Below are 72,089 nucleotides of genomic sequence, written 5' to 3'. Positions count from 1 at the left end.
TCATGACATCCCAGACCCTTGGATGAATCCCCATTGCTTCCTGATCCTTTGCATCCAGACCAACCCAATTCCTCCCTGTAGTCCCCAGGATCCCTCAGGCCTCTTCTACTCTCTACCTCCCTTTGCATCCCTGGTAGCCAGCTTCTTTCCTGGGCCCTGCTCCCAGGCTAGCCTGGGAAAACTTATCAGAATTACAGCTGACTTTTCAGTGCAAACTATGAAAGCCAGATGAGCCTGGACCAAAGTATTCACAAATGACCACAGGTGTCAACCCAGATTACTATACCCAGCCAAAATGTCTATCATAGTGAACAGAGAAAGAAAAATCTTCCATGACATGAAAAGGCTGAAAGAATTCATGTCCACAAAACCAGCCCTTCAGAGACTTCTTGAAGCAATACAAAGAGCTGAAGAATGGAACAACTATACCCAAGGGGTTAAGGAAAGAAAATAAAGGTATAACCATGAAAATGCACAGCTACACCAAGAATGTGAACAGAAATAAAAATGACAGGAATCAATACACATCTTTCATTAATAACTTTAAATATCAATGGACTGAACTCCCCAGTCAAAAGACATAGATTAGTTGAATGGACTAAAAAACAAAGCCCATCTTTTTGTTGTCTGCAAAAAACTTACCTCACTTTCAAGGATAGGCACTACCTTAAGGTGAAAGGATGGAAAAAAAATATACCAAGCAAATTATACTAAGAAAAAAGCAGGCATTGCAATTCTAATATCTGACAAAATAGACTTTAAACTAAAACTAATCAGAAGAAATAAAGAAGGCCATCTCATTCAGATCAAAGGAACAACTGACCAAGAAGATATTATAATCATGAACCTATATTTACCATACTCTGGTGCACCCAACTTCATAAAATCAGTAGTACAGGACTTTAAGACCCAGATTAATCCCAACTCATTAATAGTGGGGGACTTCAATACCCCATTATCTCCATTATGTAGGTCAACAGGACAGAGAATTAACTGAGAGATGCTGAATTAAACAATACCATAAATCAAATAGGCCTAACAGACCGCTACCAAATATTCCACCCAAGCACCAAAGAATATACTTTCTGTTCAGCACCCCATGGAACGTTCTCCAAAATCTACCATATACTGGGTCACAAAACAAACCTCGAAAAATACAAAAAGATTGAAATAATTCCCTGCGTTCTATCAGACGACAATGCAATAAAGCTTAAAATCAATGCCAGAAGAAACCCTAGTAATCCATGAACACATGGAGATTAAACAACACACTCCTTAATGATGAATGGATCAAAAGATATATTAAGAAAGAAATAAAAGTATTCCTGGAACTAAGTGAAAAGGACAATATAACACAACAAAACCTCTGGGATATGTTGAAAGCAGTCCTTAGAGGGAAGTTTATAGCTTTAAGTGCCTACATTAAAAATATCAGAACACAAATAAATGAGTTAACACTGCAACTCAAGACACTTAAAAAGCAACAGCAAATGAAACCCAAACCTAGCAGACAAGAAGAAATAACAAAAATCAGAGCAGAAACTGATGAAATAGAAACAAAGAAAACAACACAAAGAATCAACAAATCCAAGAGATGGTGCTTTGAAAAGATAAACAAGATTGACACAGTTAACCAAAAGAAAGAAAGAGAACCTCCGAATCAACAAAATCAGAGATGAAAGTGGAACCATCACAACAGACACCAAAAAAAAAAAAAAAAAAAAAAAATCCAGAACATTATAAGGGAATACTTTAAAAACCTATACGCTACTAAATTTGAAATCCTAAAAGAAATGTACGGGTATCTAAAAGCATGGGAACCATGAAAACTAAACCCAGAAGAGATCAACAGCTTTAACAGACCCCTAACACATAAGGAATTGAAACAGTAATACAAAACCTCCCAACTAAAAAAAGTCCAGCACGAGATGGATTTAGAGCAGAATTCTACCAGACATTTAAAGATCTGCATCCAATACTACTTAATTTATTCAAAAAGATAGTAATGGAAGGAGAACTTCCAAATTCCTTCTTTGAAGCCAGCATTACTCTAATACCAAAACCAGGTAAAGATACAACTAAAAAAGAAAACTATAAACCCATATCCTTAATGAACGTAGATGCAAAAATTCTCAATAAAATATTTGCCAACTGCATACAGACGCACATCAAAAAGATCAACCACCATGATTAAGTCGGCTTTATTCCAGAGATACAGGGATGGTTCAAGATACACAAGTCAATAAACATCATAAATCATATAAATGGACACAAAGACAAGAACCACATGGTCATCTCAATAAATGCAGAGAAGGCCTTTGACAAAATTCAACATGCATTTATGTTCAAAGCCCTAGAGGGAATTGGACTGGAGGGAACATACCTCAACATAATCAAGGCCATATATAACAAACCCACAGCCAACATCATTCTTAATGGAGAAAACCATCATTCAATGGTTCCCATTGAAATCAGGAACCAGACAAGGCTGTCCACTATCTCCACTCCTTTTTGACATAGTGCTTAAAACTCTTGGAAGAGCAAGAAGACAGGAGAAGGAACTTAAAGGAGTAATAATTGGAAAAGAAGAGATCAAATTATTCCTTTTTGTAGATGATATGATATTTTATCTAAGAGATGCCAAAAATTCCACCAGAAAACTCCTAGAAATTATTAACACGTTCAGGAAAGTGGCAGATTACAAAATTAATCTACAAGAGTCTGTAGCCTTTCTACATACCAATAACAAACAATCAGAGAAAGAGCACACGGAAACACTCCCCTTCACAACAGCTGCAAAAAAAAAAAAAATATCTTGGAATAAACCTGACCAAAGACATTAAAGAACTCTACAATGAAAATTTTAAATTTTTAAAGAAAGAGATTGAGGAAGACATCAGAAGATGGAAGGACCTCTCATTCTCATGGATTGGAAGGATTAATATTGTGAAAATGACCATCCTACCAAAAAGAATTCATAAATTCAATGCAATGCCAATCAAAATCCCCATGACATTCTTCATAGAGTTGGAAAAACCCTCCTAAGATTCATATAGAAGCACAAAAGACCTCAGATAGCCAAAACAACCCAGAGCACTTCGAGCACTGCTGGGGGATTACTATGCCATATTTTAAGCTATATTACAGAGCTATAGTCATAAAAACAACATGGTACTGGCACAAAAATAGACCAATAAATCAATGGAACAAAATTGAAGACCCAAATATGCGTACATGCAATTTCAGCCACCTGATATTTGACAAGGGGCCAAGAACATTAACTGGAGGAAAGACAGCATGCTCAGCAAATGGTGCTGGCAAAACTGGGTCTCCACCTGTAGAAGAATGAAACTAAACCCCTATCTTTCACCTTGTACAAAAGTCACCTCCAAATGGGTCAAAGACCTCAAAGTGAAGCCTGAAACTCTGAAACTGTTAGAAGAAAACATTGGCAAAAACCTACAAGATATAAGAGTAGGAAAGGATTTTCTAAACCAGACGTCAATTGCTCAGGAAACAAGGTCAAGAATCAACAAGTGGGACCTCATTAAACTAAATTCCTTCTTTACATCAAATGAAGCAACCAAGGAAGTGAAGAGAAAACCCACAGAATGGGAGAAAATCTTCATCAGCAACACATCTGACAGAGGTTTAACATTAAGAATATATAACGAACTCAAAAAACAAAGAATCAAGAAAGGAAGTAACTCAAAAGATAGGCTAAGGAGATGAACAGAGAGTTCTCAAAAGAAGAAATAAACACAGCTAAGAAGCATCTTAAAAGGTGTTCAGCATCATTAGTAATTAGGGAAATGCAAATTAAAACCATTTTAAGATTTCATCTTACCCCAATCAGACTGGCAAAGAACAAAGAACCTGCCATCTGACCCAGTTATATCACTCCTTGGCATATACCCAAAGAAGCTCATCCTATTGTAGAGACACTTGTACATCCATGTTTGTTGCTGCTCTTTTTCACAATAGCTAAGAGATGGAAGCAACCTAAGTGTGCCTCAACTGATGAGTGGATAATGAAAATGTGGTTCATTTATATGATAGAGTTTTACTCAGTAGTAAAGAAAGATGAAATCATGAAATTTGCAGGTAAATGGATGGAACTAGAAACTGTTATACTAAGTGAAGTAACACAGATTCAGAAAAAAACATATGTTCTCCCTCATATGTGGATCTTAGCACCAAATTCTTATAATTGAGTATGTATCCAGACATAACTACAGGAACCAGGATAATGAAAAGAACCAGGGAGGTAAAGGCAAAGAAAAAAATCTGAAAGAGAAGAACAGTAGGAAACAGGCTTTAATAAGGGAGATATGGCTAAAAATGGGGTTATTTTAAGGGACGAATAGAGGGAGGGTTGTGCAAATAACCTTGGTGATAAACGGAAAGAAGGAGCTCAAGAGAGGTGGGACCATATGAGAAGGGTATTATTAAGGGAGAAATGGGAAAAATGGGGGCACTTTAAATGGGGAAACCACAGTGGAAGGGTTAGACAATGGGAGAGATAAATAATGCCTAGCTAGTTTCTAAAAACCAGAGGGAGCCATATTAATTGAGCAACCTGCTGAGAAATTATACATACAACTGGCTGAAGGAATATAATACATGTCTAGGTAAAGTTTATCTGAGAATGTTTGGTCTTTGCCCAAGCTTTACCTACAAAGCATATGGTAATTAAAAGTACCAGACTGGTGGAACTAACCTTCTTGGATGTCTAATAACCATACTTTGAGGCCTATACTAATTCGGTCAGAGGGACATAAAGGACAGTTTTTACCCCTTGCCCTCCTAGGTTGATTAAGCTCCAGGGGACTATGAGCATCTCTCAAAATGCGCTGTAACTGTGGTGCGTGATCTGTCCTCTTGATAAAGGAGGCCATGGAGACCCCACCAAATGGACTTGAACTAGTGTCCAGTCTACAAAGGGGAGGGTCAACACAGAGGAAACATTTCCTCTATGTTTCCAAGTGAAGCTATCCATGGTCCAGCAGGACCTTTGACTTATCTTCACATAGATGGAACTGGTGAAAGAAAGCAGCCTGGGGATCCTCCCAAGTCCATGTGACCCCTGAGGAACAGATCCTCAAACAGCCTTAAGAGTAAAAATAAATTGGTTTATCTGGGCCAACTGTATGGTCTTAAATATCCAAAAGGAAAGTATAACCAAAGATTAAAGGGATTAATATAATTCTTTAAGAGTCCATACGTATAGCTAAAGGCTACACAAGAAGAAACAGGAGATACCTGCCGGACAGGAGATACCTTCCTTTGAGTTATTGGCCAGGGTGGCCAAGAGACTCCCAGACAATAATCCAGCATAGAACTGGGAAAATGAACAGCAGACCGCAATCTTATCTAAAGGAATATTGACAACTGATTGCTGCTAGATGAGAAAGAGCTGATCTTCCTAAAATAAGGAACTCTAGAAAGAGTGACTAGATTCAGCGATGGACAAGCACTGGAGAGCAGCTGGGGGTGCCAACAACACAGTGGACAGTAACAGGGATTATAGAGTATATGGCCTCCAGTGGGGGGCGACTGGGGGAGGGTACAATTTGGGAGGGTGCCATTTGGGATGAATAAGATTGTTTGGGATGTTCTGTATGAAATACACACAAAAAAATCAACAAATTTAAAAACACGAGTTATATTTGAGGAAAAAGCATAAAAATTTGCTCCATGTTAATTAGAAGAGGTGAAACACATTACCATTGAAATCTACCTGATGATTTTATATCCATGCTCAGGTGGCTCTCAGAAAGTAACTGTGACTAGTAATAATCTGATACATAGAGATTAGAGAGGCATGTGCAAATATCTGTGTTAGTAGCATTAAAAATGAGTTTTTCTGTATGAAACAGCATATGTTAAAATGAAATGGAGATCTTTTTTAAAGTTTAAAACCTCATTCAATTTTATGTCTTATAGGGTTTATACTGAGTTCAATATTTTATAACTGTATTAATTCAATTATGAACATAAAAATTACAGCCAATATTGAGAGATACATCTGTACTCTGGAAATTGTTATTGAATATGTTAATACTGTAATGGAATGCTTCTTTTAATAATGTGGTTATTAAATAAATAATTAGAAAAAAAAAAAAAACAGAAGTCTCTTATTGAGCCTAAGTTTGCAGCACCAAGGGGCAGCATAGGAAGGTATCTCCCAGCTGGCTCACCAAGTGAATCAGCCTGCTTAGCTTGCCAGAAAAGTGTTTATACAAATCACAGCAGATCTTCAAGCAAAAGGATTGTATTCACATCTAATCATGGCACTGTCCCTATTATAACAGTCTCAAAATTCCCTCTACTGGGCTACCAAGGGGAGGGCTCTTCCTCTGTCTAGTCTGGGTAAAAATAGTTACAATGAAACTCTAGTGCAAACTGCTTGAAACAGTCCTAACTGAGGCTGCACCCCAGGAGCAGAACAAGCAGCTGTGGTTGTTATGTAGTTTCCCCAAGGCTTAGTAGAGTATTCAAAAAGACTAGCACTAGTGCAAAGAGCGTTCGGCTTTACTAACAGCCCTTTTGCTGGAGGCAGTCAGGCTAGCAAGGGAGAATCTAACAGCTGTCATTTAGGGAGTGAGATCTTCCTTCGCCCCAACAACATTATTTAGAGCAAAATGAAATTTAGAGGAAAATTAAAAATAAGAACACATCACTAACACTAACAGTGGTTTTAAAAGAGATAAATGATGCTTTAACGATACATAACATATGCCCAGTGCTTCAGGGAGTGATGGCCCCTTATCTATCTTGGTCACTGTTTCCATAACACTTCCTGTTAAGATGCACTATGGTAGCATTTTTGAACCTTATCTCAAAGAGACTCTGAAGATAGCTGTGAAGTAGATATATTTGCTCCCATTTATAGGTAAGGAAGCAGAGGTTCACAGAAAATAACTTACCCAACTGGTTTAAGACCAGGTGTGTATTCTTAGTCACAGAATGAAAAGTAAATTAGGATTTTCTGAGAATTTTCAACCAGAGTCCAATGTTCCTCTTAGAAGCAAATTGGAAAATCCTTCTCTTGAAACTTCCTCCTCTGTTTGCTTTTCAATTATTTATAAATTATTCAAATAGCTTGCAGTTTAAAGACAGTAGAGCCAGAATATATAGCTTGTTCCTATTGTAAGCATCTTACACCAGTATGATAATGTCACAGCTGAAGACTCATTATAGTCATTGTTTTTCACTAAATGTTCATAATTAATTTGTGTTCATTATTATTGTTATCATTTTTGTGTATGTGGGGTATGTGTGTACGTGTGTGCACATGTGTGTAGGAGCCATAAGTGAACTTCAGGTTTCATTCTTCAGGTGCTGCCTGGGACCTGAGGCTCACCAAATATGCTGGGTTGGCTGGCCAATGAACCTTTGGGATCCACCTGTCTCTTCCTCCCCAGCTCTGGAATCACGAGTGTGTGCCATCATGCCCAGCTTTTTTCTTTCCTATGTCGTTTCTGGAGATTGAACTCCTGTCCTCATGTGTGTGCAGCAAGCATTTTACCAGCTGAGTTATCCTCCCAACCCCTGTTTGTATCATTTAATTCTGGGTCTTTTTCCTGTCTCCAATCTAGACTATCACCATGCATTAAGATATTCCATTTCCTTAGACTTCTCTAGACAGTGACAGTTTCTTAGATCTTTCTTATCTTTGATGCCCTTGATAGTTTTAAAGAGAGCTGATCAGATATTTTACAAAATGTCTGTCAATATAGGTTTGCCAGATGGCTTTCTCGAAGACCTATTTTGACTGTTGAATAAGCACATCTGGGGCTGGAGAAATGGTTCATCAGTTAAGAGCACACACTTCTTTTGCAAAGGACCTAAGTTCAATTCCCAGTACCCATATCAGGCACCTTACAATCACCTGTACCTCTAGTGGGATGTGATGCCTCTTGCCTCCAAGGGCACCTGCACTCACATACAGATACCCACACATAGACACACACACATAATTAAAAAATAAATAGACACATGACAGGTGGTTCATCAGGAAAATGTCTTATATACACTTTACATTTCTAGACCTGTAGTACAGATGAGAAAAGGAGTTCTTTTCCACTCCAACTCAGTGTTAAGTGAGCTACTTAGAAAAGGTGAACATATGAAGAATTCTTTGGGGTGAATGAATAGACAGACAGATTTCATAAGAAATTCTTCATCTTAGAACCATCATAGTCCTTTAATATAAACCCCAGTTATTTATAAGAAAGTTATAAAAATCAGAATAATATGGTAGGTAAAGCCATGATTTCAGTTAATGACAAAATTGTGATTGCAAATAGTATGTTTGTGGCCAACAAAAACAGATGTCTGTATAACAATTTGGAACCATCCAATGCATAAAGCAATTTGTAGATAATCTCCTAGGCAGATATAGTATCTAAATGTATTCATTGTCAATTAGACATACAGCCAGGCTGGATGTCTAATTGACCAGTTAATTACTAGGCAGATTCAGAAGCTACTAAGCATAGTTTAAAATGGAGTTCTTGGTACTGTACCTCACTGTGACCCAGTGTTGATAAACAAAAGAACAGATTACCTTGCTCGTGCAAGGAACAGAGAGCTCAGAGTGACGCGCTCTCTCTCTGCAAAATCAGGTGCCTCATCAAGCTGTTATTGACTCAGGCTGAATAGTTAATGTGATGGCAGAATAATGCATTGCCAGTATCTTTTTAGGGTGCTGGTAAATGAAATTGTTCTAAAGAAAGACAACTTTGACCAAGATGGGATATTTAAGACATGTTCATGAGAATAAATATCCACCCATATTGGAGGAAAATGTCCTTAATATTGGAAGCCCTTTGTGATAGGTGTGTTTTAAAATACACCTGAGCATTGCCTACTTCATCAGGTGACAATTCCCTTCTTAGTTTCTTCTCTAAGGGATTCTGGCTCACTCTCATAGACATATGAAAGCACCCCCCAATGTCTCCAGTGAGCCATGTCCACCTTCTCTTACTGTGATAACTATAGGTAACAAGAACTACTCCAATATCTTTTTACAGGAAGGATGTTCACTGGAAGAAATAGACAGCATTCATTAGAACAGAAATGTGGTAGTCCTAAGCACATTCAAGGTGAGTTTTCTAAATACCCCATGGCTAATCATGGGCTTCTCTCTGCATTTCTCCACTTCTGCTTCCTAGTTGCCCTCTTTCCAGGTATATCGGCAATCCAGGAACATAGCCAGAGAGCTATTGGGAAGAAGTGGGGAGTTTCTGATATATGGACAACATGAGGGTTTTATCCTCAACCAAGGGCTCTAAATTTTCTTTATGAGACTTGAATTTTGAAGGCCCTGATCATCTGGAAGGCTGCACTGCATCAGAAGTTGGAGGCATGCTGTTATAGATTGCAGCTGCATCCTTGCTTGGCAGAGGAAGATGGGTGTAGAAAGCAAACATAGTCCCATTTGGCAAGGACATATTCCAGGTGAACAGCAATCAGGAAAGATGCCTAGAAGCAAGTTTATAAGCCACAGAGACAGAACCCCAGTCTTGGAAGAGAAAAGCACCTTTATATATCCCTCTATCAGACATGGTAGGAACTAAGCACAGCTCCTTTGTTTACCTGGGCACCTTTTGATTATCAGGATGTGTGAATTTGTATGTGCCGGTGTGTATGTGTGCCTTTATTGTGAGTCCAACAAGTTTCCACAGGGCTTTACCACATCTGAACTGGGTCAACACAATGGTATTTGGAGATCAAACTTGGATATCTTAGTGACTCACAAACTCCCCAAAATCTCCTAATGTGATGACCTGTCTTTTTGCTGAAGCACAAATTTGAATTTTTTTCCTGCCCAGTTTGAAATATTTATCTACTCACCCAGTAAACCTAACTTCTCACTCTGCTAGCGCAACACAGTGGGGTTTTGTTGGAGGCCAACAGCAGCTCTTGAGCTCTTGCCCAGAGATGAAGTGTGTTTGTTGGACTGTGGATGGTAGCATAAGAAAACCACCATAATTTCAAAGTAAGCATGGCCAATTGCACAGAGGTATGTGCCTTCCCTCCTCTTGAAATGCCACTAAAACAGAAAAGGAGAATTTATATAGGAGACACTCATGAGAACCTAGGGGACCAAAGATGAGGTAACCAGAGACAAAGACTCATGAGAACCTAGGGGACCAAAGAGGAGACAAAGACTCATGAGAACCTAGGAGACCAAAGATGAGGTAACCAGAGAAGACTCATGAGAACCTAGGGGACCAAAGATGAGGTAACCAGAGACAAAGACTCATGAGAACCTAGGGAACCAAAGATGAGGTAACCAGAGACAAAGACTTATGAGAACCTAGGGGACCAAAGATGAGGTAACCAGAGACAAAGGGTGCAACAGTGAGCAAAAGACAGAGGCAGAAGATGGAGTTTGGACTAAGGAGAAACAATTGATTCAACAAGCAGAGGAAGTTAAACTCTGAGTGCCTCGCGATCCGGAACTATAGTTTAGATAACTAGTGCTTTGGGAAGTGGGCAAGAGGCATGGGCTAAAGACAGATTGGGGGAAATGTGCATCACGCACTGGATTCTAAGGTCCTATTCTTCGTTCTTACAATGAGATGTTTTCTTTATTTTTCTTTAAAATATTTTTCTTTGTTTAACTGATGCATTTAGAAAGAAATGATTTGTGATGTTTCACTGCCTTCATATAACATGTGATTGTAAGTCATATTAAACATATCTACTCAAACATTTGTTATTTCTTGGGGGGAGAATATTCAAGATCCTTTCTTCTGTTTAAAAAATACAGTATATAATTGTTTTCTATGATCACTTTACTGTACAATAGTACATTAGAGCTTTTTACTGTTATTTAACTGTAACTTACTACTCACTCGTCAACCTTGGCCTCATTTCCCAATCCATTCTCTGTAGCCACTAGTAACCATCAATCTACTCTTAATTTCTAGGAGGTCAGCAGCTTTAGATTCCACAGATGAGACCAGGTTCCTGGTTTATTAAACTTAACAAAATGATCTCTAGCTACATCCATATTATCACGATGACAGGAGCTAATCCTTACTGTAGCTGAATAGTATTCCTTTGTGTGTATGTGTGTGTGTGTGTGTGTGTGTGTGTGTGTGCGAGCGTGTGTGTGTGTGTGTGTATGTGTGTGTATCACATTTTCTTTACTAATTTATCAGTTCTAGGGTACTTTGATATTGTATTTCTACCTACTCTTGACACACATACCAATAAACACACACAGACAGACACACAAATGAAAGAATGTTTTTTGAAAAGATTTAATCACAGGAGAGTGCCAAATGTAACAAAAGCGAACCACAGAAGTGGACCAAATACAAATGAAGAAAGGAAAAGTATTTTGAGGTCATGTTTGGCATCAGGAAGAATGCCTTACTTTGCTGAGAATGTCCCTAGGACTCCTTCACAGAGATACTTTGTTTGGTTCATTTACGTCTTTATTGATATCAACCTCAGCAACGGATGTAGAGACGGTAAAGGGAAGAGATACTGAAAGCTAAACAGCTGGGAGTGCCTGCCGTTGGTTTCTGAGAAAACAAGATATAGCAGTTGGGTACTGGGGTGTGAGTTAGGAGGAAAAGACTCCCTTCACCCAAGTGAATCCTCTACAAACACTGCCTTTGAGGAGCCTTTTGCCACTGCTGTGTTAAGCAGGATACATATTTAAAGTGTCAAATGGAATGGTAAAACCCAAGAACTCTCTCAGTGTGACTTGGAAGCTGCTGAGATGAGGAAACTTGGAAAGAACCCAAACGGACTTTTTAAAGGAAGGAAGGAAAAAGAACTCTCTCAGTGTGACTTGGAAGCTGCTGAGATGAGGAAACTTGGAAACGGACTTTTTAAAGGAAGGAAGGAAAAACAACAATCAATCCCCTTAAACATAGTTAAGGTGAATTTCTGTCATTTTGAAAAGTTTCTGGCCCTTGTTGCAAAAGCACTGTTACACTGAGAGTTGCCTTCATTGGCAGGAAAACAGCAACATGCACTGAATCTGGAGGGAGGAAATGCAAAGGGCAGCACCCTGCGGCCTCATTAGACTCAGGGAGACAAGTCTCCTTGGCTCTTTGACTAGATGGTGATACGAGTCCCCTTTATAGTCACCCAAGCCTGAAACCACGCCCCCTCCAGGTTATAAAATGACAGAGCTGGTCTGAGAACAGTGCTCTTAGCAGTTTCTCTTTGGTGGACATTATCACCTTTGCTGGCTTCCAGAAAGCGAGTACCTGCTTCCTTTCTTAGTGACTACTCAAGGTACTCCTCGGAGGTGAGGCCAGATGCATCCAGCATCCTAGAGTATTTGGGGGAAAAGAAGGAAAGGAAACCAAACAGCAGCCTTCCATGCTGGGACGCTAACATTCCGGAACAGAAGGTCCATGCCATTTCTGAGGCATGTCACCAGGGAAAGGAAATGCCAGTACAACAGGATGGAGGTCCACAATGTTCTCTCGTTTGCAGATTTATTCAGGGCTGGTGAAGAACAGCTGTTCCCCTTGTCAAAGCCGAGGTGACACACTAGCCCTGAGCAGCAGCTGGGCAGTCCCTTCTTGTAGACCTAGGAAGAGGCCTCTCAGCCTCTCTTTCTTTGTGCACTCGGTTGGTCTCCTCACCTCCCCTGGCTCAGGTCCTAACAGATACCCAACCCAGTAGCTAAAATGATTTCAAATGATGATTCCTGCTCTGTGAGTGCTGAGTATTAACTTCGTGGCATTGTTATGAAGGCTATGACTCTTGTGAATTAAAATCAGACAATTAGAAGACTCTGTGGTGTAATGAATATTTGTTATTACTGTTTGCTGGAGTCCTGGTAATGTTTAAAAGTGCAAGAAATGTACAAGAGATAAATTTGTAAGTTACCTAAGGAAGTGGCTAGGTGACCCAACTGCTTTATACATGCTTAAAGTAGAGTTTTATACATGCTTAAAGTAGAGTTACAGCTCTGAATGAGAATGCCAGTTGGTTCTGGAGAAAATTTGGTGCATGAGCCCTGGAAATGAAGTAAGTCTAGAGAGGTTCCAGAGAGAACCCATCTGGAGTTGGACACCAACTGAAGAATCATGGGCTGTAGGAAAGGAAAGGTTTGTTTTGATTTATTCATGAGAACTTTTGAGCCTTTGGCTCGAGGCCTTCTTTTACAGTTGAGAAAATGAAGGGGTCAAGAGGTCATATAGACTTGTCAAGGGAAACACTGTTAGTTCCTGAGCATGCTTTTGCCCAGTTTTCCATGTCGTGTCATGCTATGAGGGAAAAAGACCAAAAACAAAGCAAAAGAAAACAAACAAATAAACAGGAAAGCACGCGCGTGCGCACACACACACACACACACACACACACACACAAAACAAAGCCAGGTTTAATGGTATATACTTGCAATGCTAGATCTTGGGAGGTGAAGCAGGAGTATTAAGAGTTCAGGGTCAGCCTTAGCTACACAACAAGTTCAAGGCCCAATGGCGAAACAAACACTGAAAAATAAAGAGACCGTTTCACTATTACTGAGTTGTAGCTGGTTTTAAGACTTGTCAGCCATGCAAATACAACAAAGTTCGAAGAAGAGCTGGGGAGACTGAATGACAGGACAGAGTCTCCATGCTGCCTCACATAATCATCCTATGAGTAATCATAAGGTCACACAGATAAGTGTAGATGAACTGGGGCTCCAGCTCCAATCTCTGTTTTGATTCTCCCTGACTTGAATTGCTTGCATATAAAATCTGCTTAAGTATAGTATCTACTTGCTGGAATTGTGAGGATCTATAGTAGATCACAGAAGCTATGTGATTCTGAACCAAGGAAATCTCTCAGTCAGTGTTAGCTCCCAAGAGGGAAACATATAGGAACACAGACAGCACAGTGAGAGCTAGGATTTGAACACAGGACTCTCAGCCTGCACAGCCTGCTGGTCACTGATGTGAGATATGGGTGACTATGACATAATGCAGAACAGAGGCAAGAGAAAGATGGGAAAAGGCTATAGTCATGTTTCAGGAACTGCTCATTAAGATCCAAGCTTCAGAGTGCAAGTTTATTCTGAACTTGGCTCTGTGATTACAGTGACACATGATATATGTGTCCCTATCCCCCAGCAACTCTGTATTCTCTTACTGTGAGCACATGGGGGATCCAAGAGGGGATGCTAAGGGAATGGCCTTAGCCTTGGTCCTTTAGCTTTCTGAACTTTTAGTGTGCAATCTCAGGGCATAGGTGCCTCTGCTGTCATCATCCCCAAACTGAAACCACACTGAGGTGGGTGACCCTCTACAGGGCTCAGGATCTGGAATCGGACTGCCCCCTTGGGATCTTGACACTTAATCCTGGATTTCTGTTTGCTTGTTGACTTGGAAGTACCTAGATGTCCTTATAGGTAAAATATAGGTAAATATTAGAGTATTTGTGAGGACTCGGTGTAACCACACACACACAATAGAACATGGTACAGAGCTCCTTGTTAATGCTGTTGGTATTATTGTTCATCTTGGCACATGGTTTTTAAGTCTTTCCTTCCTTTCTTTTTCTTCCTCTTGAGTTTCTTCTGGCTTCTTTTCCTTGTTGTCATTCCTAGTCATCATCATGCCATTATTATTAAGGCAGCATTATATTCCAAGAATAAGCTATAGATGCACTTGGCTTTGGTTTTGCTAGGTAATATAGTTTGATGGTGAATGAGATGCAGGCAGGCCAATGTCAGTACCTTATGAGACTGACCTCTACAAAAGCTGAATATACTTACTGAGAATCTCTTAGTCAGAAGGCAATGGATGCAGGCAAGAGAGTCACTGGGACAGTAGAAAGGAAGATGTATTTTTTTCATCACTGTGACCAAATATTTGACAGAACAATTTCAGGGGAGAAAAATTTGTTTTGGTTCACGGTTTCAGAGAGTTCAGTCCCTGGTTGCTTGGCCTTAGGCACTTGGCATGTGGGAGCATGTGGCAATAAGGGGTTACTATCTCATGAAAACAGGAAGAAGAGAACGGGACAGGGACAAGGTACTCCAGAGGATCTACCCTCAATGATATGCTTTCTGTAAGTAGGCCCTATTTTCTGATATTTCCAGAGCATGCCCAAATTGCAGCACCAGCTGTGGACCATGTCCTTAATTCATAAGCCTGTGATGGACACTTCATATTCAAACCATTGTAGAAGGGGAGATAAGGGAAGAGAAGGGGGTCACAGAGAAGGTGACGTACCCTCATTGTAAAGAATGCAAATGAATCAACTCCCATGTTAGCATGTGGAGAACCCATCCTTGACTGCCACCGTTACTCTCCCTGGTGACCTTGAAGAGTGAAAATGTTTTTCAGGGAGGCCTGCTTTTGTATAAATGGGATTCTCACAGGCCACAGAAAGACCAAGAAAGTGTAAAAATGGAGTGAGAGGTGGAGACCAAGAGAAAAAAGGAAAACTTGAAAGGAGATGAATATTTGATGTACATCAAAGAATAAGCTGTATGCAAAGCAAGTCTTAAAAAGAGGTAAGACACCAGAGACACTTAGAAATGTCCTGTTTGGGGAGCAGCCGTGTTGTTTTCACTCTAAGTTACCAATGTGTCTGGCTGGCAGTTTGCTTTCAAGTGCTGGAGGGCATTGAGAAAGTGAAAATTCTTATTTTGGATTTCCAGGCAAGACCAGAGATTATGGAGAGACCCATCTCCACCTGGAATCTAGAAAAGAAAAAGTTGTGCCATTACCTGGAGCTGAAGGACTGGGCCAACTGGCTGGTAAATGTTGGGGTTGACCCCCAGGCCAGGAATCTGATTCCTGTTATGCACTGAGCACCCCAGAGCTTCGTCTTTCACAGGATAACAGGGGGAGCTTTATCTCTCTTCCTCGGAGCATGTGTTCTATGATCTGACCCATGATGAAAAGAGTTCAAGTTCTGTTCCACCCAACTATGTGAACCCAAGCAAATTGCCTACACTGTGGGGGCTCAGTTTCCTAGTGGGTTAAATGGGTGGTAGAGGAATGATTGGATAAGATCATTGTCACCCAAGGACAAAGACAAGGGCCAAGGACAGTGGACAGTGTTTCATCCAGGATGGTACAGGGGCTTTACCCTAGCACTGCAGGGCAATGGGAATCTAAACAAAGGTTTTAAAGCTAAGACTGAATCCCACTGACTGTGCAATCTCTAGGATTGTTTCTAGCTCTAATTTTCTGGTTCTGTTTCTTGTGAGGTGATGTGAAAATATGTGGTGCTGAAGACATGACGACACAGAGGTCCAGGCAGAAATAAATTGGAAAAAACAAGTGTGTCATAGAAATCAGTGTTTGGAGTGACCCTAAGGTCTTGCTTAGGAAATGTTAGTGGAACGTTTCTATCTCACTGGAAGAGGTTGTTTCCACCTGCCACCTTCACACTGACAGCTTTCAAACACTGAATTGATCGGTCCTGCCTCAGAGTCCAGTTTGAATCTCCTGTTTTTATTGAGTCTGTTGTGTTGTCTATAATTTAGTTTAAAATATATCTCCAAAGACCGTGATAAAAATAAGTTGCCCTAATTTGTTTACACATTGCAGGGGGCGGCTCACTAGCATTTAATCAAAAGGCAAACTGCAAAATGGTTATGAAAACACCCAGCTATCTTTATCTCCAGTGACACCAGAGGTTCAGATATTAGCATGTTTTCATAAATGGGTTTACACTGATGAAATGGCTGGTATTCAAAATATGCAGATTAGCTATGAGTATTAGAAATATGCAGATTAGTTATGAGTATTATAAATATTATGCAGGCACTTCTGCTCCTGCACAGAGTGTAACCATTGACAAAACCGGAAGTCCAAATTCTTCACAGTGGAGCCTGACACTTGATTATGATGCTAGTTCTAGTGGTTGTTACTTTGTCTCACACCTGATTCTGAGATTGCCTGAGTCATCCCTCAGATGAACTGGTTCCCCTCCTTTTGGAATACTGTCATTTTTGGTTTATGCAGAGGCAGGTTACAATAATTTAGAGGGCAAAACTTGGATTTCATCCAACTTATAGAGCAAATTATATGACTATTTTATTCCTTTGAGAATAATACCTAAAGGGGCAAACTTTGGCCTGAACCTTGCTTCTCACAGAACTGGGAGCAGAATTTTGAGGACAAATTTATACTTTTGCTTCTTAAAGCATAGAGCCTGCAGTCACAGCAGAGACATCAGATGGAGTTCATTGGAGTATAGCATGGTACCACTCTAGACCTATTTGAATCACTCTGTGTTTTAACAGGATGCTGGGAGTTTGGTGGCCAAGTTAAAGTTTAAAGAGTTCCATTATGGACTCAGTCTACCTCTAACTTTAGATGTGGATATAAGAAAGAAATTGGTAATTGCACAGTGGGATATCATCTTAGGCCATATTATGACAGCAAGCAAGAACTCACAGGGAATTTATGCTACAGGGATTTCACAAACTGTTGTTAATTTCTTTCCCTGTTGCTGTGATAGCATTCTTTGATCAAAGCAACTTAAGGGAGAAAGAGTTTGTTTTGACTCACAGGTACAGTTTATCCTAGCAGAAAAATCAAGGCAGCAGGTGCTTGAAACAGCCAGTCACATCACACCCACAGTCAGGAACAGAGAGGGATGACTGTTCCCTGTTGCTTGGTTTCCATTCTCCATTTACTTTCCAGGATCCCAGTCTGGGAATGGTGCGACCCACTATGGTCCAGTCTTCCCTCCTCAATTAACGTAATCAAGATAATCCCCACTAAGCATTGCCCTCTGTCTCTCAGGTGGTTCTAAATTTTGTAAAAGTGATAATTAGTATGAACTATCATATAATGTGTTCAGAAGAAAGTGAAGGAAATTAAGCTTAACAGATGTTCTACTTGGAACCTACACAGATAAGGCCAGTTAGTAAAACAAAGTGGGAGTAATCCAAGTGACCATTAAGTGGGAATTCCTGCCTCTTTAAAAACAACTACCATTGGGGCTAGAGCGATGACTCCATGGTTAAGAACTCTGTGTTACTCTTGCAGAGGATCTGGGTGCAGTTCCTAGCACTCACATGGCAGCTAACAACCATCCATAACTCCACTTCTGGGGTATCTGACACCTTCTTCTGACCTCCACAGACATTGCATGACACAGGTGCACTTACATACATGCAGACACTACACACATAAAATAAAAATAATAAATAAAAATATTTAAAAATTGCCATTACCCATTCCAGACTGGCACCTCAGAGAATGTGGACCCAGTGATGACAGATCTTCTCACTTTTATTCAGAAGTCCAGAATATACATTTTAATGGAAAATTCCATGATTTTTATTCAGCAAAGACCATTAGATGGAATCTAATTTTATCAGTTAAGAACAGCTGAGCTAACTCACTCGTCAATTCCTTCAAAAGGCTCCCAACAAGTCACTTCTCTCTGCATTTCTATTTGTGTATTCCTTTTGTGGGTTATTAATAGGGAGCATGTAATTTCCCAAATCCATTGGAATAATAATGATGTACTTAGGAGACCTGAGGCACAGACTCTAAGAGAGCATTGCCAGTTTTGGCTGGAAGTGCTATCCTTGGGAAGCAGCCTGCAGCTTTCCAGTGGGATCTTGGGTTTCTGATGGCAAATTCAAGAATTCAGAGATCATGCCGCATAATCATGCCCTGCTATTTGCCACTGTAGACCTTGAAACTTGAGAATGATACACAACTGAGATCAGAACTGGGATATTGGAGCTTTATGGCTTTGGTAAGACAAAGGGCAGTGGGGGAGGGTGTCTAGGCAAGTGTGTTATCACTGGGCTAAACCCACAGCTCTAAAAGGGCATAGATTGCTTAGATGATCTTTTGTACATTAAATTGTACAGCTATAGCATGTCAGTGAAATCATGCTGCGTGGTAGCCAGTTGTTTTGCATTTCAACCACAGAGAGAATGAAAAGAACCAAGCTTTGTCTACTGCAAGAAGAATGCATGTGTTAGAAGTGACACCTTGCCACGAAGCCAGCATGTCTGACTTAGACCAGGTTACCCATGTAAGTCAGTTCTCTTGGGAACACAGCACTCTGAAGTATAGTATTTTACCCTTTCAATGCTATCAGTTCCCCTACCATGGCCAGTTTCTTGCTACTAATAGGATATTTCTGAAACTGGATCTGGGAAGGGCTATAAAAAATGGAGCTCCCAAGAGCCTGTGGCAGCTGATAGAGCTCACCACAGAGGAGCCCCTCACAAAGCAGGCACAAAGGGAAATATAAATAAAGGGACAACAGCAACACTATATATAGGAATGTGTGTGTGTGTGTATGTGTGTGTGTGTGTGTGTGTGTGTGTAATTAACAATCAGAAATTTATACCAAATCTTAGCATAGTTGTCCAGATAGGTTGGATTAGATAGACAATTGTTTTATCTAAATAAGGCTAGTTTATGAGTCATGAGATAGAATCCTTATGGATCTTTTTAAAACCCATCTTCTGGTTTAGTACATCCTCGGTCTATAGCCTGAGAGTGGGTGCTCCTAACATGCTTCCTGTGGGGTTAAAGATGTTGGTATGTGGATCACACTTTCACAACCTCTGCCTATACTCAAAGTTAAGTTGACTTACTTTGGCTTCTTTTCCTTGAACCATGACCAAAGCCACAAAACTTATTAGGATAAGGGATTGAAAAGAAGCTGCTAATAAGTTCAGAGCCCTGGCTGTTCTTACAGAAGACCAGAATCCATGTAATAAGGCAATGACATGAGTGATTATTATTTTAGCCATTGTTAAGTATTGTTACCTACAGTTTAAAGTTCCCCTATTGATACACAAATCATGAAATTTCTCTGAACCCAGACACTCTTTTTTTTTTTAAAAAAAGGATAATACCACTTAGTAGAGTCGGGGTAATTAGTGATTTGATCCACTTAGTTCACTTGGTACAACACTGTCTACACACTTAGTTAAATCTGAAGAAAATCCAAGATTATGAGACAGTGTTTTATGTTGATGTGAGTATTGCCACAGCTATTAGATGAATCTTTTTCTTCTTCTTCTTTTCTTTTTGGTCCTTCTGAGACAGGGTCTCTCTGTAGCCCCAGCTGGCCTGGAACTCACTATGTAGACCAGGCTGGCCTTGAACTCACAGAGATCTGCCTACCTCTGCCTCCCGAGTTCTGGATTCAAAGGCGTGCACCACCACTCCTGGCTGAATCTTCTTTTATAAGAAGTAAACAAGTAGCACAATGACATCTTTGCTTAAGACTGCTATTTACTATCACCTTACATGTAGATATCATGCATGTGCCAATATGTATACTTTCATTCACGTATCATCGCGTTTCTTACTATCCTGTCAGGAATTTGTCAGGGAGGTATTCCCCTAACAAACTCCCCTGGGGAGGTAGGCTTATTAGAATAGAGTTTTAAAGTCCCGGAAGACACTCTTCTTGCTTACAATAGCTATCCTCTTAGCTGCCTCTTAATGAGTTTAGACAGGTTTAAGTCTCATTATCCTATTTTCCTGGCTGAATTCTCCAAATTCAAGTAAACTTTAGTAGCCCACAAACTTAACTGAAGCTTCGAAGGATGTACAGTGATCTAATGTGAATATACCTTGATCCCCTTTGTCCTCCCAGATGGGGGAACAAGCTGACTGATAAAGCTGCCTGACTTTGTTTCCTTTTGCTTTGTTCTTTCAGAAGTGGCTGCTCTGGCAGAGTCTTGGGTAGTTGTTGAAATCGGCTTTATTTTTCTGCTGCTAGGAAAGCAATCAGCTTGTCTATGAAAATCATCCTCTATTGTCAAGACAACAATAGCCCTTGCAACCTCCTCTCTGTCTTCAAGTGGAATTCAAAAGGCATTGGTCTCTTTCAATTCTAGAGGGGAAGCAAGTAGATGAGACTCCACTGCTGAAGTGCTGTGTAAAGTACCCTGTGCCCTCCTTCCGTTTCAAGGAGTTGTACAAATGGCCCTTCCTTCCTGGGAAACTTTCAAGGGGCAAGAATTGACAATTTATAAATTCCTATTCCCCACTCTTCTTTTCCCTAGCATACTACAATTCAAGATTTAGAGAACTCTTTCTTTGCTCAAAATTGGCCACAGAGATGACATCATGCATTTGTGACATCTCACTAAACAAATAACCAAACTGTTGCTTGAAAAATAGCTTTCATGAGTATAATGTTAACTCCTAGAGGCAGAAACTCCATATTTCCTTTCCAGATTGTTCTGGAATGTACTTAGTTGAGTAAAAGCACTCCTCCACAGGGGAGTGCAGTCTTATGAACAAGGGTTTTATGATAATAATGACTTGAATTTGAATCTTTCTTTTATTGCTACTAAAATGATCCAAGGGCAAGTTATTAACTGTGTTTCCTTCTTTGGTTTATCTGAGAGTGTTTGCTCTTTGCCCAATCTCTATCCACATGGCACATGGTAATTAAAAGTACCAGACTGGTGGAACTAACCTTCTTGGATGTTTAATAGCAATACTATGAGGCCTATACTAATTTGGACAGAGGGACGTAAAGGACAGTTTTTGCTCCTTTCCCTCCTAGGTCAACTAAGTTCCAGGGGACTATGAGCATCTCTCAAAATGTCCTCTAACTATGGTGAGTCACTTGTCCTCTTGATCAAGGAGGCCATGGAGACCCCTATGGACCTGAACCAGTGTCCAGTCTACAAAGAGGAGGGTCAACACAGAGGGAACATTTCCTCCATGCTTCCAAGCGAAGCCAGCCATGGTCAAGCAGGACCTTTGACTTATCTTCACATAGACAGAACTGATAAAAGAAGGAGCCAGGGGCTCCTCCCAAGCCCATGTTACCCCTGAGGAACAGATCCTCAAACAACCTTAAGAGTAAAAATAAATTGGTTTATCTGGGCCAATTGTAGGGCCTTAAACACCCAAAAGGAAAGTATAATCAAAGACTAATGGGCTCAATATGATTTTTTAAGAGTCCATATATATAGCTAAAGGCTACATAGCAAGAAACAATGCCAAACAGGAGATACCTTCCTTTGAGTTATTGGCCAGGGTGGCCCAAAAGACTCCCAGACAGTAGCCCAGCATAGAACTGGGAAAATGAACAGCAGACCCCGATCTTATCTAAAGGAATATTGACAACTGATTGCTGCTAGATGAGGAAGAGCTGATCTTCGATAGATTGGCTAGATTCAGCAGATGGACAAGCACTGGGGAATGGCTGGGGGTGCCAACAACACAATAGACAGTAATAGGGGTGACAGAGTATATGGGCTCTGGGGGGTTGGGGGAGGCTATAGGAGGGTGCCATTTGGGAAGTGGGTATATAGATGAATTGTGTGGGATGTTCTGTATGATACACACATACACACACACACAAATCAACAAATTTAAAAAAAGGACTTATATTTGAGGAGGAAGCATAAAAATGTACTTCATGTTAAATAGTAGAGGTGATAAACATTACAAGTGAATTCTACCTGGTGACTTTATATCCATACTCAAGTACTAAGGATCTGAGTGTAACTGACTGTGACTAGTAATAATCAGATACGTAGAAATTAAAGAAACATGTGAAAACATCTAAGTGCTAGTAGCATTGAAAATGTAGGAAACAGTATATATATTTTTAAGTGAAATGGAGATCTTCTTTAAAGGGTAAAAACACATTCAATTTTATGTCTTACAGGGTCTATACTGAGTTCAATATTGTATAACTCTAGTAATTCAACTGTGAACCTAAAAATTTATAGCCACTTTTGAAAGAGATGTATCCTTGCTCTAGAAAGTGTTACTGAATATGTTAAAGCTATAATGAAATGCTTCTTCTAAATTTTCTTTTTTAAATGGGACTTCTCAAGCCAGGCTGATAAAGACGTGAACTCTCTTTGCCTACGTTCTAGCTGTGTAGCCTTGTGCAAGTGGTTCAGCTTCTGTGGACTCCTGTTTCCTTGTGATGAGAGCAGTAATAGAGTTCTGTTTCAGGAATTTATGCAGATGAAATGTTCTTTACACATAGAACCTGGGTTGTATACAGTTACATATGGCGATTTTCTCTCTCTTCTCCAAGGAGGGGAATGGATTTTTTTTATTTTAGTTTGCACCTTGTTTTCTGTTACTGAAAAAAGGAATAATGATATTTATTTCATGTGATTATTTTCATGACTAAGTGCATGTGAAGCCTTACCCCACACACTACCTGTTTGTTGTAGGATCTTGTCTTAAGTTAGAATTTCTCTGATATCATAGTAGAAAAATTCATGTTAAGATTGTAGTTAAGGGCTAGGAAGATGGATGAATGGGTAAAGTGTTTACTGTGCAAGCCTGAGGACCAGAGTTCAGATCTCCAGAATCAAGTAAAAGCTGGGTGTGCTAACACAAGTTTGTAACCCCAGCACTTGGTAAGGGTGGAGACAGGTGGATCTTGGGGGCTTGCTGGCCAGACAGCCTAACCAGATGATGGGCTCCAGGATTAGTGAGATAACCCACTAAAAAGACAAGGTGAAGACGCATTTGAGAAAGACATCCTGACATCGACCCCTGGCTTCCACAGGTACATGTACATGTGCAGACACACATATAACACACACATACATACATACACACACATACACACATATAGAGAGAGAAAGAGACACACCCACAAAACTGTGATCAGTGTTTCATTTTTATGGACATCAAATAGAAAGTATTAATAAATAATAATACACAAATGTATTTATTAACGCAAAAGTTAGTTTTACTTCAAAACATTATTTCTTGTATTGAGTGTGATTTTTAAAAAGAAAAAAAGAGCTCAAGGCAATGCGGCAATAAAATGAAAAGATGATTTTCTGAATGGGACCTGGAAGCCATTAACTGAACATCATCAGTGAGGGTCTTAGCCCTGTGCTAGGTGAGGAAAGAAGGGGTGTTCATCCTGGTTTGGGGGCTTCCCATGCATCTTCTCAACTATCTGAGCAGACAAAGCACACAGATGTGAACTCAGAACCCAAAGCAGAGGGCAAGGAATACTGCTTTTCCCCAGAGTTGAGGAATGGTGGAAATCATTACAGAAATCTCAAGGGAAGGTCAGCCTTTAGGGAAGGTTTAAAATTGTAGCCAGGAGGGAAGAAAAGACATGGCATCAGACTGAGGAAAAGGCTCAGCCAACACAGGACATGGCTATGAGAGTGAAGACACGGACACTACTTCCTGAAGGGAGTTAGAGGGAGGGCTGGCTTGTGACAAGAGGGAAATCAGTGAAGACAGGCTTAATTTTTAAAAAGCCGTTGTTTTCATCCAGGACGTGGTAATGGTATTTGACATGTATAGATCTCTTCCTTTCTCTGTAGAGGCATGGTACCAAACTATTGTGTTGTCTGACATTTCCTCATGAGTGATTTTCTTCACCCCAGATGGTGAGAGTAATCACAGACCAAATAATTCTATTTAAGTCTACCTTGGTGAATCAAGGAATTTATTGGGATATTTACAGGACCATGTGTGACTTGAGTAATTGCATCACCAAACCAAAAAGCCCACCTCGGTGTGGGTGATGACTCATGAAACCTCCATTATCAGAGTTCCCTGCCCAACCTGTGGGCAGCCTCACCATCTGAGTCTTCCTCCCATAGCAATCCTTTGCTGTGTAAACCACCTTGAGGAAGGGCCTGTTTCTACAGCTTCTGAGCCTCTTAGCACCTTGTTTCATGACCCTAGAGAGGCACCACCATCCACATGACCCGACCCCAGCCCACCTTCCAAGAGGGAATAAATCTGGAGGAGAAAGCTATATAGCACCTTATCTTGGTTCATCCTTGCAAGTGATGTCGATGCTTGTTTGTTAAGGTATTGGTAGATTTATATACTTAGCTCTTGTAAGTGTAAGGTTTCCTCCGAAATTTGAAGAACAAAACTAATGGGGGGGACATTTTAATTGTCCCTTTTATAGAAGAGAAAAATCAAAGCAAAACAGGTTGAAAAATTGGCCGCTGAGAACAGTCAGTAAGAAGTAGAATGGGGATTCAGGCTGGGCGTCCATGGGGGCTGCACTCTTACCTGTTCTTCAGAGTTCTGCTGTAAGAGAGGAGGAGACCTCTGAGCCTAAGTGGCATTGCCTCCATGAGCTGAAGGGAAAAGACCTTTCTTCATCTGGCTCCTACTGTCCCAAAGTCTAGAAAGTATCATAAATAAGAAAATAGGTCTCAGTCAGTAAAGGCACTTGCTATGCAAACATGACAATCTGAGTTAGCTCTCGAGATCCCACCGTTGAAAGGGAGAATTAACTCATGAAAGTAGTCCTCTGATCTCTATACAAAAGTGTCCACACTCTCACACACACATTCTAAAGCAAATAATAATAATAATAACTCAATACAAGAACAAAATACTCATTATAAAAACTTTTGAAAGTCTAGTAAAAAAAATAAATAAAATAGAAGCTAGTAGCTTCAGGAAATGCCTGAAATACTTTGAGTTCACTAGGTCAACAGACCATAGAATTATAACCTGGCGTAGATGGGGAAGAACAAACTCATGTAGGAATCCATCAAGATGAACATCACAAGAAAAACCTTGCTACTGCTTAATTCACGTTCTGCCACGGAAACTGCATTATGCCTTAGTTATTCCTCACCTGGACTATTGTTTGTGTCTTGGCAAGCTCTCTCTATTCATTTGTCATGCTTTTACTGTCTATTCAAAACACAGAGACACATTGATTTTTTTTATCCCACCAGCTGTAATTCTCAAACCACCCTTTATGCAGGCAATTATATCAGCTTTCTGTTTCATCAGAGAATTCAATTTAAAATTTTAGTGTCAGTGGTTAAAATACTTACTTCATAACATGAAGTTTGTATGGTTTTAATTCACTTTATGTTTCTGTTCACACCTTGCATTCTTTAATTGATTTATTTGTTAGCTGTGCCACCTGCAGATTTTAGGTATCCTCCTTTCACAAATGACGCCCCCACCCAAAGCTGCTTTGAAAGCAACTTCCCTCACCTTATTACAGATAAAGCTACTTTCTCATCTTCCAAAGTCAAACAGTTTTTTACTGCATGTGTCTTTATCACGTTAGATCGTTACAGGTTGCGGTATGCATAACAATAACGTTATTTTCAATGCATAGTTTTATTGAATTTGTGCATTTCATACAAATATCTGTATTTCATACAGATAGGGGTATCTGCAACCCCCCATATCTCACCCACAGGACGTCATGCATTCTGTCATATAGGTTAAGACCTATGAAGTCAAGTTTGTGTACTCAATGTCCCTCAGTGTGAGTTCATCCACTGAAGCCTATTCAGCCTATTTAGTATCACTCCCTTAAGGGAAGATCTTCTTAAAATGAGGGACTCTAAGTAGGTTGATCAGACCTCAGTGGATGAACTCGCATTGAGGGACTTCTGGGGACACTACCATGACTCAATAGGCCTTAACACAAATGACAGAATTCATGAAATCCAGTGTGTGTGTGGGGGAGCACTATGGAATGGTGCCAGTGAGGAAGGGGGTATAAAGATGATTAAGATGTGCTGTATGAAATACACAAAAATTCAATAAAAAAGATCAACTCTCTCCCCCAGCTGTGATCAGCTGCCAATTGTTCCTCAGCTATGGTTGGGGCCTCCTGCCCATTTCAGCAGCTCTATGCTGTTTTTCTCTGAGTTTGCATGGGTCTTGTGCATGTTGTCACCATTGGTGTAAGTTTATATCAGCAAGTTCCCAGAAGCCTGGAGAACTTTGTTACCTTATGGTCATGCACCACCCTTGGCTCTTACAATCTTTCTGCCCACTCTTTCTCAATAGTCCCTGAGCCCTGGGTAAGTAAGGTTTAATATGAGTCCTATCCAGGGACATGCACTCTGCAGTCACTTACTCTCTACACTTGGGCCAGTTGTGGCTTTCTGTGTTCATCACCCTCTTTTGCATGAGGACGCTTCACTGGTGAGAGTTGAGAGACACATTAGCACTCTCTCTATTCACTGTTCCATGTTCCATGAGCCTTAGGTGTAGAAGCTCCATTGCAGAAGTGTCACTTAGGATTGGGCATCTCACACACACTCATTTTCTGTGTGTGACCAGTTGTAGAACTCTGTATTAATCTTCGTCTGTGACAAGAAGAAGCTTCTTTGATGAGTGGTGACTGGTATACTTGTCTTTAAATAAAAAGATACATATTTATCATACAGTAAGAAATTAAATTTTCTAGGAATGTAACAGACACAGGGCTTTCTCTAGGCTCTGTGACTTCTCCTGCCATGTGTATTTGGCTATGTTTACAGTGTCACATATGAATTCCCTCCCATTGAGAGGGTTTTAAGTCGAATTAAATATTTGTTGATTACCCCAAGATCAAGTGCCACTACTGCATTGATATAGTCTGCGGTGTCGGTCATTGTTGTGGTTATTAAGCTTTAAAGCTGGGCTTGGACCACTGATTGATTTTCTCTCTTAGCAGCTTGCACAATGTCCTTCAAAACTATGACAGCTAGTCTAGAGGGAGGAAGCTTCCAGGGCAATTCCAGCTCCATTGCTCCAAGTCCCGTGTTTACAATACTTTTTAACCACAGAGATGCTCTGTGTGGCACTCCATGGGCAAAAGATCATGAGCTTGAGTTCTGTTACAATCACCATGAAAAATTTAAATTTAAATAGAATGAAAACAGTTCATTGGATATCCAATTTATGAATGAAATCCTGTTCTAAAGTCTGAATGAATGGCTGTCTTCAAGCTTGTATTCTGTAATGTTGGCATTCTCATCTAGGTATGTACAGTTTCTAGCCTGGTGCCTGAAGTCTGTGATAAATGATGGCTAAACAAGTAAATTACAAAGCCAAGTTAATTACCTTTTCTGTGTAAAACAAGCTGTGCCCAATTTCAGCTTGTGTCTCAGAACAAAGAGAAGTGTAGTTTTTCTTTTGACTGCACTTGACCTCTACAATGACTTGGAAAGGCCATGATTTGTTAGGATGGAGGGCCATGCACAATCCCCTTCTTTCCTTTTACTTGAGAAACAGCTGGTTTTATGCCATCATCTCTTCCGTTTCTACTGTTGCTATAAGTGTGGATGACAAGAGAATCATTGAAAAGCAACTCTTGTATGTGTAGGCGAGTTTCAGATTTCTGCCCTCTTAAAGTTCTTTGCTCTAAACAGTAGCCAATCCCTTAAGATTCTTTCTATGCTTATAAATCTAAACAGAGCAGTGGCTCTTATCTTGGTTTCATATAGAAGCCACCTGAGGAATTTTAAAGCCCATGGTAGGCTGAATCTCACCCAAAATTCTGGTTTAACTGGTATGAGATGTGGCTTCTGCATAGAGAATGTTGACATTTCTCCAGTGGGTTCCAATGTTCAGTTGAAGTTGAGAACTGCTGATATAGAATATAATTTTTAAATACTCAAAGAGCTAAAACTCTAAATAATGGTTTAATATATTTGATTTTATATCACTACTTTGACTTTTGAAGTTTCCATATTAAAAGACTTGTAACAACTCTTGGTAAACTGTTCGGAGTATTTTTCTGCGCCAGTAGCAGATCACCTGGAAAACTTGTTAGATGTGCAGATTTCTAGATGTCTTCTTTAGTTTCTGATTCAGTGCATTTGTGATAAATCCAAAAACATGCACTTAACAAAATACAACCCACATGATTCTATACGTGCTAAAGTTGAAGCGGTTCCGTCTCAGAAAGACATCTGAAGAATTTAAAAATAATTTCAATTTTTTAGTTTATGTTTTAGGTTTTCATACACAAATTCTGTATTTACATCATTTTCATCCTTCCCTCCCTCCTAAAACCCCTCACATTACCCTCCTCTCAATTTTTGATTTTTTCTTTAGTTATTCTTGCTACACACACAATACACACACACATTTACATCATTTTCATCCTTCCCTCCCTCCTAAAACCCCTCACATTACCCTCCTCTCAATTTTTTATTTTTTCTTTAGTTATTCTTGCTACACACACAATACACACACACCACACACACACACACACACACACACGAAACCTACTGAGTCCATTTAGTGATGCTTGTATGTACATATGTTTAGGGCTCACCACTAAGGGTTGGAAAACATATCAGGAATCTTGTCCCTGAAGAAAATTGGTTCTCTCTCTCTCAGCAGTCATCGGTTGCCTGGAGCTCTACATCTACCCGTGGGACCTTATGAAATGCCCCCCAGTCTACACAGGCATGTCAATTCGTGCTGTCATTATGAAGGTCTTGTTTAGTCAATCATATTGTTGAGATTTTATGGATGCAGCATACCTGTCATGTCTAGAAGACAATAACTAGCAGCAGGTGCCGTGGTCCTCTGGCTCTTACAATCTTCCTACTCCCTCTTCTGTTCCCTGAGCCTTATGTGCAGGGACTGCTTTATCAGTTGAGGCTGGGCACCCCTTAGTAACTTATTTCTGTATTTTGGCCAGGTGTGGATCTCTGTAGTAGTTTCTATCTATTGTAAAAAGAAGCTTCTTTGATGAGGAGTGAGAGCTATACTTATCTGTAGGTTTAAGAATAGATATTTAGAATAATTAGAAATCATATTGGTTTAGGAAAATAGCAGTAGCATGTTCTCCTCTGGGGTCTACGTCCTCTCCAGCAGTTGGTATTTGACTAGGTTAGCAGTACCAGGCATGAATTTCCTCCTACTGAGCAGGCCTTAAGTCCAATTAGACAGCTGTTGGATATCCCCACTATAAAAGTGCCTCTATTGTACCATCAAGGATATCTTGCTGGGCTGGTCATTGTTGTAGTTCTTGGGTTGTACAGCTGGGTAGGACTATTGACTGCTTTTCTGCCTTGACAGTTTGCACAGCACCTTCTAATACATGAGCACCACTAGGTCTCAGGGAGGAGGCTTTTGCTTAGAACTTTATAACTGGGAAACTTTATGACGAGTGACGTAATCTAGACCCAGAAAAACAAACACTGCATGTTCTCTTATTTGTGGATCCTGGCTCCAAATCTTTAGATGTGAGTATATGATCTGATGTAATCTAGAAGTCAGGAAAATAGAAAGGACCACGGGATACAGTGGGGGAGAAGGACCCTGTGTCCCAAGGGGCCTGGTTCCTTTGAGGGGCGGGGCTTGCTGCAGAGACTTGACTGAGGGGAGAGTTAGCCGTGGAGGGAGGGGCCTTTTGGCGCCATCTTCAAACAGAAGCAGTAGGGACACAGAAAAAATGGCCCCAGTGCCTCACCCGCCTGGATGTGAGAGGGGGCATTTATCAACCTGGGGCGAGCCTGGGGGTCCACGCAAAAGCTAACGGAGACTGTGGGTGGGCCACTGAGCCACATAGTGGAACAGGGTTCTGGGTGTTCGCCTTTTATGGAGTGCTGGGTGTTCACCTTTGTAAGTCACTCTATTCCCCCTACCCAGGATATAAACCATGAAAAATTCAGATAAAGATGTGTTGCGTGGTTTGTCTAACAGTGCCAGGAGCAAGGGCCCTAAGAGAACTAGGGTGACAGACCCTTAGAGAGGGAGATAGTAAGACACAGGCTAGTTATCAGGGGTGAAATGGGAAAATCAGGAGGAGGAGACTTTAACTGTGGAAGGAGAAGTGAGAGTAATAGGGAGGAAGAAGATATAGCAGTAAGGATGTGAAAAGGCCACGGGGAAACATTGCTTTATATATTTTCTAAAGAATACATGCATATACATGCATGTATCTATAATTTAAACGGACTTATGCCACACAGGTGATAATGCTTCCCCCAAGAGCTATAGATTATCTAACAAAATCCCCATGCGAGGCATGGGAAACCACACAACTTTGTACACAAGACTTGGAGGAATAGAGTAGAAACTCATTTGAAAACATTAAAACAGATTTAGGTAGTTCTAACAAAGGGCACTCCAACTCACTGCCTAGTATTTCAACTGTTAGAAGATTAATACAGATCTCAAAGTACAGAGAAAATATGGGTTTACCCTATTTTTTGATAATTTTCTAGTAATTATTTTAATGTGCATTACATCTTGGCAATAATTAAGAACTTCTTGAAGAAAGAAATCATGAATCTCTTCATTATGCAATGTCAATTCTATGTAAAAATATAAACTAACAAATGTTAAATGAATCTAACTCTAAATCTTCAGTTTAAAAGTGATGAGTTTTTACATTTTGGTGTTAAAAAAAAATCTACACTAAGAATTCCTCCAATTTGTCTTTTTAAAAACTAACCCCTGACATGCTAGTATTTTAAAGGATTAGATAAAAAATTTAAGGCATACAGTTATGTTACACAAATTTAAGGATGCAGAGGATAACTTACAGTTTGAGGCTTTAGGATAAGCACACATTTCAGTTTAGGGCTAAAAATCTCCTCTGTTTAGCATAAGCTTCAGTGGGAATTTAGGGAGAGAAAATGAATCACTCAAGCTGGATCTACATCAAAATGTCAAATTAACACATTTTGGCTTGTAACAGTGCCAAGGGCTCTATGTCTGAATGATCAAGGCTGTAGGTTGCCAAGTCATTTTAAAGATAATGTCCTTCCCAGAAGGCTGCAACTTTCATTTTTCCTTAGCTCTGTCCTATCAGTGCTTTAACCCAGCCTAACCAAGACCTAACAAGTTTACAATGCAATGAATCGAAACAGCTGCAAAGAAACAGCTGCAAAGAAAAATGCTAGCAGTCTACAAATCCAGAAAAAAAAATACTAGTCATTTCCCCAGGGTAGTGAATGAAACATTTGGTTTTCTGTAAATGTTTTGAGGGCTTTTGAAGGTTAACTAACTCACATGATTGTATCTGGTACAGTGTCATAATGAATGACCATCAATAGGCTGTAGTTGCCTTTACTTTTCTTCAAAACGTTCCTGACTGGTTCTCTTCCCTTCTCTAATAGCTGTTCCCTGGACAGTGTACTCTTCTGTGACATCCACACCCACGTCCTGGCCACAGAATGATCTACAACTTGAGTTAGTCCAGGTATAGTACCCATGTACACAGGAGATCCATGTGTTGAATTTATTACCCAAGCTTTAAAAGAATCTACTTTAGAAGATCTGAATTTAGGGCTAGAGAAGCAGCCAGCCTCAGTGGTCAGGATACAGAAAAGTCAAGGTGAGATATCTTCTCTGCCATGTGGAGAAAGCCTACAGTCACTGAGCCAGAATGGAGCTTAGAGGAAATGAGTGGACACAGAAATCTTGGAGGCATCTGATTGCTGGAGCTTCAGTTACTCCAGTTTTCTGATTCTGAGCTCTTCTCCAGCATCTTTTTACACTATGGGAACTAGTAAATCCCCTTCGAAGGCTTGATCTGTTTTAAATTGTATTTCTAAAATTTGCAACTGAAACTAACCCAGAATATAATATCGACTAATCTCATACATTATTTTACACGAGAACAGATTATTTTGGCTAGGTCACACCTTAGAATGATTTCATCTTTCTTTGCTCTTCAGCCTGTTGGTGTGTTCTCTCTAGAAAAAGTTGAAATTTGAGTTACTGAGATCCCCACCACACTCACAACTGACAAGGAAACTTGTGATTAGGTAAACTGGCCTCAAGTCTCAGGTCAACCACACCGAGCCTCCTTGAACTTGAGGCTACAGCTCTGCAGCAGTGTAATCACACTGGGTTTTGATCCACCATGGAGATAGTCTCTGTATATTCAAGAACCAAGCATGCAGTTTCTATCTTCTTTCCAAAAGAAGGTTTTGTGGCACTTTAAATAATCTAAGTAACTGAGTATATTTAAAACCTAAGGTCATAGCTTTACTGTCATAGAAATTGTCAACAGAAAAATACTAAATTCACAAGTGTGGGCCAAGTGTACCCTGGTTCTTGGTGTCTTATTCAAGAATGAAATAAAAGCCCACACGGACTGAGAAGTATCAAGGAAACTTTATTCAAAGTAAAGCAAAGGAACACGTCTGAACATACTGCAAGACAGCAGTGGGCCACATGAGTAAAGACACTCATGGGCCCGATTATTTGGGGCTCCCTTTTATGGGGTTCAAGAGATGGAATTTGGTTGCTAAGGGCAACCAATATGATAGGCTCAGGTTACACAGGCACACCCAAATGGCATAAGAGTAAAAAGTTTCACTTGGGGACATAATTTTGACTTACTGCACATGCATGCAAAACCAGTCTAGGCCAGACTCACCCCTTCTTTCTTGGTATGACTGAATAGAATCTAGGTTTGATGGTCTTTAAGGGGAGGAGAAATGCATTCCATCATTCAGAAGAGGTTGTGTGTATGTAGCTCAATGCAGATAGGGGGTCCTTGGTTGCTAAAAGGTTGCTAGGGCAACAGTTAAGAAAGGGAAGTATGTACCTAGTATATGTGGATAAGGGCCTCGGGCTACAAAGTGCAGTTAGAAGGGGTAGCCTAAGCCAAGTGGAATCTCAGGTTACTACACTGTTCTCTATGCTTGTCTGCCTTAGTGCCAGCAATGATGTAATAGTACACTAACATCACAATGGTAAATACCATGGAGCTTATGTTGTGCAGTGAAGACCTGTCTTAACAGACTGTAATAGTCTTGGGTCCTGTGGAGCACCACACTAGGCTAGATCATTGGGCCTCATTCTTTGGAGTCACAGCTTCATATGCATTCACTTTTGCCCTGCAACTCTACAGAACTTCAGTGGGCAGTCAACTCCCCATCTCACCAACTCTGGGCTTGCTTAGAACTGCTTCAACCCATGTAAACTGAAGAGTCTAAGGACTTCTAAGTGTTTGGGCTTGTCTTCTTGTACTCTGCCACCTGTTACAGGTGTGCATTTGCATAAATCAGAATAAAATGTCTAGTTTTGATCAGGGAATGTTTACACACTGTTGCTAAAATTCCTTCTGGGAGTCCTCCCTTGGTCCCCACAAAAAAAACAAGGTACAATTTCACCAAACTGTAGTCTGGAAAACCAGAGAATTTATTGGGCTTACTTACAAAGCAGTGGGTGGGGGTTTACTTACAGGACTGTGGGTGCTCCCCCCTCCAAGGCTGCATGGAAAGTCTATCTAGGCATGGATATTGACATCCCTGCAGCTGTATAAAATGGTGAAGGACTGCCTATGGCTTCTTCCACTTATATACCCTTAGTCCCTCTCCCCCCTCCTGCAACTAGGGCTCACTGGTTGGCTGGGAGGCATGGTTAACTCATCCTACTTCTCCTTTCTTGTGGAGGGTAAACAGTCAACAAGCTTGTAATGATTCTAGACAAGAGATTGTGACCAAGTTGGGGCAACATCTGTCCACAGCTTGCCAATGGGAAGACAGTCTTACCAACACACACGCTACAACATTCAAAAGGTTCAAAAAAGTACACAACGAAAAGCCAGCACCTTCTGAATTCTGATCCCCAATCACCCTGCTCCCTTTCCCAGAGGAAGCTGGCTATGCTTCTTATGCAAACTTCTGGGGAAACTTCAAACACAGTAAGAACAGACAAATGGCAGCATTTCCAAAGAGTCAACTCAGGCCAGGTGGGGGCTTATGAATCAGGCTGGAAAAGACCAGCATAGGTAGACCAATAAAGGATTTACTGTACACTGAAAAAGCACTTTCGTTCTAGAACTCTTCAGAGCTTGTCCTAAAGAACAGTCTAAATTAGAACTCTCACTCTCTCTCTTTTTTTGGTTAAGTTCTTTATGTTACTTTTCCTAAACTAGTTAAGAACTTGGACTTATAATTATGAAGGTTAATCCCAAATTTCCCATCAAAATATTCCTCTTACTGAGTATGTGTCTCCCAAGGATAAGAAGCCTGAGGCTGATTTCCTCTCTGGCTTCAGTTCTTCCTCTCTTTGGTCAATCAAGTCATTCCTTCACCTGTGTGTTGCTCAGTCCTATGCACTTGCTGAGCACTTTGTTGCTGGCTGCTAGGTACACACAACAGACAAGGCTCCTGCCTCATGATGTTGCCAGTCCATGGAGAGACAGGTACGAGGTAAAGCTCTCTCATGTGCCTGCTGTCTAAGTACCCAGCTCTGCAGGAATGGTTGTGATGCAGAAGCAAGGAGAGGCCTACAGTGGAGTTATCAGGTGAGACCCACCCAAGATGGTGACATCAGGAACCCACTGCAGAGGATGTGGAGTCAGTACTGGAGGTCGCTGGTCTCCTGAGTGCTCCCTGCTCACTCAGCAGATACGCTAGTTCTTTGGGAAAATGAAATTAGCCAACTATTTCTTCAAGAGAATAGAACTTTTAAAACCCTGTTTCCACCTACACAGGACTGGGATGTACGAGCTAAGCAAGGTGACAGCCACCGGTTTATAGGAGGGAGCAGAGACGTGCACAGCTTGACTTGACTTGTGCTTCTTCAAATCACTTCTCTCTTCTTAGAGACATTTCAATTCAGAACACTTGAAGAACACATAAAAGTAACTTGATAGCAAGAAAATTTTTTCATATTTTAACTGGTTTGAGAATAACACTAAAGTTAAGAAATGAGCTGAAATGGTAACATATTTTAATTAATTTCTACCAGAGACAGACTCTGGGTGATATCTTTTAATTTGCTAGATTTAAATTTAAAATTTCTTCTAAAAGGGTAACTAAAACAAGACCATTGATCAAGTTTAAAAATTTATTTACAAAACTTTATTTTGCTTTTAAAAGGCAATTATTCAATTCATGAAGATTAACCAAAACACAAACTCTATCAAAGTTTATTACAATAATCTTTCATAGAACCGACAGCATTAAAAAAAAAAGCTATTGAATACTTTAATGTAAAAATAGGAACTTTAACGCTAGCCATTAAAACAAAAACAGATCATCTTTTTTCAAAGGGAAAAAAGCCAACAGAGCAGGAAATTTAAACATCAGTTCAGTTCCTCATTGCCAGCATGGCATTTATATCCCAAATGAGATTCCGTAATTGATCCATAATTTGCTTCAGCTGTTGATTCTTCTGTTTGAGTTTCTGTGGAAATAAAAGGATTTATCAAATATGCTACATGAACTATATAGACCATGAAGTGAGAAGATTAAAGTATAAGTCAGGACTCTAATAATCCAGATGGAAGCTAGAGTAGATATTCCTCTAAAGCAAAAAGGTCGCTTTTCTTTTCTGGTCTCATACTCCCTAACAGACTTCCTAAATTCTAATTCAAGCCCACAGGGGCCTCTGACCCCCAACTCCCAAATCTATTCTCCACTCCAATCGTTAAAGAAAGTAAGTAGCCTGTTCAACTGTTATACAATCTAACTATTTAAGATGCTGTAAGGGTAGTGGAACATAATGGTCAAGGGCACACAGCCCAACCAGACTCTATGGATGAACGGATGCTCAGCTCCTCCCCAAATATAAATGGATGACATTTGGCCAAATTATTTAACCTGACATCAGAAAGATGCAGGTAATCACCAAAACAACCTAGGAGTTCATAGGAGGAACAAATGATTTGATCCACATAAACTCCTACAGCTGCCTGGTATATAAGTAAGTGTTCAACACATGGTAATGGCAGGCGCAGAGTGTAGGCTGTCAGTATAAAAATAAAAATATTTATTTTTAAATATTATGTATAATAAAAATATTATTTGTGTATAATAAAATTATACATATATTTATGTATAATAAAAATATTACAGCTCGTGCCTTTCAGAAATGTGGCAGAAGTAACTGCCCATAGAATAAAGCACAGTCCTCTTCTAATTCTATAAACAGAAAAAATGGCCCAGCAACCAAAGCGGCAAGATTTCCCATTGTAAGATCTGCTGCATACAGTGTATGTGTCCCTGAACTTCTGTCCCTGGGTTCTACCAGACTATGGTTTACAAATGTTTTAAGCATCTTTTCTTCAAGTTTTACGTGGCAAATATCTGTTTAGATATACATGATAAAAACAGAGACTCTGATCAGAATCCTAACTATTTATAATAATCAGAATTATTCAATAACATTTTGGAAACATTAAGTTCAAAAACCAAAAAAAAAAGCAAGCTGAGACTAAGGAAATTGTTTTTGAAGTTAGAAATCACAAGTAGGTAACTAAAAGGCACCAAACATTTTCCCTGGGAAACACAAAAACAATTACAGACTTTAACGATCATTAATAACACTAATTAAATTTAATTCATATTGAACACAGGAAAGCACAATGTACATAAAATGCTTGACTGTACAGTACACAGGGCTTGAATCGCAGGCTCACTTTAACATAGTCTCTGGGAAAGAGGGTTAATATATTTCGTCTCCTTGATCAGTTTTTCAGATGCCCCTTCTCCTAGTTCTGTCACTGTGACTGTGTGGTAGTCAGTTACTAAAGCACTGTGTTCATTACCTAATGAAATCCATCAAATTGCTGAGACAGGTGAGGAAGTACTGAGCCTAAAGAGCTTTCCACTGTAGAGACCAAGATGCCAATTTTGTCTCGATGGGATACCAGGGGTGGGGGCCACTGAGAAGCACAAAGGTGGATGAAGGTGCTGTGCTGGGAGGCTGGCAATCTCGATCTCAGTTCTAACTTCCACCTGTCGCTTGTTATTTGATCTTGGACAAATTCTTTCTCCTTGGTTTTCTCATGCATGGATGGGCTACAGTTTAAGGTCCCTGCCAGTTGGGCTTTCTGTGCGCCCAAGCACAGTGACAATCAACTGTGGACTTGCTTCTGCAAACCACTGGGTCTGGTTTAGTGAACGAACGCATGGCTTCACAATGGTTCCAATGGAGGCTCTTTATGGATGCACATACTGCGTCATCACTTCTAGCTGCGAAATACTTTGGCTACCTTTTTTTTTTCAATTCCAACTTTTCAGGAGGGATGTAAAAACAAGCTATAGACAGGGAACAAAAGGAAGAACTAGAATATAAGTTCACAAGTTCACAAGCTAAAAAAAAACCAAACTGATTCTGAAAGTTGGATGTGGTGGCTCTCACCTGTAATCCCAACACGTCATATACTGAAGCAGGACTGCCACAAGGCCAGCCTGTGCTACATAGTGAGTTCAGGGCCAGCCATGGCTACACAGTGAGTTCAGGGCTAGCCCGGCTACACAGTGAGACCCCTTCTCAATTACCCACCGCCCCAAATCTAATTTGAACAAGTAAGTTGTAACATATCTTGAAAACAATCACTTCGAGAAGTTTCACAACCTCAACATCAGGTAGGCAGAGCCTCATGACCAGACCACACCTGGTAAGGCGGATGGCAGAGGAAAATCTTTAGGTGTTAAGGAATTCCAAAGGACAGATACCACCTGACACAAAAAAAGGTCAGCAAACATCTGTTTGGGGTCCCAAAAAGTTGGTGAGCAAAGAATGAAAGGCCATGGTGGGTGATGGAGACCCATTAAAATTCCTGAAGGGCAGAAACTACAATTAAGGTGGAATGCACAGCTCCCTAGGTATGTGGTGACAAACCTCTGCCTATGAAAAAGGAGCAAGAGGGACTGACATTTCAGACACCACTGAGAACTGCTGTGGGGCCAAGCCTGCGAACAAGCTGGGCTACCACATCCCCAGTAACGACCCGGGGACAACTAGAAGGAACACAATCATGATGGTGTGTGGTTAAAAGCAGACTTTATAATCAACATCCAGAAAAGGTCTGCAGAGGGCACCGGCAACGGCAGCATCACTGGAAAAAATGCAAAGCCTACTGATAAGACAACTTTCAAGAATACTAGTTTCTGAATAAAAATCTGATACAAACTTGTTTTTCTATAAGAGTCATTAACTCCCAAACAGCAAAGTATATCAGAGAATATGGGGGGTATTTTCAAGCCAACATCAAAATCTAGGCGATGTTGGTTTTTCTTAGTGTGTGGCACAAGGTATTTAGGTAGTTTTTCTCAGAACTGTCATAAAGTTTTAAATTAAAAAATTAACACACAAGTAAAATATCTTGAGTCAAAACACGTCATGAGACTATCAACAGTGAGGCTGACAGTTACTCTTATTAGTGGCTAAATTGTAAATACATTTTCATGACACGATATAGGATTTAATATATACAATCTTGCCACTGATTGATTTTAACAGAGGTTGACAGCTGCTATTTTCAAAATCCATCAGCTGTGCATAATTTGTTGTATTAACAGGTGAATGTGCAAGCTGGGTGGATGCTTACACAGTGTATTTACACTAAGTCATACCAAGTAATTTAATATTCATACAAAGGCTGTGACACTTGATAAAAAAATGCTTTAATTTCCAGATGCTGGGACTCAATTACATGTCAACCTTTTAATACTACCCGCTACCTCTTTCAATTTCATTTCCCACCAACAGAATACCTTTTAAAGCAAAATAAAACTCAATTTTGATGTTCCTAAAGTAGACAGGCTGAAATAAGAACTCATGCTTTGCTTGGATAGTAGGGCTTAAAGATCTCAAAAACACAAAGTAAACAGGAAAGTATTGAAAGAAAGTAAAAATCTAACTATTACAACTACGACATTTTGTCCTCTGGTGATTTCTATAAAATACTGACTACAAACTGTGTGCCTCAAAGTTTGCAGGCACTATGGTGGGACCGGTAACAGATGTCATGTAGAAACCAGACACACCAGGTCAATATGTTGCTCAAGCATACAAGTATCTGAAAATGAACAACTAGAATAAAATGCATCTAAGCCTATTATTTTGTTTATTTAGAATAAAAACTATGTGGTATAATGAAGTTCTGGATATTTTTAATAGAATTATGTTATTGATTATATAGATCTATAAAGCACTTTATTTAACATGATTAAATGCCAATGTATTAAAAATATGGTGCAGAATTCCTGTTTCTGTAAACATTCCCCCAAGCATGCCAGGGGTACGTGAAGGGATGCTGCTGCTTCATTAGTCTTATGTTCCCGTCCACCTATCTGCAATATGCAGGAGGGCAGACCAGATACTGGGCTGGTCCATGGCAGAAATTCTGGGTAGTCAGGATAATGCTTGGTATACAGCAGCACTCAGATATCTGAATATTCAAAGGAAAAGTTCCAAAAGTTCCAAAAGAAATCTTCCAAAATCCCACAGAGAAAAGAAAAACAAGCAAAAATCCTTGGTAATCAATCAAAACTTGTTCTTTCCTTTTTGTCATTATTGGTTACCACTGCCTTCTAGTATTAAAAACAGACATGGCTATTATTTAAAAGTATCCTCATCTTCCATACTATTATAATAGTTAAGAAATGTTCTGCACGTTTTAGTGTTACTAGCTGCTACAGTTCAGGCTGGTGTCTCTCAAAATGTCTTCTAAGATGACAGAAACTTTTAGACGTGAGCCTGAGTTTAGGTCACTAGTGACACATCTCAAAAACAAGTGCAAGACTCTCCCTCTTTTGTACCTGCACAGGGAAGTGAATGGCCTTCTTTCAACACATGTTCCTGCCCTGATGTGCCAGGTAACAACGTGCCCAGAGCAACAGGGTCTATCAGCCATGGGCCAAAACCTTCAAAACTGTGATGCAAAATAAGCCTTTCCTCTATTTAAGCTAATCTGTCTCAGGTATTTGTTACAGTAACAGAAAACTGATAAATTTAGAAAGAGTCCATGAATCTTAAAATCCTACTACCTACTAATTATGTGAATTAATGAAAAAAAAAAGAAAAGCTATATGTGCATTAATAAGAATGTGTGCTATCAACATAAAAGACAAAAATTTAAGTTTATGAATATATATTTCTAAATCCTTGACAAATCAAATCAATGAGTCTTTTAGTGTAGTATAGCAACCATATAATCAATGGGACTTATGTATTTTATCATCTATAGGCAGCTATAGCTATTTAAGGCATCATATACAAAAATAAATACACACACCTATGTATGTATTAATAGAACATGAGCCCTCCGCATATAAGTATTTTCATCACTGGTGAGATGGCTCAGTGGGTAAAGGCACTTGTTGCCAAATGTGATGACTTGAGTTTGATCCATGGGACCCACAGGGTAGAAGGAGAGAACCTACTCCCTCAGGTTGTCCTCTGACCTTCACAGGTGTGTGCATGTACACACACACAAAATAAAATGTGAAAAAAAAATTTTTTTCAAGCATTTTTCAATTCTATACTTCTGGAAGATCAGAGTTTGAAGACAAGTTAACCACACATAAGACTGAGCTGTTAGAATTTGTTGCTTTCAATCTATATTTGTTTGTAAGGAAAAGAATTTAAAACTACATTGCATTAAAAAGTACAATTGGCTTGCTTTTTAGCAGTTAATTTTATGCTTCTTTTGTTTTGAAATTTAAGTTAACCAAATCTCAGCCTCTTTCCATCTTTTACCTCTGCTTACCACTATTCTCCAGTGCTCAAAACACAGAACAAGAGGCTGGGTAGATCACACAGTGGGTAAGGTGCTTGCTATGTAAGCATGAGGGCCCAAGTGCAGATTCCTAGCACTGACAGAAAAGTCAGGTGCATCAGCTCACATCAGTAATCCCAGTGCTCAGGGATGCATCCCAGGGTCTTGCTGGCTAACTATTAGAGCCAAAATGGTAAGCTCAGGTTCAGTGAGAGACCCCGACTCAAAAAATAAGGTGGGATATGTAGAGAAAGACACCCAATGTTGATCTCTGGCCCCTAGATGCACACCCATGGGTGAACATAATTATACACATACATACCTACACATACCTACAGCCCTCCCCCCCAGGAAGACATATTTATAAATCCTTAAGGGAAGATACTTTCTCTCTTACATTCCTTTGAAAAAAATATTTTTATTATTTTTAAAAAATTATTTGCATGTATGTATGTCTATGCTTTGGTATGTGCATGTGAGTGCAGGTGCCTGAGGAGGCCAGAGGCATCAGATCCCTTAGAGCTGGAATTACAGGCAGTTGTGAGCCTGTGAACTGAACTCCAGTCTTCTGCAAGAGCAGTAAGTGCTCTTAACTGCTAAGCTATCTCTCTAGCCCACCCACATTCCTTTGCAAAAATGAATTCCCAGATAAACTAAATGTTTCCTCTTTATAACCTGCAATTCAATATAACTACATATTTTCTCCAAAGTTAAAAGCACCTAGAATCTGACTTAACGCATGCAGTATAAATAAGAAAAAAATTGCAACACTGATTTTCACTACAAAATAGACAAACCTTCAGGAATATTGTATCTCTGTCTACTTGATGGACTGATAGAAACTTGTTCCAGAAAATTATTATGGTCAAAGTACATATGCTTTACTTTTTTCATGGCAGGAGTAAAGCTGTTATAAATCCACATGGAGAAAAGGGATCAGAAAGAAGACAACAGCATTTTTCTTAAGACAGGATCTTCCTATGTATCTCTAGACGGCCTGGCTTGCACTATGTAGCCCAAGCTGGTTTTGAATTCAGAGTAGTCTTCTGCCTCAGCCTCCTGACAGCTCAGATTACAGGCCTGCACCACCACGCTTAAGGAGTAAATTTTATGAAGGAAAGAAGAAAGGCATGGTCTGTGACTTAGCAGAGAAGAGGAGATGAGAGCTCAGGGATGCAGGAGGATAGACTGAAGATGAGGCTGACCCACATCTCTAGTTCACCTTTTTTAAAAAGTTGCCATATTTAAATCCACCTTTTTTTTTTCTCCTAAGTTTTAAAGGACATTTTCTTTATTATTTTTTACAATATTTGTTTTTCAGATACTTAACTCTGAAATTCATTTTGATACAGTGTAAAAACTAGTTTATCCCCCGCCCAATTTTTAAGAAATATTTTATTTATATTTTATGTGTATGAGTTTATTTTCCTGCATGTTTTAGAAGAGGGCTTTGGATCCCCTGGAACTGGAGTTATGGAGAGTTGTTAGCTGCCATGTGAGTGAAGGGAATTGAACTCAGGTCCTCTGTAAGAGCAGCCAGTGCTCTTAACCACCAAGCCATCTATCAAGCCCCCAAACCGCTCAATCAGCACTTTTTTTAGACAAGGTCTCCCAGTAGCTCCAGCTGGCCTGGAACTCACTATGTAGACCACGCTGTCCTCGAACTAACACAGATCTGCCTGCCTTTCTCCAAATTTTCTATTTTTAAAGATGAATTTTCCATATAATTTATTTTCTGTCATATTAAATTCTCATATTCAACATGAAAGCTGTTTTTCTGGCTACTTTACCAATCTGTCTAGTCCTGGGCCAATATTATATGCTTACTTAATTGCCTTTATAATACATTTCATATTAGATTTTAATTTTTAAAGTGAACAATTGTTTTATTAATCTCATTTATCATAATTTTGAAAAACACTTTGTATATTTTTTGAAGAAAATCTCATTTTGTTTCTTTTCTTTTTTTTTAAACAGGTATTGTACTAAAAGCCCCCTATTTTTAAATACTTTCAAGAAAAGTCTTATTTGGATTTGGATTCTGTTTAAAAGTAGGAAGTAATTAAGACTGAGTACCTTTATAATATTTGTTGCCCACCCAAGACGTTTATATGTTCTTTTTAATATCCAACTTCTTTTATGTATCACAATAGGGTTAGTCACAAACATCACTAACACAATTTCTAGCCACTTAATATGTTTTTTTGACTGTGAATAGAACTGTGTCCTCTAATTGGCATACTGAGTTACACAGCATGGCTTCAATCTGGTAATCATGCCTTTTTTAAAACTTTTTTTTTTAAAGTATTTTTAATTATTTTCATCTTATGTGTAAGAGTGTTTTGCCTGCATGTAAGTGCACCTGTGTCATGCAACGCCCATAGAGGCCAGAAGAAAGCATCAGATCCCTTGGAACTGGAGTGGTTAACTGTCATGTGGATGCTGGGAATAGAACCCGGGTCCTCTGCAAGAGCAGACAGTGCTATTAACCATGAGGTATTTCTCCAGCCGCTCCCCACCCCCGCCGCCTTTTTTTGGTCTTTTTGAGACAGGATCTCTCTGTAGCTCCAGCTGTCCTGGAACTCACTATGTAGACCAGGCTGGCTTTGAACTCATAGAGATCCGCCTGCCTCTGCTTCCTGAGTGCTGGGATTAAAGGTGTGCACCACCACACCTGGCTTCCAGCCCCCTTTTTTACAACTTTTAACTTGTTTATCAAATGAGTTTTTAATCAACATACTAACAAGCTCAATTTCAAACATTTATTTGTTGTCCTTTTGAACTGGTTATAACGTCTAAAATAATATTAAACATACTGAAAGATTTTATTTTGTGCCTTTTTTTGTCTTTGAGACAGGTCTCCCTGTAGCCCCAGCTGTCCTAGAACTCACTATGTAGACCAGGCTGGCCTTGAACTCACAGAGATCCACCTGCCTCTGCCTCCCAAGTGCTGGGATTAAAGGCATGTACCACCATACCCAGCTATTTTGTGCCTTTTAAAACAGGAATATTTTAAAATTCCACTTGTGTAAAAATGGTGGCTATTTAAGCAAAATAAACTGAGAAATTTTGATCTTAGTTGTTTTAAGTAAATCTTTTTCTTTTCCTTTCTTTTTTTTGAGACACAGTCTTACTATGTAGCCCTGGCTGGCCTGGAATTCTGTATAGACCAAGCTGTCTTTGAAAGCCTGGACTACTACACCTGGCTTAAGTACTTTGAATCAGCAAACAGTATTGAAATATATCAAATGAATTTAGTCATTTGAGAATGCTTTCCAATGTAACCACTGACATTCTGTATTATGTGCACAAATTGAATTCATGTAGAAATCCTCCTTAGCTAAGGTAGACTGTTAATATGTGATGAATTCTATTAAGCAGAACAAAGAGTGTCAGAAGAGGTCGTGATCTGTTTAAGAGTGAGGCTGGTAGCCTGACTCATTGTTATTTTTCAGTCATCACAGGCCACATTTCCACAGAATGAACTCCCAACACCCCCCGCCATTGTTCTATGTGTCACAAGAACATGAAGATTATAAGTACTCAGCAGTAAATGTACTTCAGTCTGGAACTTTTGGGGAGGCGGAGGTAGGATACTGCTTTTTTGTTTTTTAATTTTTATTTATTATTTTTATGTGTATGTGTGTATTGCCTGCATGTAGGTAAGTGCACCTGTGTCATGCAATGCCTGCAGAGGTCAGAAGAGGCTGTTGGATCCCCTGGGACTGGAGTTACAGACAGTTGTTAGCTGCCATGTGGGGGCTGGGACTCGAACCTGGGTCTTCTGCAAGAACAACCAGTGGATGCTGCTTTCTTAACTCATGTAATTTCTCATTCCCAGGTTGAAATAGTCACATTTCCTATTGGTAAATTTTTAGCATTTGCTGCTCCAAGTATGCTGCAAGCTAGAAACGCAGACTTTAGTTGTGGGAGAAATAAACGGACTGTGGTGGAGTGCCTGTAGATGTCTTTTGAGAGCTTCACTTAATGGACTTCAGATCTCTCCTCTGACTAGTCAGAAGGCAGTCCTGCCTACCTTTCTGTTCCTGGCTGTGTTCTAAATAGGTTCAATTTGCCACAAAAACAACTTCAAGCGATTCTACAAATCAAATTATGTTTTAGAGTTACAGTAGGATCCCTTGTAATTTTATCAAAACTTTGAAATATAAAATGTATAGAATAATAACTCACTTTATTTACTTCCGCAATTTCTCGTCTCTCTTCGCTAGCAAAACGAGGTGGACCAGCCCGATCATCATTCTTGGAGCCATCCTCTTCCACATATGGAATAAGTTGCTGTGAGTGATTAACAGAAGTGAGAAGTCAAAAAATGATCCAAATATTCTAGACTAGTGCAGAAGATGCATCAACATAGGGTCCATTTTTATAGTTTTATTTTAAGAATAAATTTCTATTCAAGTGACGGACTGAAACAACAGCTTTGAAGCAGATTCTGATGCATTCTATGTTTCAGCCGTCAGTCTTCCTTTGCAAACAGCATTTAAAACACTGGCTGTCAGAGCCCTATGGAAATCAGTGTAGAGATTCCTCAAAAAGCTGAAAATTGATCTACCATATGACCCAGCCACACCACTCTGGAACACATACCAAAAGACCTTATATCCTACCATAGAAATACCTGTTTATCAATGCTCATTGCTGCTCTTTTCATAATAGTCAGAAATTGGAAACAACCTAGATGTCCATCAACTGATGGATAATGGAGATGTGGTACATAAATTCAATGGAATATTATTCGGCTCTTAAAAAATTCACAATTACAAAATTCTCAGGTAAATGGACAGAACTGGAAATAGTCATCCTCAGTAAACTGATTGACTTAGAAAGACAAACGTCATGTGTTCTCTCTCATAGATGGATGCTAGCTTTGAAATCTTAGCTATGCAAGTTTCAATTAAAAAATCCAGAGATGTCAAAAAACTAATACTCAGCCATGGGATAGGGAGCTTCTGGGGAGGGTTGGTAGAATGCACTGATATGAAGGGGGCAGGGGAACATTAAAGTAGAAGGGTTAAATGGGGTGGGGCTGGCAGAGCAGGGCAGGGCACAGGGGGAGAGCATTGGGAAGGGATAACCAACACTGAAGGCCTTTAGAAAAAGTCATAAGGAAATCTACCACTGTAGACCCTGCTTAATGTGTGTGTGTATATGTGTGTGTGTGTGTGTGTGTGTGTGTGTGTGTGTGTTAAAAAGAGATTAAAAGATGTTATCCTGTAACAGGGGATATTGCCCTGTTCATAGGGTAAAGAAAAAAAAAACCTCAATGCCAGGAATGGACTCCCTCTCTAAAAGCTGTTGACCAGGGTCCCATGTACCCTCAAATAATGCTGGCCATTGCCCCTGTTCTTGGTTATCCACCAGAACTTAATGATAAGACCTTATTGCTTAAGATACTACATACATGAGCTATAAAACAAAGAGAAATCAGGCTGGTACTGACTTCAGAGCCTCATCTTTACTGGGTAGAGTTCATAGTGCTGGAAGCTGCTATGCTTGTTACTGGAAGGAAAAATTAATCATCAGCCTTACCCAGATGTGAATACTGTGAACTACAACAACTGGCCTGGCAAGATATACCCATCAGTGCAATAGTGGCATGCATGTTATGGGAGTAACCAACCACTCTCTAAATGAGTTTAAGGTCAACATCACAGGATGACCCATACTTCATCAGGTTTTGATATCAGGCTTTGGAACCTTAGACCAGAGAGGTCAGAGGATATTGGGGAGAGCCTAACATTAGTTTCTAATAAACCGTTATATTAAACTTATTCCTAATGACTTATTTTTATACCCATAGATTGATGAATCTTTCAACTCTCACCAGACAAGTTTCATTATGTAGCAGATGTTAACATAGAAACCCACAATTGGCCAACGTGCAGAGAACAAGAAACTACAGAGTGTTTATCTCTGAATAAGACATCTATATCAAACTTCTGCCTCCCAAGGCTCAGGGATTAATGTGGAAGAGGGGGCAGAAAGATTGTTAAGAGCCAGAGGTGGTGGATGACCACAAGAAAAGTTTTTCAGCAAGCTGGTCAGTTACTCATTTAAACTCACAACAATGGTGACAGCATGCACAAATTCCATGCAACCTTAAACCACACAAAATCTCAGCAGAGGCATAGGGAAGTGGGTAAAAAAACTCCAACACAATGTAAGGAAATTTTGGCAAACAGTAACTGCTGGGAGGGGGAAAGACTGTCTCTTTTAAGCATGGGGCTCTTGGTAGGTTAACCAGGCTGCTCCAGTGGATGGACCCAAAGTAAAGGACATTTGGTAACACAAATTAGACTATATAGTCTAATTTATATATATGAGTAGATTAAACTGGGCAGGGGCAATAAGGGGAGGTGTGGATAGGGGAGGGGATCTAAGTACCATCAAATTATATTGTATGAAAACTGAAAATTAATTTTTTTTTAAATCAAGGTGATAAAAAAAAAAACCACACCAGAGGTCACATATTAAATAAGACTTTGTTCATCCAACCAGAAAATATTTAATTGATAAATCCTGGGTAAAACACTGATAAATTATTTTCAAATAATTTATGTAGTTCCTGCCCCCAAAAGAGTTATAGTTTATTACAATGAGTAAGATAGGCTTTCCCATCATTAATTTGACATTCAGAACTCCAGCAGCTACATAAAGCTTTATTTGTCTTAACTGTCTTTAGTTATAAGAATGTTTTCTTAAAGGATAAAAAAATTTACAGAGCAGTGAAACTTGCAGCAGAGTTAAAACTGAATGTGTGGCTTGTGATGAAGTTTATTTGATGAACCATCTTGTATATGTGACTGACTTTGGGAATCATCCAGTCTCTACTATCTTACCGCACTATGAAGAAACAGGCCAGAGTAAATACCAGTCAAAGAAGGATGCACCTAGTCAAACACTTTTGTACTCTTGGGACAAGGATAACTGATACATTTCTATCCCTCTTACGTCTCCTTTTGATTAAACCAGTACATAACTTTCTTCATTATGAGTTTCCCATGCTCATTTCTTACATGTCTACATGTTGATCATTCAAAATGGAAGTACTAATCACATGAAATTGCTGCATACACAGAGCGGGAGAACATCTTAGTATGGACTGAAGTTGGGAAAAGGCATACTTGTGTTAGAGTCTACAGGGCTGGCTGACTGATTTTCAAGCTATGGAAAGCTGCAACGTTGCAGGTTCTGAGCCAAATTATCTTCCACCTTTAGCCCCTTAATAGCCATTTGCTGCTCACCTGTATGTTGGACCAAACATCCTTGTGACTATTAGGCATGTCTTTTTAGAACATAGTAACTGACCACTACCTTCCACCAACCCAAGGGCTAGGAATGCATCAGGGAGACTGAGGCCTAGAGCAGAGACCTCCTGCTCTGCTGTACTTGGCCTACATACTCCCACCCATGTGTTTGAAAAGTGCCTTAATTTATGACTTTCCTTTGTTCCATAATTATAAAAACTTTATAAAACTGTTACTACATTGGAAGGTGTTATTTTGGGTAACCTGAATCCAGGTCCTGGGCCACAGTCACTCATACTTGGCTCCAGAATAAACTCTCTCATTCCATGTGAGGTGAGAGCTACGTCTTGTGCTGAAAGGGGCGTCTCTGCGACTGGTGGTAGTAACACAACTTGTCAATAGGAAAATGCCACTTGGAGAAGTATATATTCCATTAATTAGGTTAACTGATTATATATTCCATTAACATATTTTAATACAGAGTAATTCCAATGGCTACATATAAAAATCTATATTAATAATGATGAAAACATCTTTTGTCTGTAAAGCATTTTCATGAAAACCATAAAACAACTGTAAAGTTTTCATGAACACTGAAAAGCACAGAAACATAAATTTTAATGACAAAACAATAGAGTTTTTAAAAATTACATTTCTTTATTTTGTATGTGTGTGTGGGTGTGTGCAGGACAGAGCACAACTTGCAGGAGTCAGTTCTCTCCTTCCACCACATGGGTTCTGTGGACTGAATGCCAATCTTCAGACTTGGTGGCAAGTGACTTTAGCCACTGTGTCTGCCATCTTGCCAGCCCAACAGTTTTAAAATTATTTTATATCAGAATTCATGCACTGATTTAATGAAAAGGAGACGCTGACAGCAATGGTAAAAACTACCACACAAAAAAAGTATTCTTTCCAATAATAATTTAAAAATTACTCAGTAATTTAAATTATAAAAGTAAATAAAAATATCACAAGTCTGGAAGTCAAACTTTATAAAAAAATCATAAATAATATATATATATTATATATATATATATTTTTATCTCTGCTCAGAAGTAAAACAAATAATATTAAAATGGGGAATGGAGAGATGGTTCGATAGTTACAAGCACTGGCTGCTCTTACAGAGGACCCAAGTTCAATTCACAGCACCCACATTAGGCAGCTTACAATTGCTTGCACCACCAGTTCCAAGAGACCTAATGTCCTGTTCTGGTCTCTAAGGGTACCTGTACTTATGTACACTCAGGCACACATATATACATGATAAATAAATACAAAAAAACAGGAAACACTGCTAAAACAAGAGAAAGAGAAAATGACACAATTACAAAGGCCCTGACCCCAGCTCTCCCCTTGCACATTCCTCTCAGGAAAGCTCACCTCTACTGGAATGGGATCCATTCCTCCACAGTTCTCGTTACACTTGTCATAGACCAATCTTAGCTTCCTGAAGAGAATAGAAAGCTGGCGGAGATGGTCCTGTAGCTTCGTTAGCCGATCTTGGTAAGTTCCAGTATGGTAAGTGACACCATTTGGCAGCTTAGCAGGCAAAAGAAAATAATAAAAATACTGTAATGTAAATCAAGACTTTCTATAGCTTCTCCATAAAGGTAGTAACAGAAATAATCTTTAAGCACTGCATAAAGCCAAACTAAACTGTTCCTCACAATGAAGCTCAATTTAGACATTTTTCAGAACATGAACACACACACACACACACACAATTTTAAAAAGAATCAGCATCAATGTATTAGAAACTTGGGACAATGTTTTGTTGCTAAAATAGAGCCTCAGAAAAGACACTGAAATATGCCTTCTAACTAGCTGAAACATCTTTGCCCTTTAATGCTATAAATACAGCTTTAAAAATAAGGTACAAAAGCAGCAAGCTGCTGAACTTAATCAGCAAGTTAACATATATCTTTTTAAAAAGTGGTGCTCAGGATACATATGTGTGTGTGTACACACACACACACATCTATCAGAAAAGGAACAGCAGTACACTGTCATAGTTTCAAATTTTCAAAATGTTTTAACTATTATGATTAAGAGAGTAACACGCTCAAGGTACAAATTAAAACATATAGTTGGAGCTAGAGAGATGGCTCAGCAGTTAAAAACACTGTCTGTTCTTGCTAGAGGACTCGGGTTTGATTCCCAGCACCCACATGATCATTAACAACTGCCCCAACTCCAGTTCCAGGGGATCTGATGCCCTCTTCTGAACTCCATGATCACTTCACAACACAAGTGCACTTACATACATGCAGACAATATACACTCATACATATAAAATAAAAATAGATGAAATATTTAAAACATAAAGCTACCACCAAAGTTTACTGGAAAAGAATCAGTGATATAAGATTTGGTTTCAAATCATTTATACTTGAACATTATTAAGTTATTACAAGTAACTGCTATGTTCATAATTGTTCTGTGTATTTAAATTTTCTTAATCAAATAATTTTCTTAGCCAAGGCTTGTGGTACAGGTCTATAATCCCATAGAAGGCTGAGGCAGCAAGATTAAAAGTTCAAGGCCAGCTTGGGCAATTTAATGAGATCATGTCTCAAAATAAAAAGTCAAAGGAGGGCTGGGCATACAGCTCAATGGTAGCGCATTTGCCTAGCATGTGTAAGGGCCTACGCTGAACTGACAGTACAATAAATAAATAAATAAATAAATAAATAAATAAATAAATAAACAAATAAATACAAAATCAGAGGCAAAGATGGCCAAAATAGGCTTGATGTTTTTTTTTTTCTTAATTCCAAACTCACTTTTCTAAATGTTATAGTTTCTTAGTTAAGGGTCTTCTGAAATTATTTGAATTATTACTCTTTTTAGGAATTCTTAAGCACTAACATTTTAAAATGCGGCCTGTGAAGTGTGACAAAATAGCAAAGGCTCACTTGTTCAAAATGCTTTAAAATAAGATGGCATTAAAAGGGTTTGTTTCTCCACTGAGTTTAGGATCTCCCTTATGAGACTTACAGACTTCACAGACATCAACACTGCAGAGAAACTTTAAATGGCTCCCTGCTTTCATGTCTGGATGGTGACAATAGGAATGATAATTACATCTTAGAGAAGCACTTCGTACCTGCATTATGGCATTCTGCTAGGTTGCACACTTTGCCCATCTTCTGTACTTAGTAAAAACCAGAACATCTATTTGTACCATCATGTTTAACACAAAGAACACCCACAATAAGTTGTAAAGTACAGTCTGAATAATTTTACTTCAGTGAGCTATTTTATCCTAAAATCTGTGGTTAAGAGTTCATAAAAAGTGTGTGCCACATAAAAGATTGATAAATCCTCTCGGGAAGAAAACCAATCTTTTTGAAATGCAAAGAATTACCTACCTAAAACTGTCCAACTTAGCTAAGTTTGACTATTGGTTTTACATACAACATCAGCTTTCTGCACACCTTTCATGTGTCAGGCACTGTTCTGAAGCTAGAGCAGCAGTGACAGCAAGGGATGAGGTTTCCATACCACACACAACATAGGCACTAGCACCTAATATCACTTATGTGTACTCTGATGCAGGTACTCACCTGAGAAGGTAGGCAATATCCATCTCCTTCATGAATGTGCATGAAAAACCATAAATATACCCCTAGATACTGAAAAGGCATTCAACCAAATTCACCATCGATTCCTTTTCCCTTACTTTTCTTTTTTTTTGAGATAGGGTCTCCTGGAGCATAGAACTCACTATGTAGATCACTATGTGCCACCAGCTTAATTTTTTTTTAATTTATTTTTATTTTATGCATATAAATGTTCTACCTGCATTTATGTTGAATGCATCAGGCGTGTGCAGTACCTGTGGAGGTCAGAAGAGGACATCAGATCCCCTGGAACTGGACTTACAAACAGTTGCTGGCCACCCTGTGGGTACGGGGTACTAAACCCACATCCCCTGCAAGAGCAGCCAGTGCTCTTAACCACTTAGCCATCTCTCCAGCCCTCATCATCTATTTTTAAAATTTAACACAAAATTTCCTCACATGTGAAAAATGTGTTTATGTTACAAAGCATCATGATTAATGTTGAAACACTGAAGGAATTCCCACCAAGGACACAACCAAAAGAGATGCATATAAGATCACTGCTACCCTAACGAATGTGTTCCAGAGGTGCTGGCCAGCTGCAACTGAGAAGAAAGGAAAAAGAGGCAGAAACACCGAAAAGGAAGCAGAATTTAAAAAACAAACAAAAAGGAAGTAAGATCTATGTACAACAGCCACAAAGTAAATAAATAAATAAAGACAAAATATCAAGGAATAAACTAAAAACAAAACAAAACAAAACAAAAACCTCAAGATAAAAATGAATATTTAAAATGCACAAGAAAAGACACTGCATGTTCTTGGTGAGTAAAACTCACCGTCAGGTTTTCCAGTTTGAAGGGACCTAATGAGACCAGTAACAGATTTTGCTTAAGTCTTTCTAAAATGGGATCTAAAATAAACATGCAAAAGTAAACAAAGAATACTCATTCGGACACAGAAAGTACAAACACATTTTAGAAATTCAAAAAACGTATGACAACTTGGCATTACAACAAAGATAGGCACCTATGTGGGAAATATCATATCCCAGATCAGATTCACTTGTATAAAGCTGCAACTGCATCAATGAGGGGAGACATTTACGTTTCTCCATCAACCTTTTGGAAAAGATAAGGTGAGGACTTTACCTCACACTTTATAATCCCACAATGATCAAAGTTTAAATGTGAAAATTAAAACAAAATCAACACAGAATTCTTCCTCTTTGAGAGGGGCCTTCCTAGACATAAAATCCAGAAACCTAATAAATTGTACAAATTTGAAAACTAATAAAATATAAAACTTAAAAAAATGTAAACATGACAAGAAAACAACATTAAGAGGAACCAAAAGGTAAAACAAATGAACAAAACCAGAGTGGACTGGATTGACCCGACATGGTGGCCCAGGTCTGTAATCCTGTGGTCCCAGCACTGAGGAAGCGGAGACAAGAGGATCACAGGTTCAAGGTCAGTCCTGGCTACATAGTAAGAGCCTATTTCAAAAGCAAAACAAGATTGGAAAAACAACTTGCAAGTTAGATCACAGAGCCAGAGATATAAAAACAACAAACCAAAAAAAGAGAAATAACCTGAACAGGCAATTAGCAGAAAATAAAATACACATGATTCATACAATCTGAACAAATGTTCTAACTCAATCAAATGAGGGGAATTTAAAAGCAAAAGTTTTTATCTACCAATAATCAAACATCTAAACATAAAGCCCATCATGATGGCCTCAGTCAGGAAAGAGGAGCATAAACTGGCACAAGCCTTAGGAGACAATTCATCAACATCTATCAAATTACACAGGTACAAAGGTATTTCTAAAACTCCATTCGACAGGTTCAGCAGCACGTTTGGGGAGAATATACTCTGTTCCGGCATAACAGGAGGAAACTCAGAGCAGCAGAAAGGCTCTCACTAGAGTATTTCTGTGAAGTGGAATACTACACAGTATGAAACAAGGAAGGGAAGTACTTTCTGTATGGATATGAATAAATCCCAACAAATATCAAATGAAAAAAAGTAAGATACAAAACAGAATGTATAGCATAATTATTTGTGTACAGTTGAGGAACTGAGAATATGTTGTATACACACACATTTGCTTAGCGATACAAAGAATACTTTGAAGGATAAATGCAAACAGTGGTTGGAATCATTAACAACCATTGCCTCTGGAGAGGGATTAGGTAGAGCAGACAGGAATAGGAGGGAGGGTGAATGTTCACTGCGGTGCTTTCTTTTATTTCTAAACTATGAAGAGATTAAGTCGGAATCTGAAGTAAAATTTAAAAGATAATAAGCATTAGCAAAGCAACGCTACTTTTTACCAAGAACCTTAATCTGGGATTTAGGGACTCTTAGGGAGATATTCTTTAACACCTTGGAAAATGTTTTTGCAAACTGTGTTTACTCATTTTTTCAAAAAAGTCTATAGTTTTCAGACTCATAAGCAGCTCCAGACACCTAATAAATAACCATTTTCTCAAAGAAATGCTGAGAGACTTTAGCAGCACATCTTTCTGTTGCTTCACCTTCGTGGATGAATACAGATGATTTCAAATGTGAGCATCTTTAAGAACACAGAGAAGCCTCTCTTGCTCACAGAAGGACCCAAAGTCCCCAGCGGATGCCTAACATTGGGGAGAGCCAGTCCCCATGTGCTGCTTGCTCCTATATAGACAGATCTATGACAAAGTGAGAGATTAGAACAATCCTAACAATATTAATCAGTTAGGTAAATGTGGTCTTTCAAAATATCCATTTAAATATACCTGACGGGCCATGGAGAACAGGATAAGGAGCACATGGTGCAAGTGAATCGCCAGGTTGTACACAAAGGTTGTACACAATGGAGTGTGTGCTTGTATCATCTCTTCTGATTGCGGAAATCAAGGACCACACTGTTGTTGCCTTTTAGGCACACTGTGATGTCCCCCTAAAGCATTTGAGAAGAGCCTGAGAGTTCACGAGGTGAAAGGCACACACATACACTACTGTCACGGCCCACTACAAATCTTTGAATATAGGTCCACCTGGAACCTAGATATGGGTAAAACCTTTCGGAAAGAGCTGAGTTCTTCCAGTGTAGGTGATGGAACTGAATTGTGGTTCTTTTAATAATATACTTGGTTTAAGAACAACTTTGTGATATAACAGGTTACTAGCTAGATCTACTAATCATATGTGATGTTGGATAATTTTCACTCTCTCTTTAATCTTCAGTCTCCTTAACTATAAAATAAGAATAAAAATAAAAATATTTCTTGAAATTGTTCCCACAGTTGGTCAAGAGAAGTAACTGACACATGTTTGGCTATCTGTGTGACTATATCTGCTTCCACCTGCTCTAATTCAGCGGTTTGCACACAGAAGGATAAAAATATAGTACGCACTAAATTCCAAGATAACATTTAATTAATACCATAATCATTTTAGTCATGAATCTATTCACTGTTTTAAGGATCTAGGCATCTTATCAGATTAAAAATAAATGCACACACAACAAAACCAGAAGGAATTTGAGGGAAAGATGGTGAAAGAAACAAAGAAGACAGAGCAAAAATCAGAAAGAAAGCGAGAACAGAGAGGGAAGTTGAGAGCCCCAGGTCAGCAAATGATGCATTCACCTTTAAGCGTCTCTTAGATTCCATCTATACAATACTATTTTGTGTCTTCTCTTTCCACATTGGCTTACTGAGACTGTACTAAAAGATTTCCACCAAACTGCATTACTTTTACAAAAATAGGAGTTAAAAAAAAAAACCCTCAATCATTTTTTTCTTAAAAAAAAAAAAAAAGGCAATAAAACACCCTGTAGGACATCCACAGAAATATATGCTGAAGACCTGGTTTCAATGAGCCACCACTGACTGGATGTCGGCCACTAGTTCACCTCTCTGACAGAATCCTCACCAGTCAAACAAGCATGGTATCTGCATTTCATGTGTTAGGATAAGCAAGCACTAAGTATGAGTTAGCCAAGCTGCTGAAGCAATCTGGATATCCAAATGCAAAATATGAACTTAGATACAGATCAGCACAACTCTTCCAACTTCTTCTAAGTTATAAATCTAAATGTAAAAACCCAAAGAGCAAAACCTCTAGAAGAAAACAGAGAAGAAAATATTTATCTTTTTATGTAAGTCCCTAATTTTTTAAGTATGACAGTAAAGGCCAGATCTGTGAAAGAACAAATCAACAAGTAGGACTCCATCAAAATTAAAAGTGCCTGTTCCTCAAGGAGGTCTTGAAGAGAAGCCACAGACTGGAAAGTATCTGCAAAGCAAAAGACACACACTAACAAATGATGGTGAAGATGAGGAGAAACCAGAACCCTCAAGGGCTGTTGATGGGCATATACTCAGCCACTTTAGAAAACATCCTTAAAATGTTTAATATATACATGATGATTCAGTAATTACATTCCTAAACTACATACCAAGAGAAATGAAACATACAAAAGTCTGTAAGCAAGCAAACTTTAACATTTATACTGTTAAGGCAGCATTGTTTATAATGGATTCAAGGTGGAATGAGTATATTGCCTGCAGGTATGTAAGTGTGCACCTGTGTCATGCAATGCCCACACAAGTCAGAAGAGGGTGTTGGATTCCGTGGAACTGGAGTTATGGAAGGTTGTTAGCTGCCATGTGGATCCTGGGATTCAAACCACATCTTCTCCAAGAGCAGCCAGTGCTTTTAACCACTGAGCCATCTCTCCAGCCCCCAAATTGTGGTATTTTCATACAATAATATAGTAATAAAAAGGACTTGATAGTATGCTGAAAGAACTCGGACCAAAAACCTCACATACTGTGCAATTTTTTTTTTTTTTTTAATCTAAAACTCTAGAAAATGCAAACTAAGGACACCAGTAAACACTTAGCTGCATGCCTGGAGACAAAAAGACTTCATAAGGGTGTTAAGGAAACTTTTGGGTGGCAGGTTATGTTCACTATTGTGACTATAGGTGATAAAGTCACAAGTATATATATTTATAAATATGTCAAAGCTTTACATGAGCACAGCTTACTGTAACCTAATTATACCCAGAAAAGGGGACAACTGTGGTCTTTTAATTTAGTTAGAACGTGAATTCAACTTCTTGGGCACCTCCTCCTTCAGAACTTTTGCTGTAAAGTTTTTAAGTAATCTCAAATGCAGAGTGTGATCAGTCTGTACCTTGAAAGACAGAGTTTACAAAACAACGACAGAACTCCATCCAATCTAGAAAATGTGGCTTCAATACCACCTCTAAGCCCTAGCTGGGTTTTTAGGGACAGGCAGATACCTGGGGTCACTTAGGGAGGGCAATGAAAGCGACCACCACAGAAGTTGTCTGAGGCAGGACACAGACACATGCTGACGGACATCTCTGGGGGTAACCGAGCACCCGCACCTGAGGTCTCCAGGGACAGGGGGCAGACACGCTGCGGGGGAGTTCCGAGGGTAAGGGTGGCACCCACACCCGAGGTCTTCCAGGCCAGGGAGCAAATACATCGGGGGGACACTTCTGAGGGTAACGGGGGCTCCCACACCTGAGGTCGCCCGGGGACCCCCGTCGCTAGCCCTGTCGCCCCCTCCCCGGCGCCCACCTGCATGTTCCTGAGCAGCTGGAAGATCTCCATGGTGCGGTACACGATGTCCTGCACAGTCTCCTGCCCGATGCGGCACAGCGTGGCCGTGTTGACCTCCCGGGCGGCCTGCTGGGCCTGCGGGCCGCCGAAGGGACCCGGCGCCAGCGGAGGAGTGGACATGGCGGCGCGGGGAGCGAAAAGGGTCGGGGGCGAACCCGGCCGTAGCCCAGCACTCAGCCGGGATTTCAAACAGCGGGCGCCACTTCCGTCCGCCGCGACGCAGCACATCATGCACACGTCACCAACTCGGCCCACTCAGAGGACCTGGGAACCTGTCTCCAAGTGAAGTCGTACACAATTGGGCTGCACACCTCGGTGAGGCAAGACGGACGGGTGCTGTAACCAATCATCAGTAGAGATCCGGCAAGGGGGCGGGACGTTTGAAGGGGCGGGCTTTCTGAGAGTCCCGCCTGTTTGTAGTCGGTCCTAAATTAGGATTCCAGAAAAATGTCTTCCTTGCGTTGGGGTTCTTGAGGATCAGGTATTTTCACAAGCCAGGGAGGTTTGTCGTAATATTGTTCTTGGAAGGCTAGCAGGGAAGTTTAGAGCCTGAAGAACCTGGTCAACTGTATGCAGCTTGCAACGTTCGAAGGCAGAACGACAGATTCCTGGTTGTTTATCACTGGCCAGCCTGGAACTCATTTTAGATCAGGCTGGTCTTCAACTCACAGAGATCCACCTGCCTCTATCTCCTGACTGCTGTGATTATAAAGGCACGTCTGACCACGCCCCCCAGATGCCTGTTCTTGCGTATTTCATTGTAACAAGAAACCCACTCCAGGGCTAGAGAAATGGCTGAGCTGTTAGAGCAACCATATCGAGCAGTTCACAACCACCTATTCCAGCCCTAGGCATCCTAGGCTTTGGCTTCCACGCACCTGCACTCTGGTGCATTAACCCACACATATGCACAAAATTAAAAATAAAAACTTTCTTTAAAAAAAGGAACTTACTGCCAGGATTTTGTTCCCTACTCTCTCTAAGTAAACCATACACGCACACAAGCATTCTTTTCTTATTGTGAAACCACAGTAGTACCCACTTACAGGAGGACCCCAGTATATTCCTGCAACTACAGAGTATCAAACACCATATACTACTTTGTATTTCCTATACATAAATGTCCATACCAAGTTTAATTTATAAACTAGACACAATTGGAGATTAATAACAAATAAGTACAGCAGTACATTGTCATCAAAGTTATTGCAAACAATTATTTCTAGAATAATATTTAACATGTTGCTGTTGGCATCGTTATCAGTTGAGGGGTATTTTGGGGTTTACTTTTCTGAACTAAAGAATTAAAATACAGGAAAAACCACAGACTAGCATAGAGCAACGGTCAAGCAAATGTTTATTGAAAGATAAATAATCACATACACACATTCATACAGTAGGATGAAGCTCTCCACAAGTGGAGAGGGGGACCAGAACCTGAAATCCAACATTCTCCAGGGAGGAAGAGGGTTTTTAAGAGTTTTAGTGGTTTCCCAATTTTGGATTGATCAACTTAAAGAAGTGGGAGCTGATAGGCTTATGGCTCCAAGTGATGTGGTGCCCTGGTCTACATGTGCAGATAGATCAGTTGAAGGGGCCCTGTTGGAATTAAAAATAAGGCCTCCTGCCAGAGACCAAGAAGAAGTAGAAAGTGTGCCATCTTTACTACGTCTCAGTGACCCTGCCAGGGTCTTTTAAAGTTTTGACCCTGGCTTGCTGAAACCCAAAAAGTGAAATTTCAGATGAAGGATGGCTGCTGTACCCTATCTCTGTTTTTTTTTTTTTTTCCTAATGTTCCTTCACCATATGAACATGCCAAAGTACAGTCTCAGCAGAAATGGACTATGTCTATCTACTTCATTTGCTTCCTATGTACATGGCCTTTAACGATAGCCAAATCAAGAGTGCTCAATAAACAATTAAATTATTTTTGAGTAGCATTACCAATGCTGAAAAAAAAAAAACCTGCCCAAAACCCCATCCTCTCACCAATAGTTTACTGCACATTTCCAAGGCCCAAAAGGTCAAGAATGGAAAAATGGGTAGCAGGGTCAATATTATTGCATTTTAAGAAGTATGTGACACTTTATTAACACAGACTTTCCAGGAAATAGTTACTGAAAATAGCTTAGGAGACATCTTAGTGACTTTAAGCACATAATTAATCTGCAGCTCTTCTGTGATCAGTCGTTGGTAGGCAAGTATTTACTGAGTACCTACTAGATGCTAAGTGCTAGAACAGAGGTGAGATAGTGATAAAGTTAGGCAAAGGAACTGCTCTCATGGAGAAGCAACACTTACTGTGATGTCTGTTCAAGCAAAAGTTCAAGAGCCTGACATCAGGATGTGATCTCTTTAATGGACTTAGTACAAAAGGAGCAAGTTGGGACTTGGAGGTAGATGTAAAAGGAATGCTGATTACAGGAGCCTGTAGCTTTAGAGACTCAGAAGTCACTGCCAAAAATCGAAGCAAAAAGGCTTCCCAATACTTTCTAGGACCTAAAAGAAATTTAACGTGAGGATAAGCATAGGGAAATATGGTTGAAGACAGGTAAACCTTGGATGACCTAAGACCATGTGAAGAAGCTTGGGCTTTGAGGAAATATCAATCCATCCAAGTGTTTCCAGGAGAGAGGGATAAATACTCAAAATATTCAGTGCAGAAGACTTCTTGCTGTTAAATAGTTAGTGGGTAGTGGGTGTACACTATCCACCACTTTTCTCCAATAAAGCATTGATGCTGATGGTTTCAATTAGAGAAATGGAATAGTATATAACCTTGGATAAATAGTGACTAGAATCTAGAGAACTTGATGATGACAAAGCGCTGGGAGCATGCAGAGAAGAAGTGAAGGAAAACACATCTTTCCATCGTGAATAAATAGGTAAAGCTTATGCCATTTACCCAGATGGGGAGTACCGAAGAAAAAACAAGTTTCAGAGAAATTATGCCTTCTGTTTGTTTTATAATGGTGCTATAAAGCATTACCTCAAACTCAGTGGCTTAGAATGACACATTTATTGTATTAGTTTTCAAGCTCAGATGGGTATCTCTGAACTAACTCTAGATGTCGGCAGGGCTGTGATCTTTTCTGGACTGTCAAGGGAAATCTGATTTCTTGTCTTTTCCAGTTTCTAAAGGCTGCATCCGTTGCTTGGTTCCTTTCAGTTTGAAACCCAGCTTCAACCACCTTTAAGGCCAGGATTGGCCCTCAAGTTTCTTTCACAATGCCATCTTGCCTCTGCCTCCCTCTTCCCCTTTAAAGGATCCTTGTGATTACATTGGAATTCTACAAATATTCTAAGATACCTCTTTGTTTCAAGGTCAGGTATTGTTCTGTACCACCTGCCCCTTGTCATGTGGTATGTATTCACAGATTCAGGAAGTTGGGAGGTAAATATTTGGGGGAGTGTAATTACTCTGCCTATGACATGCCTCCATCCAAACTATCCTTGAATTGACACTCACATTCCTGAGTTGGAGGATTAACTAGTATCTGAAATATAACTCACCCCAAACTAATCTTGGAATTGGGGTGGGAAAGAGAGATACCAGGCTGAGCAACTAACCACACAAAGGTGTCTGCTAGTGATATAGGAAAAAATGTAGCAGAAGGTTGAGGGGATCAACACTTGGGCATGTTCAGTTTAGCAGAGATATTCAACCATTGGCCCAAGTGTCTTCCCACTACTCTTAGAGAAAAAGAGCCAAAGCTGCACGGCCCACAGCATTCACATGTGCCGGCTTGGGTTCTCCTGTTTTCTCAGCTCTTCTGCTCTCTCCTTTTTTTTTTAAAAAAAAAATAATTTTATTACATGTGTATGAATGTTTTGCCTGCATGTATGTAAGTGAACCTGAAGATGCAGTGCCTGTGGAGGCCAGAAAAGGGTGTTGCATCCTCTGGAACTGGTATCATGAATGGTTGTTAGCTGTCAAATGGGTGCTGGGAATCAAACCCAGGTCCTCTGCAAGAGCAGACAGTGCTCTTAACTGCTGAACTATCTCTCAAGCCCTATCCTTCTTTCTTCTTATTGCAGCCACAGTGGCCTCATTGCTGTTTGGGGGCCTCACTTTGAGGCCATTCTTTTTGCTTGGGAAACTTTTCTCTCAGCTAACTCTTCAAGGTGTCTGCTTCAAGCGAGTATTTTTCCCTTCCTGTAATAATTAACTATGGCCTGTGTTAGTTTGCTTTGCTACTAGAACAAGTTGTCAGAACTGAGTGGCTTTTAGCTACAGAAATGTCTCAGTAGGTTGGAATTCCACCACAGGTCTTAGCTTAACAGCAAGCTGCAGCAATAAAGTCATGAAGAACAGGACAAACTTTTCTGCTCATTCATGTGGTTAGAAAATTCAATGGCCTGTGTTTATTGGATGACAGACAACCTCATTTCCTCACATGAGCCAAGGACCACTGCTACCATCTCCAGTGCCACATTCCTTGGTTCGTGACTCCTCCCTTCACTTTCAAAGACAGGCATGATGGTTGAGTCTCTTTTAGACTCTAAGTGTCTCCTGTCTCTTTTTTCATTTTCATTGTCACCCATGTCTTACCTTTCACATTTAAGGGTCCATACTATTAAATTGCACTTGGTCATATTATTTTAGATAATCTCCCCATGTTAAGTTCCTTAACCTTAATCATATCTGTAAAGCCCCTTTTCCCCGATGTTTCACAGGACTCAGGATCAGTGCACGACATCTCTGTGGGACAGTTATTCTACCTGTCATGTAATACTCTCCGTCTCTCTACCTAACTCATTCTATGTTCCTTTATGTTACTTATTGCAAATGGATTCTGTTTGTTTCAGTGTTCATTTGTGTAAGGAGGCAGGAAATTGCATGTAGTTAGAGATTGTTCCTTTTGGTGACGTTGTTTGGGAGATTTGATTTGGCACCTACACTAGGACCTGACCAATGTTAAAGCTCAATAAATGATTGGTCAAAAAGCCATGAGTTTATTCAGATATCGAGTTTGAAGTATTTATAGGATAAGGAAGCAGATATCTATTGTATAAGGAATTGAGTTACATGTCTGGGATCTAGTGGTGGTGGGGTATGTGTTTGTGTAATTATCTCTAGAACTATAAATTTAGAGATCTTAGACCAAACTCCCAAACTGATACTGCAAAGTGGTGAACAAACCATGTCATCTTCCATATGAAATGTAAGAATAAGAATAGTACCCACCTTTGGAGTTGCTGATGAGTTTAAACGAGATGCTGTATGGAAAGCATTTCTAGTTTCCAGCCTATAATACACGTCAATAAATTTGTGTTGTATCTCCTTTCACTGTGCTTAACAATGAGAAGAGCATATAAGATAAGAAATGAAGTTTTCCCAAGACAAAGCCACTAGGAAAACTAAGGGACAGAGGGAAAGAGGAGGCAATAATAACAAAAATTGAGATGAGCCAGAGATGAGAGAGGAAAATCAGGACTGTATCAGGCCATGAAAGAGAAAACTATTCCAGGAAGGGACTAATGGTGGAGAGTGTCAGAAACGATGGAGAGGTTAAAATAACCAAACAAGAGAAATGATGAGTGTTAATTGTCAACTTGACAAGACTGAGAATCACCAGGGAGATGGGCTTCAAGGTTTGTCTGTTGGGGATTATCTTGATTATGGCAACTGATGTGGGATGATTCATTTTGACTGTGGGTAAGACTATTACCTGGGCAAGGGATCTTGGGCTCTATAAAATGGAGAGAGTGAGCTGACTGAGCACATGTTTATGTTCATTCATTCATCTCTGCTTCCTGATTGTAGATGCAATGTGGCCAGCTGACTTCTCCACCATGATGGACTGTACCTTTGAACTATGAGCCAGAAGAAACCATTTCTCCCTTAAGTTGTTCTTGTCAGGATATTTTATCACAGCAACAGGCAAAGAAACTAAAACAGTAAGTATCAACTTCATTTACACAGGGTGGGTTTGCAGCAGAAAATTCTTACGTAAAGTTCCACAGCTAGTAAGGCAAACAGCATACTCAGTATTTATCTGCTGTATCTTCTCTAGTAAGAGACTATCTGATTTGCATCGGAATGCCCAGGGTGAAGGTACATGTCTTAGTCTTCCTTGCATCTTGACCAGGCTATTTCACTAAAGCCTGGCCAATGGAATATGAGTGAAATTTGACTAATGGTAGTTGTCCTTAACATCAAGGGGCCTCCTGTTGCTCTCCTCTTTTTAATTGGGAGACAGAAGTAATGGCTGCAGATCAACCAGGTGCTTGCTTAAGGGTTTTCTGTTACCTGAAGCTAAGTTTAATAGTAGCTGCTCTAGAAAACCTTCATAATGACTTTTGAAACCTTCAAAATGATTTGGGCAGATTTACCCTAGACTCCACATGCTTGTGTCTAAAGCTCAAGCAGTTTCCCCAACATGATTTACTGCCTCCACATTAAATTACCCAAAGGCCAAATTGTAATCTCTTTTGACTTTGTCCACTCCCATAGCAGTGCCCTTGGACCTTATATAGTTTCAGGATTTGAGGTGGCTTTGTGTATGTTGGCATGGGAAGTGGTGGCTTTTGTATTGTCTAGCACTCAGGAGGCATGTGAACATTTCTGGGATGGTTTTGTGGGGTCAGGAAACTGGAATGGATAATTCTGAATTCTATAGGCCACAGTTTGTCTAAACCCAAGAATCAGTATTTGAGCATACACTGAGTGGAAAGGAGCAGGCTTGACGGTGGGAAAGGAAGTTATAGAATGAAGAAAGGTCTAAGGGACCATGTGGAAAGAAGCCTCCCCAGTCAAGTCACCATAGTGGCTTCTAGACTAGGCTTGTAATTAAATGGTTTGGTGTTCTGGAATGCCTAATAACTTAGGTGTTTCGTGATAAACTCTTACTCTTTTTATTATAGTGCATATGCCACAGAAAACATTCAAAATGACTTGCTTTCCCTGGGCAATATCATTCATAAGGCCTAGCAAATGGAAGGGATGTGATTGAGCCATCACTGTTGTGACCCTGGACCTCCAGTAGTTGTGTTGAAATGTCCCAGTTTATGTACAATTTATTCATGTCTAATAGCCTATATTTTTCAATTTGGCCACTCATAGAATATCCCCCCGGACACAAAATTATTGAATTTAAACAAACACTTATTGGGCACCTATAATTGGTCAAACTAACAAGCACTTAGGTTGATTTAGACTATTGCCTAGACCTAATTAGCATTCCAATTTAACAAACTGTGCTAACTGGCCCCTGAAGGTTCATTAGTGAAGGTTTCCTTTGCTTCACAAATGCTCACTTAGAATCCCATACTTAAGACATGCAAGAATTAAATCACAACTTCACATTCTAGAATGATTCCTCCCCCAAGTTTAGAGAACTTGTAAGCTTTCCTCAGCTGTTTTGGATGATTCAAGTGCCTAACATCTTTCCATTAATGTCATCACTATTGCCAACTGAAGTCCAGTATTTAGAAACACTTAGCTGGGATCAAAAAGATATTTGGAAACATCATTAACGAGGGCATCTGATTTAATGAAATAAACATGGTCTGTGATGAAAGGAGTCTTGCTGCATAGGAATTAGCCTATTGCTATGGTTGATTCATTTCATAACCACAGGTCCTGGGGTATGATGGGGAGGGGCTTTGTTATATTGGAAATCAGCTCTCCATTCCTTTTTCAAAGTTTTACAGACATCAAACAAACTAGTAAAAACACAGTATGCTCTTGTGATTACTAATATTTCAAGATGAGTAGTTATTGAGTCAGAGTGAAGCAAGTAATTCATGTGGCAGAGTTTCTGCCCTGTTCTCTGATATACCTTTCTTTAAGTTTCCTGTTTTCATGCTTTTTTCATAGAGTACTGCATGAAATGGTTCTGTGTTATTTATTGCTAATGGTTTGCAGAGTAGTCTTCAGGTTTCATAATACGATTGCATATTTGTTTTAAAAATTACCTATATTGCCCTCATTTCCATGTCCTAAACCATACTAAATCTACTGCCTCGAGATATAGTAGATGAGCCTGGACTAATGATTGGGCTCTTTGAAAAAAGGTGGATGGCTTTACTGATTTTGTTCAGGGTGATGGTGTCAGGAGAAATGTATCTATATTGTAATATATTATTCTGAGGGATAAAAAGCAAAGGCATAAGATTACATAAAAAAGATGGTATTTGGTCTTTTTTTTTCTTCTCATTTTGACACAGGCTCTTACTGGTCATCCCTTCTGGCTTTGAACTCATGTGTGATCCTCCTGCATCAGCTTTCCTAGGGTTAGGATTATAGCTGTATATCCTCACTCCTGGCCTGAGCAAACTTTTGAAAGAGGAGATCCAGATAGTGGTGGGGAGGGTATAACTTCTCTGTTGGCAGAAGAGGCAGCAAGCAAATCAAGTGAGAAATAGCAGGCATTTGGCATGGGAGAAAGCACTTATGTGCCACATGCCAGGTTGTCAGGAAGGAGTTCCCTTGAGCAAGAGCTCCTGTCCTCCATGCACTCCTTTGCCAGTGAGGTAACTGTATGATGAGACTGGGTATGTGTGGGGGGTCCCAGGAGTGGGCTGGAGAGGAAGAAACCATGGTGTCTACAGTCAGTACTTAATGATCAAGGATGGAAGGTCTACAGATGCAGAGCTCTGAGTAAGCACTGGGGTAGTGTTAAGGTCCATTTTTAAACATGGTTCTAATGCGCTTTTCAATTAAAGCTTAAACAGACAACTAGGACACATTTTGTGCCTTGAATACTAATAAACAGATTCACTGTTTGCTTTTGTAGGAAAGAAATCATAAATAGTGAGTAGGCCTTGCTTATGCATTCAAAACTATACTTAAAAATTTGTTAGTTTAAAATTTCAAATTCAAAATTATTGTCTTGAGATCCACTTTTTGGATTTATTCTACCTTATTTACCTACTGTTTTATTGTTATCACAATCTATATTTAGATCATAAAAATCATTGGAAGTAGATGCCATATGTTCAGACTTAAAAACAATTTGCATTCATTATTTTAATGGCTTACTTCTTTTTACAAATATTTTTTTATTTTTATCTTATGTGTATGTGTGTATTGCCTGCATGTAGGTAAGTACACCTGTGTCATGCAATGCCCATGGAGGTCAGAAGACGCTGTCAGATTCCTGGGACTGGAGTCTATGGACAGTTGTTAGCTGCCATGTGGGTGCTGGGATTCGAACCCGGGTCTTCTGAAAGAACAACCAGTGTCCTTAACCCCATTAATGGTTTACTTCTCCAGCCCCATTAATGGCTTTTATATGCATTAAAACTGCACATATTAAAGTTCACAATTGGGACTGGAGAGATGGATCAGCAGTTAAGAGCATTGACTGCTCTTGTAGAGGACCTGGTTTCAGTTCCCAGCACCCTCATGTTACCTAACAACTATCCATAATTCCAGTTCCATAGGATCTGATGCCCACTTCTGACCTCCAAGGGCATTGCATGGTGCAGTTATGTACATGCAGGCAACACACTCACATATATGAAAAAATAGGTAAATAAAAAATTTAAGTTCATTTTTTATGGAATTTTAACTTTTTAATTATTTTTGGAGACAGGATTGTGATTTATTGCCTAAGTTGAACTTGAACTTTGAGTTCTCTGCCTCAGCCTCCAGACTGTTGGTATTATAGAAGTGTGCCAAACACTGTGCTGGGCCCTGATGTGTTTTTATGCCACAAAACTATTGCCACAATCAAGGTGACAAACATTTCTAACACCTCCAATTTTCTGTACCCTTTGTACTTCATCCCAGGAAAACCACTGAACTATCCTATTATTATAGCTATATTTAAGTTTCTGAGGTTTCTGCAAAACTGTAAGCTTTTAGGAAGGCTTTTTGCCCATACTCTTTTGTTTGATGTTAATTTTAAGCATATTCCCTATTGAATGTGTACTAATAGGTAAACACCTCTTGGTTGTTGACTACGATTGTATTATATGGTTGTACCTCTTGTGTTTATCTAGTCATTACTGATGGGTATTCAGGTTTTTTTCCAGTTTCTGTGGCTACATGAAACTCTGTTAGGATGTCTTCCAATGTGATTGCATTCCTTTATATTTCCAATGGCAGTTTATTAAGGCAAATTGTCCTCAACGTTGGATATGTTTACTTAGTTAATTTTAGTTATTCTAAAACATATTTAAAGATAACTTGTTTTCATTTTCCTCTTGATAGACAAATGATAGTGAACATTTTATTATTTTTTTTTGTCTTCATGAGACAGAGTCTCACTCTGAAGCCCAAGTTGATATGGAATTAATTATGTAGCCCAAGATAGTCTTAAATTTGGAATAACCCTCCTAGTTTAGCCTCCCAAGTGCTAGGATTACAGGTGTGAACCAGCATGCCTGGCTTTGAACTTCCTTTTCATGTGCTTATTGATGATTTATATATCTTTTTTTGTGAACTACCTAGAAAATCATTTAGATATTTTAATTAGCAAGTTGAAAGTATTCTTTATATATTCTAAATCCAAGTCTTTTGCCTAGTGTAACATTAAATATTAAATTCAGCTTCTTAAAGTAGTTTAGTTAATAATGCATTATATTCTTCTGGTCCTTTCTATTTTAAATTAATTTAGATTCTTATTTATTTATTTACTTATGTATGTATGTATGTATTTATGTATTTATATTTTATGTGTATCAGTGTTTTGCCTGTGTGTATGTAAGTGCATCTCTGTCATGCAATGTCTGCAGAGGCCAGAAGAGGGCATCAAATCTTTTGGAACTGGAGTTACAGATGGTTGTTAGCCACTGTGTGGGTGCTGGGAACTGAACCTGGGTCCTCTGGAAGAGTAGCCAGTACTCCTAACCAGTGAGCCATCTCTTCAGCCCCTGAGTTAGAGTCGATCATAAACATTCTAAAAGTTTTATTGTCTATTCCATTCTAGTCTATTACATTCCTGTGGGAATTTTATTGATTTTTTTCCCCCTTTCCCTTCCCCCTCCCCTCTTTTCCTCTATCCTTCCCTTCCTCTCTTCTCTCCTTCTTTTACTTCCAAGTAGCCTGCTATATTATAACTTTTATTGCTTTCTTTGGTCAGTAGTTGTAAACTTACCTCAATTCTTTAAGTCTTTGCTATGTTGTTTTAAATCTGTCCTATATATAGATATGGGGTCAGCCTGAGTCTTGTTTGTTTTCATATGTACAGCTTGATCTATGCTTCTGTCTCTGTCTCTGTCTGTCTCTGTTTCCTTACCTTCTGAGATTCTTTCCTTGGTATCCAGGGGCGCTGGAAGCTTTGATTTTATTTCTCAGTTCTTCCTATGAGAAGGATGGCTCTTATTGTTTGGCTTCCAATGGTATAGAGACACTGTGGGACCACAACCAATTCTGGGTCAAAGCCATGGAGAAACACAAAACCTAGCCAGCATTGACTGCTACTTAAGTTTCTTCTCTCCAAAACCTGATATTTTTCTTTACTCTCCAAAATTCTTAAATTTGAATTTTGTCCATAGTCTGCAGTTGTTATGAGTGGGAGCACTGTTCTGAGAAGGAGTTACATCATCATTCTGGAAATGAAACTCCAGCATAGATTCTATTCCTGCCCCCAACCCCTTGTTCTCACCTTTATAGTAGAGAACAGGTCACTTTCTTTGTTTTGCTTCTTCGTGACTACATTCATTTAAGACAAATGAAAGGGCACATAAGAGACATGCAGAAGTATAGAGGCATAGGATGGAGTGGGGGAGATAAAAGGTCAACATTTTCTAAACACCACAGACTAATGTGAGTCTTAAGTGGGCTGCTAAAAGTGAATTATCTTTAATAAAAATGGATTATCTCTAATCTTTATCTCCTTATCCATGATCGCTACAATTATTGAACAGATACTGTGTACCAGACATTGTGTTTGGTAGTTTATAATCATCTTTAGTCTATATATTTATAGAATTGTTTTTTCTTTAGAGTTGTATTTCATATCTTCGGAATGGGTCTTAGAAAGGTGAAACACATGGTGTAATGTGGCTAGTTTATAAGTTGTGGACTTACAGGTACAAATTTATTCTTTTTGTCACCAAAGATCTGTCTTTTTCCCCTTTATCAGCCCATCTCCCAGGCTCCAATTCTATACTAATGTCTCTCTATATTATTAGATCTGGAATCATTTATTTTGGATGACTTATGAAACTATGACCCATCCCACAGTGGTAACCATTTGTGCAAATCATATAAACATTAGAAATTGAAGACTTTTATTTGAATTACAAAAGAGAGCCTGTCTCATTTCCTAGATAGTTCTCTTTTATCAAAATGAACACTCCAGGTATTTGCTTCTGTGAGCCTTCAATAAATGCTTGAAGTGAATTGAGTCCTTGGGAAAGTATTTAGTGAGATCAAGTGAATCATGAAAAGAGTGATGGCCATTCAAAATCATACAGAGCTTAAGAGATCTATTGACTCCTTCAGTTGTACCTTAACACACTCATTGTAACAACCTGAAACTCATTAGCAGCTTGTTCTCTGTCTTCTATGATCAATGGTTTGCCTTCATTTACAAGATTATTTTTTTGCTCTGCCTCACATAAGAAGAGATGAGGACTAATAGATAAACATGCAAAAATAAGGAAGTAACTGGCTCTTTTTTTAAAGTTTATTTTTTGTTGTTTGGCCCATGAGTTGTTTCCTATACATAATAGAAAATATTTTGAATTTTGTTAATAATAATATTAACATAAGACTATAGTACTGTTTGTGTCTGTGAGATTAGTTAGTTTTGAAATGACTTGCTCTTCTTTCTTTCATCCATTTTTTCTTTCCTTAGCTCAGTGCTCATTTATTAAACATGCTTAAAATCTAAACTGTGGCAGGCACTATTCAAGGCTCTGGCGCTAAAGCAGTGAAGAAAATAAAGAATATTACTACCCATATGGCTGGTAGAAACAGACAATAAATGATTAGCTAAAACCAATAATAAGCAAAAGGATGAAATATATATTATGCTAGTAGTGATAAAGGGTATAAAAAATGCTTCAAAAAGAGGGTGGTAGACCATGTTGTTTTAAATACAATAGTCAGAGAAGAGTTCACATAATATGTAATCTTTGATTAAAGAGTTAAAAGATAGAAAGGGGGGCTGGAGAGATGGCTTAGCAGTTAAAGACACTGGTGGCTCTTGCAGAGGATCTGGGTTCAATTCCCAGTACCCATATGGCAGCAAACAACTGTCTGTAACTCCAGTTCTAGGGATCCAATGTCCTCTTCTGACCTCCATGGACACTGTATGACATGGGTGCACTTACACACATGTGGTCAATACACTCATACACACAAAAGATAAAAATAATAAATAAAATATTTTTTAAAGATATGAGATTAAAATAAGGGTTATTGGGTTAAAAGCATTCCAGATTGCTTGAATGTCATTAACAGTTCATTATTGTATTACGTGACTAATGGTTTGAAGAACTGCTCATTAGAGGTCTACTTCATTCAGCAGTTAGGGCAGTGGGGTTAGCACAGTGCAGGGAATTAGGAAAGAGGCCAGGTGGAAGGAGAAATGCAATCCATGGAGAGCCTTCATTCTGGGTAAGACATGAGGGTGCTCTGTACAGAAGGGAGAAACAGGCTATTATTATGTAGCAGGATTTCTTGAGATAGAAAACACTGAAGTAGGAGATTGAGATCAGAGGAGAAAAAGTAATTGAGGAGGCTGAAAAAGTTGTGAAGAAACCTCTTGAATGAAGCCTTGGACCAAGGCAGTGATAAGAGATGAGGGGATCAGGGATTGCAGTGGGGTTATATTTTAAAGGGAGAGATGAAAGTACTTGATTAGTGGATTATGAAAGAAAATAAGAAGTCAAGAATGAATGAAAAATTGTGGCCTGTACAGAAGAAAGAATGCGGTTGCCATCACTGGAGACAGAAAAGCCTACAGGAGAAGCATTTTTGGGGGATATGAGAAAATGTTTTTCACATGTGCGGAATTTCCTTTACACATTAAAGTAGAGGTGTCAAGTTGGTAGCTGGATACAAAAATCCAGAATTTAGGGTGATGACTGGGCTAGAGATATAACCTAGGTGTTAGCAGAATATAGATATTTAATACCATGAGAATGGTTATGAACACTACTGACTCAATGATGCTATAAAATGGAGCCTGGCGTGGTAGTGCATGTCTTTAATCCCAGTGCTTGGGAGGCAGAGGGAGGTGGATCTCTGTGAGTTCAAGGCCAGCCTGGTCTACATAGTGAGTTCCAGGCCAGCGAGACCCTGTCTCAAAAAGACCAAAAACAAAACAAAACAAAACAAAAGAATGCTATAAAATGAAGAAGGCTAGAATATATTAGTTACTTTTTGTTGTGATAAAACACCATGACCAAAGGTAATTTATAGAATGAAGAAATAGTAGTTTATTTTGACTTATGGTTACAGAGGTATAAGAGTCCATCATAGCATGGTGGCACAGCAGCAAGGGGCAAGAACAGAAAGGTGAGGACTCATATCCTCAATGGCAATCACTAAGCAGAATGAGTGAA

General features: G+C 39.4%; 1 protein-coding gene across 1 annotated transcript; it reads right to left on the bottom strand.

The window, feature by feature from the left end:
• Positions 1-35,457: 35,457 nt before the first annotated feature.
• On the bottom strand, positions 35,458-57,863 carry Med30 (mediator complex subunit 30). The gene is made up of 4 exons (XM_008837965.3): positions 57,579-57,863; positions 49,788-49,946; positions 45,325-45,429; positions 35,458-35,810 (listed from the first exon to the last, which is right to left on the bottom strand). The coding sequence occupies exons 1-4, from the start codon at positions 57,849-57,851 to the stop codon at positions 35,715-35,717; spliced, it is 633 nt and encodes a 210-aa protein (XP_008836187.3). The 5' UTR covers positions 57,852-57,863; the 3' UTR covers positions 35,458-35,714.
• Positions 57,864-72,089: the final 14,226 nt, after the last annotated feature.

The sequence above is a fragment of the Nannospalax galili genome, unplaced genomic scaffold, assembly GCF_000622305.1.
Source record: "Nannospalax galili isolate Female #2095 unplaced genomic scaffold, S.galili_v1.0 scaffold17, whole genome shotgun sequence".
Classification (NCBI taxonomy): Eukaryota; Metazoa; Chordata; class Mammalia; order Rodentia; family Spalacidae; genus Nannospalax; species Nannospalax galili.
Note: the sequence above shows the minus strand (reverse complement) of the source record. Positions and strands in the feature narration are given on the sequence as shown.

Coding starts and splice junctions, on each gene's coding strand:
- Med30 (XM_008837965.3), bottom strand. CDS start 57,851: ATGATGTGCTGCGTCGCGGCGGACGGAAGTGGCGCCCGCTGTTTGAAA. Junction 49,947..57,578: donor AGCTGCTCAGGAACATGCAG/GTGGGCGCCGGG, acceptor TTGCCTGCTAAG/CTGCCAAATGGTGTCACTTA. Junction 35,811..45,324: donor AAATTGCGGAAGTAAATAAA/GTGAGTTATTAT, acceptor TTATTTCCACAG/AAACTCAAACAGAAGAATCA.